At 39.8% G+C, this 68,549-nt stretch overlaps 8 protein-coding genes, 2 long non-coding RNA genes and 1 pseudogene across 22 annotated transcripts; 4 read left to right on the top strand and 7 right to left on the bottom strand.

Moving 5' to 3' along the window:
* Positions 1-10,388, top strand: part of LOC135595673 (protein REDUCED CHLOROPLAST COVERAGE 1-like) — a 41,216-nt pseudogene extending 30,828 nt beyond the window's left edge.
* A 175-nt stretch (positions 10,389-10,563) lies between these two features.
* LOC135595677 (uncharacterized) lies at positions 10,564-11,823 on the bottom strand. The gene is made up of 2 exons (XR_010480595.1): positions 11,435-11,823; positions 10,564-10,837 (listed from the first exon to the last, which is right to left on the bottom strand). It is a non-coding gene; the product is annotated as an uncharacterized LOC135595677 (long non-coding RNA).
* A 2,647-nt stretch (positions 11,824-14,470) lies between these two features.
* LOC135594787 (plasma membrane-associated cation-binding protein 1-like) lies at positions 14,471-15,353 on the top strand. Its single transcript, XM_065085296.1, has 4 exons — positions 14,471-14,581; positions 14,692-14,781; positions 14,842-14,959; positions 15,043-15,353. Exons 1-4 carry the CDS (start codon positions 14,471-14,473, stop codon positions 15,351-15,353), a joined length of 630 nt encoding a protein of 209 aa, XP_064941368.1.
* Positions 15,354-21,266: 5,913 nt separating this feature from the next.
* On the bottom strand, positions 21,267-24,136 carry LOC135595658 (uncharacterized). Its single transcript, XM_065086919.1, has one exon. It carries the CDS (start codon positions 24,071-24,073, stop codon positions 21,449-21,451), a length of 2,625 nt encoding a protein of 874 aa, XP_064942991.1. The 5' UTR covers positions 24,074-24,136; the 3' UTR covers positions 21,267-21,448.
* A 655-nt stretch (positions 24,137-24,791) lies between these two features.
* Positions 24,792-33,207, bottom strand: LOC135586223 (protein phosphatase 2C and cyclic nucleotide-binding/kinase domain-containing protein-like). 3 transcript variants are annotated; one of them, XM_065086917.1, is made up of 16 exons: positions 32,863-33,202; positions 31,224-32,770; positions 30,385-30,516; positions 30,063-30,287; positions 29,826-29,951; positions 29,670-29,732; positions 28,873-28,955; positions 27,632-27,863; positions 26,984-27,297; positions 26,821-26,905; positions 26,652-26,718; positions 26,239-26,516; positions 26,067-26,132; positions 25,848-25,969; positions 25,512-25,668; positions 24,792-25,397 (listed from the first exon to the last, which is right to left on the bottom strand). In XM_065086917.1, the coding sequence occupies exons 2-16, from the start codon at positions 32,247-32,249 to the stop codon at positions 25,152-25,154; spliced, it is 3,222 nt and encodes a 1,073-aa protein (XP_064942989.1). In that variant the 5' UTR covers positions 32,250-32,770; positions 32,863-33,202; the 3' UTR covers positions 24,792-25,151. The 3 variants fall into 3 exon arrangements, with proteins under 3 accessions (XP_064942989.1, XP_064942988.1, XP_064942990.1); XM_065086916.1 differs by having other exon boundaries at positions 26,821-27,297; positions 32,863-33,203; XM_065086918.1 differs by lacking the exons at positions 24,792-25,397; positions 25,512-25,668 and having other exon boundaries at positions 26,067-26,137; positions 32,863-33,207.
* Positions 33,208-35,160: 1,953 nt separating this feature from the next.
* Positions 35,161-39,602, bottom strand: LOC135595665 (auxin-responsive protein IAA21-like). Its single transcript, XM_065086931.1, has 5 exons — positions 38,994-39,602; positions 37,554-37,783; positions 36,847-36,988; positions 36,212-36,273; positions 35,161-35,471 (listed from the first exon to the last, which is right to left on the bottom strand). Exons 1-5 carry the CDS (start codon positions 39,455-39,457, stop codon positions 35,434-35,436), a joined length of 936 nt encoding a protein of 311 aa, XP_064943003.1. The 5' UTR covers positions 39,458-39,602; the 3' UTR covers positions 35,161-35,433.
* A 2,342-nt stretch (positions 39,603-41,944) lies between these two features.
* LOC135595674 (uncharacterized) lies at positions 41,945-44,917 on the bottom strand. 5 transcript variants are annotated; one of them, XR_010480589.1, is made up of 6 exons: positions 44,687-44,917; positions 44,188-44,333; positions 43,972-44,027; positions 42,969-43,209; positions 42,481-42,797; positions 41,945-42,410 (listed from the first exon to the last, which is right to left on the bottom strand). It is a non-coding gene; the product is annotated as an uncharacterized LOC135595674 (long non-coding RNA). The 5 variants fall into 5 exon arrangements; XR_010480592.1 differs by having other exon boundaries at positions 43,598-44,027; positions 44,188-44,917; XR_010480588.1 differs by having other exon boundaries at positions 44,188-44,917.
* Positions 44,918-45,792: 875 nt separating this feature from the next.
* LOC135595663 (peroxisome biogenesis protein 2-like) lies at positions 45,793-53,924 on the top strand. 4 transcript variants are annotated; one of them, XR_010480586.1, is made up of 10 exons: positions 45,793-46,024; positions 46,132-46,245; positions 46,338-46,494; positions 47,903-48,039; positions 48,141-48,241; positions 49,495-49,612; positions 51,665-51,831; positions 53,018-53,192; positions 53,402-53,484; positions 53,619-53,924. XR_010480586.1 is itself a non-coding variant. In XM_065086929.1 (8 exons), exons 1-8 carry the CDS (start codon positions 45,869-45,871, stop codon positions 53,166-53,168), a joined length of 1,101 nt encoding a protein of 366 aa, XP_064943001.1. In that variant the 5' UTR covers positions 45,793-45,868; the 3' UTR covers positions 53,169-53,924. The 4 variants fall into 4 exon arrangements, 1 of the variants encoding a protein (XP_064943001.1); XR_010480585.1 differs by having other exon boundaries at positions 53,018-53,484; XR_010480587.1 differs by having other exon boundaries at positions 45,900-46,039; positions 53,018-53,484.
* A 156-nt stretch (positions 53,925-54,080) lies between these two features.
* On the bottom strand, positions 54,081-55,985 carry LOC135595664 (uncharacterized). Its single transcript, XM_065086930.1, has 4 exons — positions 55,058-55,985; positions 54,768-54,839; positions 54,465-54,674; positions 54,081-54,318 (listed from the first exon to the last, which is right to left on the bottom strand). The coding sequence occupies exons 1-4, from the start codon at positions 55,797-55,799 to the stop codon at positions 54,251-54,253; spliced, it is 1,092 nt and encodes a 363-aa protein (XP_064943002.1). The 5' UTR covers positions 55,800-55,985; the 3' UTR covers positions 54,081-54,250.
* A 1,615-nt stretch (positions 55,986-57,600) lies between these two features.
* Positions 57,601-61,167, top strand: LOC104001006 (cyclin-dependent kinase F-1). The gene is made up of 2 exons (XM_009423174.3): positions 57,601-58,196; positions 60,070-61,167. The coding sequence occupies exons 1-2, from the start codon at positions 57,681-57,683 to the stop codon at positions 60,901-60,903; spliced, it is 1,350 nt and encodes a 449-aa protein (XP_009421449.2). The 5' UTR covers positions 57,601-57,680; the 3' UTR covers positions 60,904-61,167.
* Positions 61,168-61,344: 177 nt separating this feature from the next.
* On the bottom strand, positions 61,345-67,944 carry LOC135595662 (probable plastidic glucose transporter 2). Of its 4 annotated transcripts, none has more exons than XM_065086924.1 (14): positions 67,667-67,944; positions 67,472-67,583; positions 67,306-67,373; positions 67,081-67,213; positions 66,698-66,797; positions 66,480-66,592; positions 66,299-66,392; positions 64,753-64,906; positions 64,484-64,627; positions 64,331-64,404; positions 64,153-64,241; positions 62,711-62,825; positions 62,235-62,418; positions 61,345-61,556 (listed from the first exon to the last, which is right to left on the bottom strand). In XM_065086924.1, the coding sequence occupies exons 1-13, from the start codon at positions 67,746-67,748 to the stop codon at positions 62,236-62,238; spliced, it is 1,461 nt and encodes a 486-aa protein (XP_064942996.1). In that variant the 5' UTR covers positions 67,749-67,944; the 3' UTR covers positions 61,345-61,556; position 62,235. The 4 variants fall into 4 exon arrangements, with proteins under 4 accessions (XP_064942996.1, XP_064942997.1, XP_064942998.1 ...); XM_065086925.1 differs by lacking the exon at positions 61,345-61,556 and adding an exon at positions 61,684-62,044; XM_065086926.1 differs by lacking the exon at positions 61,345-61,556 and having other exon boundaries at positions 62,237-62,375.
* Between the last annotated feature and the right edge of the window lie 605 nt (positions 67,945-68,549).

Raw genomic sequence — 68,549 nt, 5'->3', positions numbered from 1 at the left:
TAATAGGGTATTTGTACTTATAAATTTAAAATAATGAAAAATGGTATATATATATATATATATATATACACACACGCACAAATTTGGTGAAGTATGCAAATGCTAATTTTACAGGGATATATATGTTATTTTACTAAATACAAGTGTTTTGTTGAAATTTTCTTGCGGGAGAAGAGGACTACGACGAAGAGCGTGCGGTGGCGCACGTGCGGCGCCTCCTCGACCTCCTCTCCTCCACCACCTGCTTCGGTCATCCGCCGCCTCCGACTCCGCAGCCAACGTCGCCCAAAGATGCCCCGTCTGAGTCAGCCTCCGCTGCGGCCTCGAAGGTCCGCAAGAAAAGCGGCGGTGCCGGAGCCGGCGGGAACCGGAAGAGCCCGCCGGATGACCAGGGCCAGTCCCAGCCGAAGTCGCCGTCACAGTCGCTGGCGGCGGCGGCTAAGGATTCGACGGCAGACCTAGAGGCGGAGATGAGCGGGGCGTGCCCTCGGCTCGGGGCCTTCTATGAGTTCTTCTCCCTCGCCAATCTCACCCCTCCCATCCAGTGTGAGTCCAATCTTACCCTTCCCTCTCTTTTCGATCATGTTTCTCCTGAATCTTGGTCGAGAATTTCGCTTGGATCCTGAATCTTACCCTGTTTTCTTTATCGATTCGTCTGCTGCAGTTATGAGACGAACAACGAATCTTAGGCAAGATGAGCGTCCATCCGACGATCATCTCTTCTTCCTCGAAGTAGGTCTTACTATATTCTTTTTAACGTTTTATCCGTGAATCTTATCGCTAATTGTTTCTTTTGGTTGATACTGGATTTGAAATTGAAGGTGAAGCTATGCAATGGGAAGCTTGTGATCGTCGAGGCATGCTCCAGGGGATTTTACAGTCTTGGGAAGCAATGCTTGCTTTGCCACAATCTTGTCGATCTCCTGAGACATCTCAGTAGAGCATTTAATAATGTCGGCCTCCAATTCTTGCTATGTTTCGTTTCTTACATTAAATCTTTTGCTATTTCAGAAATTGTTAGAAGTAACAAACCTACAACATTTTGATTTCGATATTTTTCAGCATTAAATTTTTTTTTTGTGGCATTATGCATTGTTGCTAAGTTCTAGCAAGTGCTCAACTCTGTGCTGTGTGGTTTACAGGCTTATGAAGATCTCATGAAAGCTTTCATGGAACGGAACAAGGTTGGTTTGTTCTTGTTTAGTGTGGTGGATTCAGGAGCTTCTAATATGTTTCCATGTGGTTGATTCTTACTGATGTTTGCTTAGTTATTCCTTATTTCCTTCTTTGGCTGAAACTATGAGCTTATTGGTGTTCCTTGTTGACACTTAGTGTTGAAAATGAACTAGTTTTTTTATAATGACAACTTGCTTCTGTGATTAATATGGATCATCTTTGGCTACTCTATAACTTCTGCATTCTCTTCATGCTTAATCTGAAATATTTGATCATGTGCATCTTGACAAATCAAGTGAATCTTACAGAATGTCCAACTTATAATATCACAGGATTTTTTAGATCAAGTTCTGATTAATTTAGTGTTTCCTTTCTTAGGCCAAAGTAGCATGTCTTAGTTGGAAACCTTTTCAGTTGCTTAAAAAAGAAGAAAGCTAGGGCCGATATGTGTTTGCTTACTTAAAAAGAAAGTTGCAAACAATCTTTGGTGTTGTGTTTCTTGATTCTGTATTGTAGTCATGAGCTCCTTGGTTCAATCTTGTAGGTATATTAGTTTAATTTGCTTAGAATGTGTCATTTTATTCATTTCCACATCTAAATCTTGGGCTTGTGCATATCTTTGTTGTGGTACAGTCTAGCTAGTTGGTTGTTGAATGCATTCGGTTGACTAAGAGTGCCCTATTATTTGCAGTTTGGAAACCTGCCTTATGGATTTCGTGCAAACACATGGCTTGTGCCTCCAGTTGCTGCTCAGTCACCAGCCACATTTCCTTCCCTTCCTGCTGAGGATGAAACTTGGGGAGGCAATGGAGGTGGATGGTTTCAGGACAGTAGAAGTGATATGATGCCTTGGGCAAATGAGTTCCTTTTTCTTAAGTCCATGCCATGTAAGACAGCAGAAGAGAGACAAATCCGGGACAGAAGAGCTTTCCTGCTTCATATCCTATTTGTAGATGTTGCAATACTAAGAGCTGTTGCAGCTGTAAAGCAAGTTATGGATGAAAGAAAAAATGCAGCTACAGTCGGGGTAGATGAAATCTTGCAGTTTGAGACAGTGGGGGATTTTAGCATCACTGTCACTAAAGATGCTTCAGATGCAAGCTGTAAGGTGGATACAAAGATTGATGGAAGTAAAACAACTGGTATTGATGCCAAACATCTCGCTGAGAGGAACTTGCTAAAAGGAATCACATCAGATGAAAATACAGCAGCTCATGTATGGAATTTTGATCTTTTAAAGAAACCCTACCACAAAAGTGTCTTGTCTTTGTTGTTATGTCTTGTTTTATATGTTTAACGTCAGTTGACAAATTTGTGGCTTGACATTAGTTTCTGTTTTTTATATTTTTATTGTTAGTGAACAAATTTGTGGCTTTCAACCGCAGGATATCGCCATGTTGGGGGTTCTTAATGTGCGATACTGTGGTTATATCGCTGTTGTGAAAGTCAAGCATCATGAGAAAAGCGAACTGGATTTACCTTTGCAAGGTGTTGAAATTAAGGATCATCCTGAAGGTGGTGCAAATGCTTTGAACGTTAGCAGGTAAATAGCCACAATTACATACTCTGATTTCATTCATATAAAATAGTTTTTGCATACTTCATTTCGTTGAAGATATTATTTGTTATTCCAGTCTGAGAATGCTACTTCACAAAAGCCATACACCAAGAGAGAAAAGATTATATAATCATCTACAGAGTTCAAGGCATGAGGAACTCTCTGCAGCAAAAAAAATTGTGGAGAAATTGTTGAAAGATAGCCTAGTGAAGCTTGAGGAGGAGGAAGCTGAATGCAATGTTTCAGTAAGATGGGAATTGGGAGCTTGTTGGATACAACATTTGCAGGATCAGAATAATGGTGACAAAGACAAGAAACAGGTTGGTGAAAATGACAAAAAACAAATCACGACGAAGACAAAAAGTGAGATAAGAGTTGAAGGCCTTGGGAAGCCTCTTAAAATTCTTAAAAACCCAAAAAAGAAACCAGATTCTGATGAAGAAAAGACTTTAACCATTGACAGGAAATCATCTGATGAGATGCATGAAAAACAGAATACAAAGTTGCCTATCAAGGAACCTAAGGTAGAAAGCAAAGAAACTGAGAATTCTTGCAAGCTCAAAGATTTGTTGACTGAACCTGTATATACAAGGTTGCTAGAATCTAATACTGGACTTCATTTGAAGGTATGCACAAGTCACATGAATATATGCAGGTTATGCCTTATTTCAGGTGTATGTTCTGATTTTTCTACTGCTATCTCAGGTGTTGATTGTCAGTTGCAAATTCATGTCTTACTATTACAGAATTAGTAACTTTGTTTGTTTATTCTAAAGTTTCAGTTCTGTTGTACATATGTACACTTATCTGGGCTATGTATCATTAGTTAATTCCTGTCTATATCACAATTACTACTAAATAACATGTAAATTTATTGTCTGTGTGTGTATCATCTTAACTTACATAGAAACATATATTAAGATTACAATTAATTTGAAGATGAGAAGCTGATCTATTCTCATGATCAGTCTCCACAGGAATTAACTGAGATGGCAATGAGATATTATGATGAAGTTGCTCTCCCAAAGTTGGTATGCCTGAGTACAATTTTTTCATATTTAATTCATTATTTTCTGTTTTAGTATGGAATGATGGTTAATGAGTATTATTTGTACCTTGGCATGTATTCAGGTCTCAGATTTTGGGTCATTGGAGCTATCACCTGTTGATGGTCGTACTCTAACTGATTTCATGCATACAAGAGGTCTAAGAATACGCTCTCTTGGGCAAGTTGTGAGTCACCTTTAGCTTGAAGAGGCTGAATATATCTTTACTTTCACAAAGTATTTTTCCTAATTATATTAAATGCAATATTATGTACAATATCTGTCAGGTCAAGCTTTCAGAGAAGCTGTCTCATGTTCAGTCACTCTGTATTCATGAGATGATAGTAAGGGCTTTTAAGCATGTTGTACGAGCTGTGATTGCTTCTGTTTCTGATACTGGAGATTTATCTATATTGATGGCTGCAACACTTAACATGCTCCTTGGGCTTCCTGATTCTGATGTTTCACATTCTGCTATACGTGTGCACTTTCTAGTCTGGAGATGGCTTGAAGTATTTCTAAGAAAGCGATATAACTGGGAACTTACAATCTCAAACTATAATGATATAAGAAAATATGCTATTTTAAGAGGGCTATGTCACAAGGTAATGATCATTTTTCATTTCTGTAAATGATATTTAATTTTCCTTTCATCTTACATGTTCAATTTTCTTAGGTGGGAATTGAATTGGCACCCAGAGACTTTGATATGGATTCAAATTTCCCCTTTGACAAATCAGATATCATCAGCCTTGTACCTGTGCACAAGGTAAAGCTGCTAAGATGGTCTTATTTGAAATATGGTATCTACCATAATGTATCTTACATTCTTAGTGCTTTTGAATCTTTTGCAGCAAGTTGCATGCTCATCTGCAGATGCACGACAACTTCTAGAGTCTTCGAAAATGGCACTTGATAAGGGTAAAACTTGAAGACGCAGTCAACTATGGAACAAAGGTAATTCGTCATAAGATACTGTACAGGTTAACTTCTTTGTAAAGACCTTTTTTCTCTTTCATTTGCTTTTGGTATGAAGGTGTAGTTGGATGCAGGCTCTGGCAAAATTAATTGCAGTCTGTGGTCCTTATAATCGGATGACTGCTGGAGCCTACAGTCTTTTAGCTGTTGTTCTCTACCATACTGGTGACCTTAATTAGGTAGCTTTCAGATATTTGTGTCACTGAAGGCCATGGTTCTTATGATATGGACTTATGGAGTATCTTACGATCTGTTATGTGCCATGGTTCTCTCTTTTCTGATATCTTAAAAGGAACCTTGTTAAATGGTCTATTTGAGTAAAATTGAGCAGATCAATTATGTTTTTACCAATCCAATGTCAAAAATACACCATTATGGACAATTTAAATTTGCCAAGTCCAACGATCTGAAATTTGGAGAATTGTAATGTAAAGTTTGTGTCATGGGTGATTATGTTCCGAGTGATTGAAACCGTTTTTTGTAATTCATATTTCATAATATTGACATGTAATTCTGTTGGAAATTTAGTTGGTAGCTAATTTATGCCTTGAATAAGTGCATGCAGGACCATTAGTGGGTCATGAGGTTGAAACAGATCAAAGAGCGATAAACCACAGTTCAATATTTTAATACAGCATTTGTGTTCCTGACTTGTGTCCTCTTTTAGTAGATCAATGTCTAATTCTAATTGGATTTATCTGTTTTTTAATGGCTTTTGCAAAGATCTGAATCGAGTTAAACCATGAAACAGTATTCTACCACTATGGTTTCTTACGCTAAGATGAATATTATAATATGCTATATGGTGTTTTTTACTATTTAAAATTTTATATATCACTTCAATTATTAGGGATGACTTTTAGGAACTTTCTGTTATAAATTTTGAACCTGTGCTCCTGTCTTTGGCTGGGATTATACTAAATTATTGCAACTTTTAGGCCACAACTTATCAGCAGAAGGCATTGGACATAAATGAGAGGGAGCTTGGATTGGATCATCCAGATACAATGAAGAGCTACGGCGACCTAGCTGTTTTTTACTACAGGCTTCAACATACTGAATTGGCTCTAAAGTAACTTCAATTCTTATTTGTTGTAGTATCAAATCTTAGATAGTGTTCTTTTGATTGGGAATTCTAATATCTTGAATTATTAGATATTCCATCTTTTGTTTTTATAATGACTTGAACATTGGTACTGTCTTATAAGATATTATTGCAGTATAATATATTAGGATTCGAGGAGATATAAACTTAGAATTAGTGCCTCTTCTAGATAGAAAAAAAGAAGAAGACTTCTGGCAGGTAACGGTCAAAAATTTTTAACTAGGTTATTTGCATGAAATGATCTTGATGAATTAATACATAAAAGTAGAAATTTTAGTCTTGAATTCTAGATTACCAAACTAAAAAGATGGTTTCACTTAAAACAACATTCTTAGCATAATACTTGTAAAGTTAAGGAGAAGCCTTTCTTCTACTATAAGCATTGAAAAGAAGTTTGTAAGTTATTCAGCATGAATGCAATGATTGAGATATTTGTACAATTTGTTCATTGTATATCATGCTTCCCAGCACATGTAAAAAATGTCTACATGTCAGAAGCTATTTAATAATGTAAATCTTCTAACTATGACAAAGAAAGCTTTATGATATTAATTAGTGAAGGATAGAGCTTTAAACATACAGAGTTTGTCGTAGGAGTACCATGGCAACAAAGTATTTAGAAAAAATTGCATCTATATCTTTTCTTATGTTATTCTTTAAAAGCTTAAAGAGTGACAAATGGTTTATCAAACTTATCAGCATCGTAAAAATTCAGGTTCCTCCGGTCCACTGTGACCATCTTATGAGAGAGAAAGAACACATCGGAATTTTGGTTGGAGAAAGAAGATAGCTCCATTAATATCACATGATTAGTTATAACATGGATTTATTAGCCAAATGGTGAAGAGGAAACTTAAAAATTTTAACACTTAGTCTTGTGGAAGGAGATTGAATAGGTTCTTGTCATAGGCTTGTCAAGAGACCAGACAAATTTCATAAAGTTTCTCCCATTTTTCTCAGTCTAGTCGGGGAATAAATTTTTATGGCCGTTGACAAAGGCCATTGTTCTATTTTAGTCTCATGTGTGACATGTCTTGAGTGTTTTCTCTGTTTGGTCATTGCTCATTTTTAGCTTGTGTTTTGAAGCACTGAGGTTTATATTCTTGATGTGTTATCATGAGGGTTGGTTGATATGACCGGTTAAACAGAGAATTTTCTTTTTACATGCCAATGCAAAACTTAATATTAAAGCTTCCATGACACATATCTGTCTTATGGTTTTGGTTATGTCTACTCTATTATTATGCATATTAGCTAAAATATGCAAAGATGGCATTTTCTTCGTTTTTTTGCCACAAAGAATGCAGCTTAATTTGAGAACAATGGCTTTCTAGATTTAACTTTAATATTTACTTCGTACCTGAAAATTAATGTGTGCATAAAAAGTTGAAGAACAGAAACTAACAAAAATTAAGCTTCTTACTTTCCAGGTTAGTATTGTTATGTTTTGGTGTTTGTATTGGAAATAATAAGCCAGGACCATGCTTCCATTATATGTTATTTACCATCACCCTTAATTTTTCTCCTGTTACTTGTTAATCAGGTATGTGAAACGTGCGTTGTATCTTTTGCATCTTACTTGTGGACCATCTCATCCAAACACAGCTGCTACATATATTAATGTGGCTATGATGGAGGAAGGCCTGGGAAATATACATGTGGCACTTAGATATCTTCATAAAGCTTTGAAATGCAATCAGAAGTTGCTTGGTCCTGACCACATTCAGGTTTGTTTTTGTTCTCAAATTCTGTTTCTTCTTGTGTCTTTTTATTTCTGAAGTAGTCATAGCATTCTTTTAAGATAAGCAGCTGATGCTTATTGTAGTTCGGTGTTAGAAATCATAAATTATTACAATAATTGGTTAATGAAGTCCCACAGAAACATTATTAATTACTTTGAGATGATAAGGCATGTATTACAGAGTGACTTCTAGCTAGTTCACCCCTAATCTGCTCACCTAGTGACCTGGATAATTAGGTGATCTAGAACCCCTTATCTATTGACCTTCTGCTGTGTGGGAGAGGGCTTTGCCAAAGCAGTATAAGTTAGCAGGTTCGACTTTCAGCAATCCATATAAATTAGGAGCATCATTGGCCTGTTATCAAGGGGTTCAGTTATATGCTTCATTAGACAATCTCTGGAACCCATTAGCCAAAGTTTGCCACACACATTATTATTCTGCCCTAACAAGAGTATACCATTCTCGGTCATGCAACCAAGATTTGTTATACATAAGAAAATGGGACAGCAATTCATTCCTTTTTAATTTGTTAGTTTGGGTTTGAACAAGTACATCAAGCAAAATCAGATGAGCTTAAAATCTATCATGTGGTAGAGTACAAAAGGTTTTGGGATCTATAAGAAAAGGATTGCTTTCATATCAAGGTCATCTGGGATGACCTAGTCAGCTTAATACCTAAGCGAACTCCTTCACTCTATTTTCTCTCTAACCTCCTCTTTCTACTCAACATGAGAAAACAATCATTTCCAAGTTCAAAATGGGCATTCCCTTTTGGATACTCTATTATATTTTGAAACACAGGTTACTTGACAAATAAAAAGTTCAATATCTCTAGATGCATTCCATATCCATACTCTAGTGGGACATCTAGTTTGGCTCCTTTGTGACCTCTGAAATGTACGAGCCATACCTTTCTACTTGTGGGGGTTAAGGCTGCGTACATTGTCCCTCCCGGATACTGAATTAATGTGCAAGTGTTAAGAGTGTTAGGCTGCCACTTTGTATACACCTCCAATATTTATTAGAGCTGACTATCTTCTAGATATGTCCAAGGGTACTTCTCGAACACTTTGTAAGTCACTAGTTTATATTTTATTATCGATTGGGAAGAGCTCATTATTTTATCATCTTTAATAGTTCATTGTTCTAGAAAGTAGATGGGGATCCACAAAGCATAGTCTATGGAATATAGATTTGATTTTGACTGTTACCTTTTACATTATTCTCTTTTCCTTACAAGTATATCAATATAAGATTTTGTTCTAAAAGGTGTTTTACAATGTACTGCACTAAGATGCTTGTCAACACTTTTTTTCTTCCCATCTTTTGATTCAGAACTATATATTTTCTTAAAGCAAAAATATGAGATTTCATTGTATACATGATTTTGCTGCCACATACACTCTGTCTCACTCTTTCAAAATTTTACTTGTTCCCATATCTTCGTCTTGTTATTTTCATTTCATTGCAAAACCAACACCAATTGTTTCCAACTATGTAAGGGAAAAAATTGCATCTCTGTTTTCTTGTGTTCTTGTATGGAGATGGTACACACACAGACATGATGTAGCTGGACATACATAGGAACACAAAAATAATGGACACTAGCTGCATGTGTATGTGGAATGAAGTGGTTTTTTTTGTCTCAAAACAGTCTCTTTTTCAGAAAAAGAGCTTCTGATACTAACTTGCCTTTTCAAATTAGTCCTCTGATTGGCTCTCTTATGATAACATGAAAGTTAATTTTTGGCAGATAAAAAACCTATCAACTTTATAGTATAATGATAATATCTTTTCCAGGTTTGCCTGTGATAAACCAGATTTATAATTTCATTGAATGATCTCACACTAACTGTCTTTTAACTTTCAATGTCTGATGTAAGTAGTTCCATTATTATTTTTTTGCATTGGATGGTAGACCTTATTTTATTTTTATATGAAGAGTATTAGGTATATATATAATATATGTATCTAATTTTCTACATTACATTAGACCGCAGCAAGTTACCATGCGATAGCTATTGCACTATCCTTGATGGAAGCATATCCTTTGAGTGTTCAACATGAGCAAACAACATTACAAATACTTAGAGCAAAGCTTGGTCCAGATGACTTGCGTACTCAGGTGATTTATGCATATCTTTATATGGAGAGACATCAATAAAACTTTTTTTTTCTTAATTCTGCATCGATTTAGTTTCTTGACTCACAGAGTTGCCATTTGATTTCGCAGGATGCTGCTGCCTGGCTCGAGTACTTTGAGTCAAAGGCTATTGAGCAGCAAGAAGCTGCTCGAAATGGTACGCGGAAGCCTGATGCATCTATTGCCAGCAAAGGCCACCTGAGGTACAGCAATAATTGCAGTGATTAGGTTTAACATGCTTTGGGTCACAAATACTGTGAGCATGCTCACTCTGCACTTATTGCTGATATACGTGATCTATATAACGTCATCCTCGTGCACTAAAATTAATATTTTCATTGACTAGATGTGCCAACTGAATTTTCTACTTCCACTAAAATGATGAATATCCTATGCCTGATCTCCTTGATTTCATTGATTCCAACCAAGATGGTAGAGGAAGAGATGCTGAATCCCTGAAGAGGAAGAATCTGGGTTTAATGGTATGTTGATAAGCCTTTATCTTGTTTAAATACTTCTGAGAATCTAATTGTGTATTTATGTTTGGTCATGTTGGCTTACATGTTTAATATATCCGCTTGCTACCTGAATGATTTTTTAAGTGGTAGATCGAATAAATGTCAAAGACAACATTTATAGAGCCAATAATTTCATGCTAACTTTGGTGGTGAATTAGGTCTTAGGTAGTATATAGTTTAACAGAATAACCTAATTTATAGCAAATATCAAGTTAGTCACTTGAAATAATTCAACTTGTACTTAATTTTTGCATCTAAATTAGTGGTAAACTGAATAAATTTTGAACTTAACACTCATAGAGCCAATTGTTTCATGTAAATATTGGCAATAAATCAGGTCTAACATAATATAGTGAGCAAACTATGCTAATTTATAACAAGCAACTAACAAGTTACTCACTTAAAATTTTTCAAATTGTACTTAGTTTTTACAGCTCTTGCTGCCTGCTACCAATCACTTGATTATAGGCATGCATTTATTTTACCTTGTCTGCCCTGCTTCTGGTTCAAGAAGATACTGCCTTATTGCTATATAACCTGTCCAAGTATTTGAAAGAGAGTCCAACTGAACCTAGAAAACAGAAGTAGATCCTCACTCTTAATTGTTGTGCATGTGGATAATCAAAATACTCAAGCTTTATGTATCAGTACTAGAAAAATATTTTTTGAGAAACATGTCCTACATCCAGCTAGTCTTCAAAATCATGATGTTAAATGAGAATTCGCTGCAAAGGCCATACTGTTTTTGCATAACAGTGTCCTTTAGGTATTTTTTATTGGTTATGAACAATATTTTCATAGTTTCAGAATTCTTTTAGTGTTTGATACTTAATTGCAACACAAACCAACTTATATTAACTAGATGCTTGTGCACTCTTTAATTAAAATCAAAATGTATTCCAGATTATTTATAGTATTTAAAAATATATATTTTTGTGTTACTGGGCAGTTTTTCTCTCTGTACTAAGATGCTAATGTAGTTGCTGAAAGAAATTGATGATGAATCAGACACTTAACCTATAAATGGAGCCAATAAAAAGTATTGAACACCAACCCATTAACTTCTATGAATGGAGGGCGGTGTTCTAATACCAATAATAAACAACACCCAACACTTTCGACGAATACTACGATGCCAGTATTCTCAAGCTCATGAACAAATAGGCACCTGGAAGAACAGAGGGGCTCCACGAATTCACAAGAGCAGCGTTCGTTCCGCCGATAGAAAAGAGGCTTTGCTCTTCCTTTTTGGCCCGTCTACTGAGACAAAGAAGCGAAGGTCGCCATTGGAGATAAGAGAGACAGAGGAGGAGGCGATTAGAAACGGAAGCAATGGGAGGATAGCGAGAGGAGGAGAGAGGAGCAGCGAGTGGGCTATGATAAGGGACGAAGGGCTGAGATCTAACCATCACAAAGGCCGTTGGCAGCTTATGACCGCGTCCCCTGCCCCGAAACCAGTCATCGCTTTTTCAGTCTCGTATTCACGTATTCTCCCCACTCGTGTCTCTCATGCCTGACTATATCACCGCAGGCGTCATTGTCACCGCAGTGACGGGTCCCACGTTCTCGAGGCAGGCGGGTACGCGATCGGAAAACTCCTGCTCTGATCTGTATCGCCCCATGTCTACGTAGAAATACGTATTTCGAAAATTTCCCCGGACCCCATCGTGGCCCTTGGATCGATGATGGAGGGTGAGGATGCGCCCACCCAATACGGGTCGGACGACGGGGAACGGAGCAGTAGCTCCGGACCTGTTTGGTCCATTAATGGTTTTGGGTTGTGGGAGGAGCACCCTTTTTGGGCTGCTCCCGATGCTTGGGGGCTTAAGAGCTACAAGTCGGATCCGGGTCTGCTAAGACACCACACTATTGTTGGCCTGCGGCAGCTTGTTGTCACGAACGGTCGTCGCGCACCCGCAACAACTCCGTTCAACGAACCGTTCGTCGCTCACACCCGCATGTACAGCTGCTCGACAGCATGTTTCCTCATGGTTTTTGGTCATTTTGCTTGTAAATATGTAAGTTCGAACAAGCTGCAGCGTTGCAAAGCGACCGCTCACCGAACCGAGCAAAACAGCCCAAAACGGCTCCGTTTTCACGTGCCGCGGGAGGTGAGCGGAGTGCTGCCTCCGCTCACCAAAATGTCAGCCATCTCAGCACCCAGGAACCCCCCGGGTGGCACATGGCTGGATGGGGCTTCGGTTATATACCGGGCGTTGAACACTCTTTCGCAAGTTCGCACGTGACCTTTACGGGAACTTGGTTTTGCGCCCGGGACCAGGTGAGCGGCTGTTTGTGGGCTTGCAGCTGTTCGTTCATCCTTGAAAGCCTTGTTTTTCTTCCTCTCCCTCTTTTCTCTTGTGCACACAGGGTGTTCGTCGAATTGCTTGTAAAGCTTTCCTTTTCGCAAGACTTCGGGACTTGTCCGTTGCTCGTTCTTTCGATCTAACTTTCTTTCTCTTTTACAGGTCCTTCGGGACCTGCGAGAGGTTACAAAGTGGCTGATCCTTGTGGAGCAAGATCGTAAGGGCGAAGCGCGACTTAGGCAACGCAAGCTAAGTTCGCGTCTTTGCGACGAGGGTGACTCACGACTTAGGCAACCCAAGCTAAGTTCGCGTCTTTGGCCGCAAGGGTGCATCACGCCTTAGGCAATTCCAGCTAAGGTCGTGACATTGTGGTAAATATTAGCTCAGGTGAAATGTAAATCCAAGGAACCAGCGGTTGGGTCGCGGCCTGACTCGACCCATTCCCCAAGAGCCCATGGTCGAGTCAGAGCCTGACTCAACCCATTGAGCGTAAGGGAACAATAATTCTTTAAATATGCACTATAATTTATTATTTCATTAATTCTACTTGTTCATGCAATTTATGTTCATAATTAAGATAGAGTCAATGGAGTTGCCCATCCGATGTGATTGGCACTACCGCCAAATTACGTTGGTGAATGAATTGGATTTGACGAACATGGGTGACTCTCTTTGCAATGCAATAAAATTGGTAGATATTTCTTATATCACGACACATTATTGCACGAAAAGTAAGTAATTGGGGAAAAGAAAAAGGAGGGGGAATTTGTTCGGGCAAACACCTAAACATCACCCATCACAATGATTCGAAGCATGGCCTCATTCATTTGGTGATGATGACAAGGGCTTCTTCCTCGGATTCTTGCAATGTATCGGGTATAAGTGGAGATATATTATTATCTGAAAAGCCTAATACATAAAATAAAATATTCCATGATAATTAGAATTCTTTGTGGAAATCTAATAATTATTCGCTACCATAGTTAGGTGGAAGTTCTTTCTAATTAAAACCTCCCCGGGAGACCATTAAAAAACATAATACTTAAAAAAATCATAATCAAAATCTTAGAATATCTCAAAGAAATTTCTTCCAATTTAATCTATATATATATGTTTTTTGTTGATAAGGGGTCCTAAAGGTTTTGTTGATAATTAAAATAAATAATATTTTCGAGGAACACACAAAAAAACCCAAAAAAATGACACCCCAAAAGGGATTTGAAAAAAAAAAGTATTTAAATATTATTTTAAGTGGGATAAAGATGACGGAGGGCGGATCTGTGTGCCCCGAAGCCACGTGGTCCTTAGGAGACACCAATACGGCTCCCCAACGGGCCCCGCGGCCCAAAGCGACAAACCCCGGTTTCTGCCACCCCTCGATCCGATTCCCGGTTCGCGTCGCCTCTTTCCGTTTCCCACGGGGCTCGGCGGACGGCGGTGGCACACGAGGACAATAGGCGACTGCGACCTCCAGCTGTCACCTCCCCACTGTAACCTTCTGCTGAGCCGGCGATCCTTACTTTTAGGACGAAAATACCCTCCGCATTACATATACGCGGTCGTTTTTACCTGAGCTTTAGGAAGGGTTACACCGTAATTTCATAACAGTGCAAGGGTGATTTGGTGCGTTGTCCTTGTATATTTCCCTGGCAAGCACATGGCTCCGCTCTCCTCTTTGTTTTCGTGCATACTATACATTGGTGATCGTAGGCATAGAAGAAAGGCAGAGGAGCGGAGTGGAGAGGAAGACGCAAGTTTCATAGTACGTCTTCTCCTCCTTTCTTTACCGATCATTTGGTCTCATATAGTTTAGTCGTGTGGTGATGTTTGCTTCTTCTTTTGGAGACACAGGTGTTTGCGATTTGAGCTAACAGGAGAGCAAGAGGAAGAGAGCAGAGATGGTGAATTACTGGAAGTCTAAAGTCCTTCCGACGATCAAGAAGGTGTTTGACAGGAACGGCAAGAAGGCTGCCGCCGCCGAGGCATGCAAGTCCTTCGACGAATCGAAGGTGCATGGGGTTTTGCTTCTCTTCTTCTTCTTCTTCTTCTTCTTCTTCTTCTTCTTCTTCTTCTCCCTTCGACTTGATCTGATCTCTACTGGATCCTTTGTTTGGTTCAGGAGGACATCAGCAAGGAGTTCGAAGAGAAGAAGACTGACCTGCAGCCCAAAGTTGTGGAGATCTACGAAGCTTCTGCCGTTGAAATCAAGGTTTATCGATCTTGAACTCATCCTCATGTTATTCACAAACTCTGTATCAAATACTTACAGCCTTCTGCAAATACTTGCTTTGGACGACGACAGACTCTGGTGAAGAAACCGACGGGGTCAGGACTGAAGAAGAAATCAACTGTTGTGATCAAGTTCATCGAGGAACTAGTGAAGATCGGTAATGCTTTCTCTGTCACAGATGTTATAGTTGTTTTGAGGTGATAGCGGAAGGGCTTGTGATGAGATTAGATCCTTGCGCAGAGTTCCTTGGCTCGAAGCCGGTGAGCGAGGCTGCCGCCAAGTACGGCCCCGGCCTCGTCTCCGGTCCCGTGATCTTCCTCTTCGAGCAGGTGTCCACCTTACTCCCCGCAGAGGAGCCGCCTGCTCCCGCCGAACCGGCCGTCGAGAGCACCAGCAAGGATATTACACCGGAAACCGCGGAGGAGATCAAGAAGGAAGAGGCTGAGGCGGAGGTGGAAGAGGCACCTGCCCCGGCCGACCCGGCTCCCTCGGACCCCTCCCCGGAGACGGAGAAACCGGCCGAGCCAGCGGCTGAACCCGCCAAGGCTTGATATAAACCACCAGCCTCCCGAACCGATCATTCCACCGCCACCTCGCCACCACCGCGCACCCAGTGTTTCCATGATTTATTATTCTTTCTCTTGTCTCTTCGTCAATTTGCTTCTCTTTCTCCTGTACGTAACTATGTCTTGGTTTCTCTCATTTTGCTTTCGGCAAGGGGACATGCAGGCCATGTAATATCATTATTAAGTGCAGTGTGGTGTTATGTTATATTTGGGATCGATAGCTTCATTCCATCTCTGTCAAGTTTCCTTGATGGAAGGCGTAAAAGAAGAAGGGCAAGTGTGTGTGTGTGTGTATATATATATATATATATATATATATATAGAGGAAGACCGAAGCTTGACGACGAAGAACAGAACGTGGTATCACCGACTGCAGTGGGCTCCATGCATCAACGTTCATCGATTGGTCATAATGTAGTGAACGCTCATCATTCAACCTAATGACTCCAACCATTCAAGTTAAATTACCAATAATAAATCATTAATTCCTTTCATAATTGGTTGATATGTTACAAGCTGTTAATTGGGAATTGGGATGGAGTCCAATCCCAGGAAAGTCATCCACCTTAGCTTAACTCGTGGAGATTAATAAAGAAATCATGTACAGTTTTTGCAAGTGGAATGCCATTTCTTTTCGTAATCTCCATCTAATTGCGTGTCTTTTCCACGAGGAATCATCATCGTCGTCCCTCGTAATTGCATCCCGTTCACGTCTCTCGTCTTCCTTTGCCTCAACATATTATTGGGGCTGAGTTCATGGAGAACGCGTAAAGATTGGTAATGCTTTGAAGGATCTTGTATCCACTCCATAAACACACAAGTATATAAATAGATTAATCTAATACGTGAGACTTCGATTAACATGAAATCTAATAACATATTACTCCCTCTGTGCATTAACGTAAGAAACATGTTTCTCGTGAACAAAATCAATCATAGTCATAGTATGATAGACAAAAAAAAAAAAACAGAAATGACAGCATGGGAAGAGTCATAAATGAGATGGAGACAATATCTTGCATGTTATGGCTACCACAAGGGATGACAGTTAGGTCGAAGAATTTTTTAGAAGAAGAAAGTGATGCAAGAATGCAATGTAATATTAATAGGGGTATTCAAATCGAATCAAAAAATTAAATCAAACCTAATCGAATTGGTTTCGAACCGATTTAATCTGAATCGGTTCATCAGTAATTTAGTTTTAAAGATTATAAATAATTTTAATTTGAAAAGATATCTTGTTTATTTGATTAATCGATTCGAATCAAGCTCAGTTAAAAAGTAATAGTTTTTTAAGTTTATAATTTTAACTTTTTAATTGTATCGTTAAAATATCTAAACATTTTTACAAGTATGGATCAATCAAGCACAGTTAAAAAGTAATATTATTACCTTTACTCTTCTTGAGGATTGATGATTTTGACAGTAGCTTAATCCATACGTAATCGATTACTTAGGTTCCAAATGATTTTAGTTTGAAGTACCTTCCTTTGAACCGAATCATTTTTTTTATTTGATTTAATTTGACCCTTGATGCTTCGATTTGAACGAATTTGAATACACATAAGAATTAATTTAACATGTGGTATTGTCGTATGAATTTAAAGAAGATATATCACAAACATCATGTATATTATGGAAAGAGAAAACTTTTAAAATTAATGATAAAAAAATAAATTAGAAAACTGATGCAAAATATATGATTCCACAATTCTTACCTACATCCATAAATCAGATTCTTCACAGCACAAAAAAAAAATAAAAATCTCTTTTGAATTAGCACAAATCCAGATTCAAATTCCTTTCTCGATCCTTTGTGGACTCACTTGCAAAACGTTGACGAATAAATAGTATTATTTAAACATATCCAAACTCATGAAAGGGTGTTTTTCATAATTACATTTTTAACGGATCGAATAATTTCAAATCTAATTTTAGGACTCTTAAAATACTTATCATCGAAGCATTCGAGTGCAGCGGCAGATTGAAGGCGCCCATGGGATTCCAATGGCTACGGGTCGATGCACGACGCTCGGTGGCTGCTGCATTCTCGCCTCAGGTTTACTTACCACATCACACCGATTTCATTAGTAGCGGGCGATGTGATCCAATGCTCCGCGCCACAGATTAAACTGGGAAAAGCATGGCATCGTCGTGGTCGGGAATGCCTCAACACGGTGCCGTCATGAGAGCAAGAAGAAGAAGAAGAAGCAAGCGAGGAGGAGGAGGGAGAGTGGAAGAAAAGAAGAAGAAGAAGCAGCAAGCGAGGAGGAGGAGGGAGAGTGGAATCAAAGAAGAAGAAGAAGAAGAAGAATAATAAGAAGAAGAAGAAGAAGAAGAAGAAGAAGAAGAAGAAGAAGAAGAAGAAGAAAAAGAAGATGAAGCAAGCGAGGAGGAGGGAGAGTGGAATCAAAGCCTTGTAATTCTTGCAGAGAGAGCAGAGTAATGAGCTGACGCCTCAACCTGCGTGATATGGAACGAGACATCACGTCCTTGACGCCCTTTCTTCCAACCCAATTTACGCTTAACGTTACCGCCACGGTCGAATCACGCTTAGTTGACCTGGGATCGGTGCCGATGGAGATGATCTGCGGAAGAGATGGTTGGTTCTCCTTCCCACCTTAAATAGTCAATTCGTTGAAAAGAAGAACAACAAATTCAGACAAAAATTCTCGATAAGATCTATGTGAACAATGATCGATTAAAAAAGTTTATTCATTATCGTGACTAATCTTGGAAACCAACTCGGCGATATATATCCCTAAAATGTTCGAGCTATATCCCTAAAATGTTCGAGCGCAAGAACACAAAAAAATGGACGAATTTTAAGAGAAATAAATGTTTAAAAGAATAAGTATCTTCCTTAAATATAAGAACAGATTGAAACCTTGGGATCTTAATCCATTTCTCTTGTCAACAGCATTCTGAATGGGTGGTGAAGAAGGATCGACGACTGCTACAAGTACTGGCAGCCAACATTCAGGCAGACATGGTCGTGTCCAAGGATGGAAATGGCACCTACACGGACGTCGTGATGTTTTTCATATCGATATGTTCTTTCTATTTATACGGGCTAAGATGGAGGATTTCTCCCAACAAAGCAACGATATTTTCTGATGCAGTTGGGGAAATCTTTGTTAGAAAAAGAATCAGCACTAAGTGGGGGGGTGAATTAATGCAGCGGTAAAAATTACGTCAGTTCAAACCTTCGTTGCGATTAAATCCGTTTCCAACGAAAAATCGTTTCGTAAAGATATTAACTTTGAAAGTGTACGAAAGAGTGTAGTGGATGTAAAGCAAGTAAAGTGGTTTGCAGTAAAGTGAATTACACAAGAGAAATGCAAACCAGATTTTTATAGTGGTTCGGTCGTCGTGACCTACATCCACTTCGTCGATTCCTCTTCCGTCGAGGCTATCAACATCCACTATCGGTCTTCTTTCAATGAGCGAAGACCAACTACCCTTTTACACCCCTCTTCTCATTTTCATAGATTTAGGAGATAACCTTTTATAACCCTCTTTTACAAGGTATCCCTCTCATACATCCCTTAGAACTCTCTCTAAGTTTTGGGAGGAGGGAACTCAACTTTCTAAGGTTTACAATTTTAAAATCATAGGGTTTTGCTCAATATTTCTTGCTTATCCATGCAGGAATAGCTGAGATATTTATAGGCCCCAAATGAATTCAAATTTGGAGCCCAAAAATTCAAACCCCCGAAATTTTAGGGTACAGGTGGTACCACTGCCTGCAGCCTGACACTGGATGGTACCACCGCCCAAACAGCCTTGGAGACTGAGTCTGGGGGTACCAATGCCCAAACTGGTGGTACCATCGCCTGACACAGTCTCGAAGACTGTGCCACGACGGTTTCACTTGTTTGGTCACTATTTGAGCCTTTCTCTTGGCCCAACACAACCCAAACATGGCCCAACTGTCCCCTAATTGGGTTGGCCCAATTCTAATCCCTATTATGTGCTAACTACAAATTTTAAGATATTTACTAAGCTAAACAAAGTCCGTAAGTTTAGGTTTCTTCCGGCGAGCTTCTAGCAATCTTCCGGCGAACTTTCGACGATCTCTCGGCAATGTTCCAGCGGACTCCCAGTAAGCTCCTGGACATCTTGATGATCTTCTTGGCGAGTTCTAACGAGTTTCTTTGACAAGTTCTGGGACTTCTCGGTCAATTCCGATAGAACTTTTGACGAACTCTAGAACTCCCAACGAAATTGCGTTCTTGACTCCAAGACTTCATTTTGCTTTATGCCTTAGTATCGTAGTTAATCCTGCACATGTAAAAACATACTTCGATCTAGACAATTATTACTAAGCATGAATCATGTTGTATGGCATGTCATTGGTCCATCGACGCTTCATCTGATTTTTTGACGCATCGTCCTCTCCTCCAGCCTATTGCCCAATCGATCGGTTGACCTCCGCAACTCCGATATCCTTGGCACAATTTCCGCTCTTCTTAGCCCAATGCCTGAATCCATGGCCTGAAGCCTCCTATCGATACATCATCCGATCCTCCGGCTAGACTATCACGGCCTTAATTGGAATTGCTTAAGGCGTGAGGCACCCTTGCGGCCAAGACGCAAACTTAGCACGCGTTGCCTAAGTCACGAGGCACCCTTACGGTAAAGAGGCGAACTTAACTTATGTTGCCTAAGTCATACTTTGCCCTTGCGATTTGCATCCGCAAAGATTAACCCACTTACAACATCTCGTAGGTCTCGAATGACCTATAAAAGAGAAAGCTGATTAGTTTGAAAAATGAGCGACGAATAAGTCCAGACATCACGCGAAAAAGGGAAGCTTCACAAGCAATTCAACGAGCACCATACGTATATATGAATATTTATATATAAATATATACAAATATATATATATATATATACAAATATACAAATATATATATATATATATAATATAAATATATATATACAAATATATATATATATATACAAATATATATATATATACAAATATATATATATATATACAAATATATATATATATATATATATATATACATATATATACAAATATATATATATATATATACATATATATGCATATACATATACATATATATACATATATATATATATATACATATACAATAAAAATTTAAGCTTTATGAAAAATCAATAGAAATTATGGGGTACAATAAAAAACTCCTTTCATCTCCTCATCATTTCTTTTTTTCTTTTATGAAAAAAATATATCTTAACTTAGATTAAAGAGTCCATACAGAATAGTTGGAGGCAAATTGTCTCTCCAAAAAAAGTTAGCAACATTTATTCTAGCCAAATTTGCTAGTTTGAGAGCGAGGGAGGCGTGTTGTTTTGGAATATTGTTCCATTAAAAACGCGTTGCATGTTAAATTTTTTCGAAGTGCATAAGTTGTTTGAAGTCCGACGAGACCTACAGGAAAATGATATATTCTCGAGAGATCATTTGGAGACCTTTGATTACCCATATCTCCGCTATAAGGGATGAAGCTGATGGTGAAATGCAATAACTTATTAAGGACAAAACATGTCTGCAAGTGCAAACATGTTCTGATCATAGGCAGAATTGGTATGTGGTTCACCAACAGGAACAAGAGTTAGCTAAATATTCATAATTATATTCATTCAAATATTATTGCTATTTTGTTATATTTGCTGCCAGAGTTAGCTAAATATTTTCTATATATATATACAACCATGAGAAAGCTGGAAAGGAGCAGATGCAAGCGCATGGTGATGGTGAAGAGTACAGGACCGAGGTGTCAACGTTCTCGTCTGCATGAACTGTACGTAAAGACACTTGCCTTGTTGTCTTTTGTTTCTCGGAGGTAATCCTCCACATTCTACACCCTCAATAAAACGATGAATCTGAATTCTTCTTAGTCTACGAAACCCTTATTTATATTTCTGTGGAAGAAGAACAGTCTTCATCACACTTGATCATGGCGCGGGCAAGTCGACGCATGAAGAAAGCTACCACAGGAACAACACAAGACTTGACTTACTACTGCACTATACTACTACATTTCATGGACTCGCTGCAATCTGGTCTTCCACAAGAAGGGCTAAAGAGCAACCACTGAAACTGCCTCGTACTCCACACGCTTTCTGAATCTTTGGGGAAGAAGACAATCACCACCAACTCGCTGCTGAAGGTATATCGCCGCTGCAAAAAGCAAACCTTCACAAGGAACGATGACATCCCACACCAGCGAGTAAAAATCTCCGTCTGGACTTGCGTAGATGTACGATGAATCGATGCGACGGTTATAACTGCGAGAGCGATAAGCGTCGTACAGATGAGGCAAAGCTCGGGTGATCGTGATTCCGACGTAGAAGAAAGGCGTCAGGATCTTATCTTTGGAGTTCCGACAGACGTTAAGAACGATCTGAGGGAGCAGAAATCCATCGAGCACTAAGCCAGCAAAAGGGACCAAATCCTCCCAGCGAGAACCGTGTCGCTGCCTGCTGAATTCCGACCTTTGCAGGTGGTGCCTTGAGCTGATGAGCCAAGTGAGCAGCGCCCCGGCGAAGTAGAGCGGCAAGCACAACTTGAGCGTCGTCCACTCCGCGACGCGGTGCCCCTTGTTCCCGTCCAATGACCTCGCGGACCACGCCATTTGAAGCAGGCGGAAGGTGAGGAACAGAGCTAAGCCGGATAAGATCCTCACGATGACCTCATGAACGTCGAGCCACCCACCGCTCTGCAGACTTAGAAAGCCAGACTGACTGCGGTTCGCGAACAAGGCTTCAAAGTTCAGCACCAGAGGAATCACATAGCCAAGGATAAGAACACCGAGCATGGTGATCGACATGGAAGGCAGGGCGTCACGGTGCTTCTTGGCATGGAAGGTCTGCATCCCAATGCAAATGCACGACAACGTGAGAGAGATCATGACCATGACGATTTCGACATCCATCCTCCAAATCGCTTCAGTTACTTCTGCTGCGTAAATTTGCTGAGAATACAACTTTATAGGGTCAAAGTACAGAGGGTCCTGCTTACTCCTTGTGGTGTTGATGGTGCCATTGATACGATCTCCCATCTTCGAGTTTACAGGGGGAAACTGGATATTGATTAGGATCTCACAGTCAATTGCTGTTTGGTTTTTGGTGGGCAAACTCGGAGAGCGACATCCCTTCATGCAGAGTGTTCCACTTCCAGAATCGTATATCCCCTCAGCAGCAATGTCCACCTCAGCGGAAGCAGAGTACATATAATAGCTTATGGCATAGCTTACGTTCCAAACTGCAGGCACGAAGCTTGCCGTCTCCGACGCCATAACGAAGTCATTATCACCACAAACCACGTCGCCTATAGAAAAGACATTAGCTTCCCCCCGTCCACTTCGGCCGCCGGCATCCTCCACCACGATACTGAACCGCATGTCGTGGGATGATCTTCCATCGGGATACCTTTCCTCGCTCGACTGTGTTTTGCCACTTCTCACCTTGCAAGACCTGCTGACAGAATCCATTTGGGTGTAGTTATATCTCAGCCCAGGAGTCGTGACCATTCGCCCACCCGACCGGTGGAACGAGACCATGCTGAAGTAGCGAGGGTCGCTCTTCTTCTTGGTACTCCACATATGACCAACCGCGTCGTTTCTTCTCAGCGTCATGACAGTTGGGAACCATAAGCTCAGTCCGATCGAGCAATCACCAACAGAGGGACTCGCCTGTGAACTCCCTTCAAGAATGTAACAGGCTATGAGACAGAGACGATTCTTAACATGGTCCCAATAGCCTTCACCCACCATGGACTTATTAGGCACCATTGGGACATCATATGAAAGATAACTGGAATTGGGGAATTCGATGTAGAGATGCAGCCGGCCGTTCTCCGAGCACTGTATCATATCGAAGGACAAGAATCTAGCGGAGAACCCAAAGCTACTAACAGTTCCACAGTTGCTACCGGTGCAGCCACTGCCGTAGTCTAGCTGAAATGTTCTACCAGTCACATACTGGAGGAGATTACTACAAACTGAAGTAGGCCCGAAACTTAGTGATTCCTCCTGGAATGGAAGAGAGGAGCATGAGTGGTTGGCTTCGGGGATCATCGTGAAATCATACTCCTTTTGAGCATAGGCCACAAGCGAGATGGGATCGATGTGGTGGGGACCCAAGCTCTCGACAGTCCCGCTCACCAGACTGGTAGAGATGTTGGAAGTCATGGGGTAATTGAGCTTCAAAACAGCAGAAAGATGAAGAGGATCACCTAAGGGCTTGTAGAAGATCCCGTGACCAACCATACAAAGCTTGCAGGTTGATTCAGACCAGAAACCGGAGAAGTCGATGGTGGCTTCTTCCTGCAAGGTGACGTTCCGACGAGGACGCCTGCGGTGAAACGTCATGCCGTGGAAGACGGTCGGATGACCAACTCTAAGGACTAGGGTTCCCTCGACCTGGAGGACGTCGGGTGACCGTGTCTTGTGGAGGTACTTGGCATAGAAGCGGAAGTAAGGGAAGGAGGAGGAATTGGAGGCACGTGGCGAGCCGAAGACGCCTTCGCCGCCGCCCGAGAAATAGCCTTTCGATATACGGAAGGAATAGTCCGAGTCGACGAAGAGGCTGGTAGCCTCGGATTCGGGGACGACGGAGCTGCAGTGGTCGGCGTACAGCGAAGAGGAGGAAGAGGTGGAGAAGCAAGCGAGGAGGAGGAGGAGGGAGAGTGGAATCAAAGCCATGGAATTCTTGCAGAGAGAACAGAGTAATGAGCTGACGCCGACAGCTGCTTGATATGGAACGAGACATCACGTCCTTGACGCCCTATTCTTCCAACCCAATTCACGCTTAACGTTACCGCCACGGTCGGATCACGCTTAGTTGACTTGGGACTGGTGAACGGAAAACGAAAGATCCAATTAAGATGGAGCATTTTTCCACCGCAGAGTCGTTGCAACGACTCCACCGGTCAAGAAGAAATTAATAGGAAGCTTCCTCCTCCACATCGACGAGACCGGAAACATCCCTACTCCAAAACCCTAAAGAAATCACCCAATCGCACGGATTCACTCCGATCAAGTGCATAATTCGTCGAAAAGAAGAACAACAAATTCAGACAAAAAATCTTGTTAAGATCTATATGTCATCAAATCGATGATCGATTAGAAAAGTCTATTCATTATCGTGACTAATCTTGTAAACCAACTCGGCGATATATATCCCTAAAATGTTCAAGTGCAAGAACACAAAAAAAACGGACGAGAGAAAAAAAAAGGGAATAAATAGATTTTAAAGTTGCAGTCGCAGAAATAAATAAAAAGTACATATTTTAAGAGATATAAATGCTTAAAATAATAAGCATCGTCCTCAAATATGAGAACAGATTGAAACCTTAGGATCTTAATGTATTTCTCTTGTCAACAGCATTCTGAATGGAACATTCACACAGCACAATCGACCTTAAATACAATGAAAATATTGTATATGAATATTTATATATGTTAAGAACTGAAGTCAGTGTAATAGAAAATAATAAAACAACAACTCCGTTATGAATCACTCTGAAGATTTATAGACCAGTGTGTAACATTGGGTCTCGTGAACTGTGGTTCCAAAGGTGGGAGAATGGGATGTGAAATGTTAGCAAAACTTTACAGCCAAAAAAGAATTCACTGCCTCGAAAGGGTTGATGCTAACAATATGCAAAATAATTCACTACGGTGAAGAGGACGTGTTCTGCAGATGCCGATGGATTTGAAATCAGGCGTGGTGAAACTGGCTGTAAGATGATCCACATTGTGCCGAAACCTGGCGAAAATTTTACCAGTCCTCGAGCCATTCTGGGGTGTCAAGAACAGCTAGATCTTTAGAGGGAGAGGAGATGGCGAGTGCAGTATCTTCTGCATGATTTTCGACATGCATATCTACGCGAGAAATGACTTCAGCTGGAACAGGAAAACTGCCATCAGCAATTGATTTCCAGTCGAGGCCCTCAAACCATGAATGACTTCTTATCGAATCTGGACCCTGGCTTCCCAGTCGTGTAGCTTCATCAACATCGAGTAACTGGTGGAGAGTTTTCATTATATAAACATCTACATTAGTGAGCTCAACAAGGAGACCTTTTCATAAAAAATAACTTGATTTGTACAAGAAAAAGCAAATAAAAAAGGAGGAAACCTTGGTGATAAGGTCAACCACTTCTATGCTGAAGGACTGAGGTAAGGTAAGATGTCCCTTGGCAATCTTTGCAAATGTCTCTAGTTCACCTTCTCTCCATGAGCCAAATGGCATTTCAGCTTGAAGCATGAAATAGATTAAAACACCCAAGGCCCACCTAATTGCATTACAAGAACTAGGTCAAAGCATGGAATGATACATGACAAAAAAAAGACAGGTTATGAGACAAACTAAAAGAATCCGGTTCATGATTCCACATCCAACACATTGCTGTAATCATGAATATTGATAGAATGCCCTAAAAACCAGCATTTGAGAGTGACAGAAGTATCTTACCAGTCTGCAGCAACGCCATGTCCTCTTCCCAAAATAATCTCTGGTGCCAAACAGTCTGCATTCCCACATATAGTGAAAGTTCTTTCACCAGCTAGCTTCTTTGAAAATCTAAAGTCTACAAGCTATGGAAACATGAACTTCAAATTGTAATAAAACTACAAATTATAGCTTGAGACTTGCATAACTAACAAAAAGAAATAGCCAAAGATATCAAACTACCTGCAAACGTCCTAATTGATCAATCATTAGAATGTCCGGTGAAACACCTCTATAAAGGATAGAGTCCTGATCTTCAAATTTAGATATCAGTAAATATTTGATTTTCTTTGCAATCTCCAGAAGGAAAAATATCAAGAAACTACAGAAGCTTTAGGAAAGAAGTGCACCTAACCTTGTGTAGTTCTTCAAGTGCAACAATAACAGAAGCTGCATAGTATTTTGCAGACTGTTCACCCAGGGGTGAGTGAAGTATAGAAGCCAATGAACATGCAAGGCAACAATCGAGTAATATGCTGACATACGATTCATCAGCACATGTACATAGAACCCTTGGCACACACGTGGATGGGTTCAAACTCTTCATTAGCTCTTTCTCCTTCAAGACCTGATCTTCCTTTCCTAGCTCTTTAATCCTCCTTTTAGAGAACCTTTTTAAGCTTTGCATAGTGTCTGGAAGACAATCAAATATAGCAAATGCCATAATTATTCCATGGACAAGGAATTGTACATGTATGAATACCGATGGACCAATCAACAAAACAGCATCTATACGAAAAGAAACCAAACAAGCACTAAGTTACCTACCAGAACCCTTTAAAATGACAAGACCAATCTCACAGCAATCAGTTGAATATACGCTCATTTTCCATTCCTAGATTGCATACAATTGGCAAGTTCGAGATTCAAAATTTTCCAGAACTGTATCAAGCAAAATTTCCTCCGACAAAATACAACGAATTTACTGACCCCATACCAAATCAGAACACTGAAGCTTCTTGCATGTAGAAGCATCAGAATTTGGAGTGCATTCTTTTGAAGAATCCTGGAAATCTTTTGACCTGGAAGCCACAATGCAATACATAGAAAAAGCAATGAAGTTGGTAAACAATAAAATCAAGTTCAGATCAATTGCATACTTGAGATCATCCTGTTGAACTTTTGACAAAGGCCCAATTGCTGAATCAAAGTTTTCCTTTGTAAAAACTGCACAAACCACGTCACCAACCGAAACTGCAGTAAGAGAGCTAATACGCTCGCCAAGAATAGCCCACTGTCCAAAATGGCTTCCTTCTGACATTTCCACCACATGTTCATCGTTCTCTTGAAAATGACATCCTTGATCAAGAAGAGTGGACAGAAGGCTGCATGCATTTGGACTCAACAGTTCTGGTCTGTATGTCAGTCTCACCCGACCCTTTTGGATGATATACAATGCGGAGAGATACTCATTCTGCAAGATAGGTTAATACAATAAAACATACTTCAAACAGTAAAGAAACATAAGAAAACATGCAAAAGTGCCGGATCCAATTACATTTTTTCTAGGAATAAAAAATGACCGAAAAGTTGAGACTACTGAGGCAAGGCAATCAGTGTCCCTCAAGTCAAAGCCGCGTAAGTCAGCATTGGTTAGGTGCATAATTAAAGGCCTACTTCCTTTTAACATTTGCATGCAGACAACAGAAGTCATGGATATAATTATGTGTTATGGTCAAGAGATTTTGTTGGTACATATATCCACACATGATGAAAGTTAATGCACGTTAAGATCAAACAGCAAGGACCTTGTCGAGAATTTTTTGTCCATCCGAGAAGGAAACTTCCATAAGAGCCTCAGCAATGTGGCTTAACTGTAAGATTGTCAATTTGGAGAAAATTTCTACTGATCGGAGCAACTTTAATGAAGATAAGTTGGAAAATTTTGACATAAGAATTCCTCGAAAGTCTTCCCGTTTTAAAGACCAAAGAGTTCCAGAGGTAACTGCATGAACGGATGCTTGAAGAGGCTTATTGTACCTATGAGAGAGCCATTAGTCACACAACAAATGTAACATCTTCCTCCTGCCAAAAGCAGATGCATAATTTGGATGATAAACACATGAAGTATCCAAGATATATCCCGACAGCACCACATATGATAATGGACAATAAAATTCACTTGGAATAACAAAAAAATATTTGTTCATTGGCTTGAATCTTATACAAGAATGACACGGACACTCAGATGCATAAATTTTGTAAAAACTACCTTCAGCAAAGCCCCAAATAGAAAATGGAAACAGAATAAAATGTCATATGCTAACGTGTATAGTTGTAGCAATCACAAAGCAAAAAGTTTGATGCTGCCTTTGGCTTCCTGGGGGAGGCCAACGAGAAGGCCCTATCTTCATATGCAGGACACCATAACAAAAACATATGCACTCTACAACTTCGTGTTTAATTTTAATCATATTGATGGCTACATTGTAAAGGTATTTTGTGCACCTTCAAAGAAAAAAAAGAAATTTAAAAAATATTCCATGCACACAGAAATACATGTTCGACTCCAACCATGCATTTTTGCTGCATATTTAATGCTATGCTACTGAAAATGTCATTCTTTTACTATATATCTAATTAGTCTGTGACATTTAAAGAAAGGCGATGCAATCTGCAGATTTCCTAGATCATGTTCTTTGCTTGGGTTTGTGGATGGAACTGTTTATCATGTTTGCACAAGTTTGACAAAAGCTTCTGCTTAACTAATGGACCCTTTGACCCAGATCTTCACCAATTAAATGGATATCTGGCACAATACTGTTAACAACCCACAAGAACCATAGCATACCTTTTTTGTGTTTTTTCCCCTGATTGATGGGGGTCTGTTATAATCATTTGCACATGAAAGTACACATTTGTGTTTCCTATAAATTTTCAGCATAATTCTTTTACGCCAAACAAAGAAAAAAACAATAATGCTATTTTGTCATCCATATATAGGTGACAGAGTGATGACAAGGATACATAATCTGCAGTTGCAACATACATTAGTGCTAGTTCCCCGAAGGATGACAGTTTCTCGGCTGTATATTGATGCAGAACCTTGGTGACTTCTTTCCCATCCTCATCCTGTTTCACATATCTCATTAATGATAATGATGATAATAATGAGGTTTGCTGCATTAGTGTACTAGGAAAAGCAAGCATAACAGTGCCCAGCCATGAGACATATAAGCTTTGGAATTCTATCACCAATGTTCTCAAAGAGGACCCTCATGAATATTGTTTCTATTAAGGGAAAGGTCCACATGAACCCTGATAAGCATGAGCACTTGATGTATCTTGATGACCAATTATAAGAGAAGGCTCCAGTGAATTTAAATCTTGTCAGTAGTGTCGTCACAACCATGTTACAATCAAATAAAACAATATAAGAGCAAGAGTTACCTGTCATACAAACTTCAATAACCATTATGAGTCAAGTATATAATGTGCAAAGAAGTCAGAAAATGAGGAGTAAAACATAAGCAGCTATTTTGGCCATTGGCCTTCTCTTGTTAATGCTCCATGTCTAGGAAGAGCTAAATAGCTAGTTCTGAATTTAGATATGATTTGGAGAAAAAGTTCCTAAAAAATATTCATGATTTTGTTTCAGGTAAATCACATTTCTCCACTCCTGGTCATAATAGTCACTTCATATTCAGAAAGCCTCGTAGTGCATCATGACAATGGAAAAGTTGCTGTTCTATCACACCGACAGTAACTGAAGAATATGCAATATAGATAAGAAAAGCTGATCATGATATAGTAGATCAGTAAATATTCTTAGACATAGATGAGCACCTGAACTGCTAAAACTTCAAACTCGCCACTTCCAACAACATAAAAGCAGTCACCTTCCCCACCCTGTATTTAGTGCGAGATATCATTTAGTTATCTAGAAAATATATTTTATTCAAGAAGTTTCAATTCACGAAGACTAAATCAAAAAGGAATAACCTGTTGCACAACTACATCCCCAGGCTTCACATCAACTCTTCGCATGCAGTCAAGCAAAACATGACGCTGTGAATCTGTGAGCCTCCTAAAGAGAAAATGATCATGCAATGCCTGCTCAATATGTGCCTGGATGGAAACAACATAAGCACAAGTCACCTACTGTTATCAGAGTAGACAAATTACACTTAATAAATAACCATATAGTTTTGAAGATAGCATATGGGTATCGACGTTTACCTCTTCTTCCCATGTTTTCCTATGTGAAGGAGAGGGAGGAACCCAAACATGTCCATTCTCAAGATAACTCTCGATAGCTCTAAGTCGGATGCGTGATGGTTCATGTCTTGGACGCTGAGTCCTGGAGTTCCAATTCAAAGTGGATGGAGATTCAGAACCTGTCACTTGCACAACTTGTTGCAAAGGTCTTACTGATACATCAACTCCAGTTCCAGTTGACTGTGTCTGGAAAATATTTGAGAACAAACCTTAAGGTTCTAAAATGAAGTCATCCAAGAAAGAGCATGACTAACCAAATAACTAACAGAAAACATCCTCGTACATCAGCAAGCCCATTAATGTGGGCAACAATGATTGTGATGTCATCCGTACGAGTTTCGTATTGTAGCCAGAGTCGATACGATTCGGCAACAATTGCTGCACATGCATCACGAGGATCCTTAAACTTAGCAACCTGAAAAATTAGTAGTTATTTTGACAAAGGCAAGAAGAGGTGAAACTGATTGATCTTGGACAAAACCATACACAAGTAATTCATGGTATCTTAAAAGAAAGAGAAGGGCATGGAAAGTATTATGTATTAAAATTCATAAAAAAAAATCTAAAATAATCAAAGTTGCTCATACAGGTTTTCTATGAAAAACTCAATGATACACATGTATCAATGAAAAGCCTCAGGTTTCTCTTCTAAATCATAGATCACCATTCCTGTAACATTTTTAAATGGTTTGCACACAATCAATAAAATCAGAGGACTAAAGTTATCGTGAATTAGAATAAATTAGTTAGAACAAAGGATTTTTATTTATTATGAACCATTTAAATTTCAGCTGTGACATACCATACTGGCACAATTTTGGCATGGGACCTGTACCATGTTGATGGTGTTAATACAACCTTATATGCTATCAGTTGTACCAGCTGGCATGGGCACCCTGCAGGCCTGTAGCATCATGCCAGCTATCATACAAAATTATCACCAGAGCCGTCCTCTATTCCAAATTCTCACAATGTATACCTCTGTCACACTCATCTCTCATCCTGTAGGTGTTAATCTAACCTCAGAAAGCATATACCGACTGCAGGATGGAACTCTGGCAGTAAATCATGGTGGCACCCACAGAACTTATGAAATAATATGGCATAGAAAGAACTACTTACCATGTCAATTACAGCTTGGCTAGAAATGAACTCAAAAACCCCATCACTAGCAATCACAAAGAACGGATGATCTTGTGTGAGCTCCATAACAAATATCTCAGGAGTTGCAACGACGCCAATGGATTCTGCAATGGAATCTCCAATACTTCGTGTGAATGCTGTTCCGGGATACATTGCATTTTGCACCCACAATCGTGGGGGATCACCATCATCACCTTCTTCGTCACCCCAGCATTGAACATCTGGGTTCTTTAGACCCTCTATTTGATCCAAGGTCAGCACCCTAGCTCCACAATTCTTGACTCTCTGAAGCTCGTCGCTCCTAAAAGGAGTCTGATCCAACGACAGATCCACAGCTACAATGTCCTTTCCTCGTTTCTCTGCAATGACAGCCCTCGAATCACCTGCATTAGCAACATAGATTGTTCTACCCCTCACCAATATCGTAATTGCAGTAGTCCCACTCATTGCATCGTCCAAGCTATCTGCATGAAGCTGTGAATTTGTCGCCAGGAATGCCGCATGGATTGCCTCAACAGCATCAGCATGAAATCGATTATTCCTAAGCAGGTTCTCGCACAATTTCTGCTTCGTGAATTGTGAGCACTGAGCTCCATTCTCTCCGTGCCCATCAAACACACCAAAGAAATGATCATCTGGATTTGTTCCAAATGGGGTATGTATACAGAAACTATCCTGGTTAGGCTTATCCAAGGCCTCCGGGTAATATCCTCTTTGAGATAGGTAGGAGTACCGCAACTCAAAGTTACCTAGAGGAACTCTTACTTTCCTTGATCCCTCAGGAGGAAGAAACTGCGACGAAACCCTCGAGAGTCGATTAATACCCACATCAGAATCTCTCGTTATACTCAACTGATTCAATTGATCTACGCCTTCTCCATCAGTATCTGAAGAACTATGAGGAAGACCAACTCCTGCTCCCCTGTGGCCACTTTCCTTTCTCTTGGATGGTGTTGGGGAGTCAGGAACTTGCCCAAGGCAGTTCTTGAAATACAAACACCCCATTACTCAGTGGACCAGGAAGAAGGGCCTGATTCACGAGACAATTCATAAATCACCAGTTCTAACAGGCAAAACTCGAGCCAGCCTTAGTTCAGTAGTAATTTGATGTCGTCAGATATACTGAACACAGAGGCAACCATTTCAGATACCCGCCGAGAAGATTTCCATGCCATTTCAATGGCAAGCCGAAATCTACAAAAGAAAGCCCGAAACCCTAATTTTCCCTGTCAAGTGCAAGGAATCACTCAATGAACACAGCCACAGATTCACTAATCAGAAGCAAAGAATTATCCATTAACCACCAGAATTTTCAATAAGAAACCGCGGAATCCAACAGAACTCCCGTAATTTTCGGATCCAAAACTTTCCGCCCGAATTCCTCGACATCACCCAAATGTTTCTGCCGATCGTAGCAGCAGACTATCCGATCGAATACATAAGTATACGATTGACAAGAAGATCGGACGCAATCGCCAACACCGACGGCCAAAGCAAAACAGGATCTTTTGGATGTCAGATTCTTTCTGTACGAAAGCTCGAGTTCAGCCAGCGAATTAGACCATAACAAGAAGGGAAAAATCGCAATTAATGAGAGAGATTCGAAGATTTCACGTACCAAACGGAGTAGCAGCGACCGCTAAGCCGCAGACGCACCGCCAAAGCGAACTCCTCTCCTCCTCTGACAGAATATACTGTCCGAAAAAGAAATCCAACCACCGCTCGCTTCGCTCACCTCCGCCTTATCATCACCTCCACCATCAACATCTCTTACCAACTCCCAGTCGTTGGATCAGCGGGCCCGACATGGGAGCCGCGCCGGCCCGTAGGTATTCTCTGATGGGATAATCCACCGACTCTTATCCTCATCAGTCGCCCAACTCTTATCCAACGCTTCGTTCTCTGCTCTCAATCATGCTGGTTAAGCCGATGACACGGTGAAAAGAACTTGTGGAAAGGAGAAGCTCCCACGCCGAGCTCTTTCCATGGATAAGGCTATACTGATGTGTACTCCTTCCTCTTCTCTCTCTGTCTCTCTCTCTCTCTCTACTTCAACACACTGATGCATGGGGACGACCGCAGGTTCGTGTCCCCATTAGGATGCTGATTTATGTTATGCTCATCGGTGTTCAGGTGATGAGGAGTCGAACAGAGCAACATTGCAGGCAATTATTTCAGGCAAATTGATGAGAAACACATCACACACACTATGATTGACGTTACGGAAATGGAATTCTTATCATCTTTGGCTTGGTTTGATTGAATTCAAGTCAACATCTAGAACACTGACTACCCCACCTGCCACCGAATGCGGACGTTCTTTATTGCCTCTTACTTCATGATATCAATCATATGGCCGTCTCAGCATCCTCAAACTAAGGTGAGGAGAAGGTAAACATAGATATCCTGTAGGATTCTATGTTCTTCGGTAAACGAGAGAGTTTGAAGTGGCATTTGCTGGTGTGCAGAGTTCAGCTTGGCACATTCTCTGGACTCATCCTCTTGTCTTTGATCATGCCACTTCCATGCAAGAGGGTCCCACTGGTGCCTTTACAGGTCCGACTGAACCCTAAATAATATCATGTCACAGCAACCAAAATAACACTTGATTGGAAAGTTTCCATGGATGGCGAGACGCAAGAACTGATGGTTGCCACCGAAAGTTTTGCTCTCCTTTTTCTTGGTTGCTTCTGCCTTTCTTCTCCATGATAGGTGGCACTTCATGGGATTGCTAAGTCCAAAGATGTACCATTGAAGAACTGCTGTAAAGGCAAGGAAGTTAAAAGGCACACATCATAGCTCAGCATGTGGCTTATGATGCAGACAAAGTCACCATCAAGTTAAACTTTGAGTTGCAGTAGTGTAGGTATGGGCTGGATGTGACAATCCTTGGTAAATTTGACTGGCAAAATAATCTCTCTATTCATAAATGTAAAATTATATATATATATATATATATACTCAGATTAGTAGCCAATCATTCTTAATCTAGTACTAATAAAGCATATCACACCAAAAGATGCTCTTACACAAGGATAAGAAAGCAGCAGCAATGGCCAATTAAGGTAGATGGTCATCTCCAATGAATAAACTTGGCACCAACAGTTCAAAGCAGAAGAGAGCAATTTGCAAGGTGAAAGTGTTCAGGAAGCATGATTAAGATATGGGAGAATAGCAAGCACAGGTGAGATATAGATTTCTGCCTGAACTTTATCAAGACACTTGTCATATATGCTTCCCTGTGGCATATAATTGCAATGCTTCACATGGCCACCAACAGACAGGCATCATTGAGAACAAGAACAAGTGGAGCACTGTTTCCAGGGAGAAAGCTTGATCTGAGGGAACATAATTTTACCACCATTTTCATGGTACTATATCTTCCTCTAGTTGAATGATGGTGGGGAAGCCTTGGACAACATTTTACTGTTCCACACCAAACTTCTCAATGAATACAGTGGATATGGTTTTTACCACGCACACACAACACACAAGCATCCAAGGTTCTTTGCAAGAACAGAGAACCTGCCCATGAGGCTTTAACAGATGAACAGTAGCATGAAATGTCTACAAAGTAACATCTCTGTTACAAGGAATCAGCTACAGTCACCCACAGAAACTTGTAGATTGTTGAAATAACAACACCATATAGTTCTTTCCAGCCTTCACTCAACTGAGAGCAATGATCTCTTACCTGAACTGAGAACAGCAACAAGAACAAAAGCATGAACAAAAGCATGAATGATTGAGGTGTCCCATGAGCACCACTGGAAAAACTGCACGGGGCGTGAATGATCAACGTTTGGGCTAGACCTCATAAAGAGAGACCTTCCATCTTTCTGCTCGTGGTCACAGGCATCCCTCAAATGGCTGATTCACAGAGTCAGAAATGGTACATGGACAAAGAGTTCGAGAGTGACACTTCCCAATAGGAAACAGTGCATGATAAATAAGTTGTAAACAGCAAACCCGACCATACAAAGACTTAAAGCAGCACAATCTGATAAAGCTTATGTCCCTACGACATATTAAGAGCCTATTGGCAAGTCTTAGTCCTTGCAGAACAGCAAGCCACAAAATATAATTAATATATATGAAACAATTGCTGACTAAAACCCTTGAACTTCCATTCTCAAAGACCATTACAGCTATCTGATTCATTTGTCCTTTCTCAAGCATGGCGTGGGGACTAGTTCCGGTTCTTGCATTTCTCCATGGCCCTCGGAGCTGGGAGAGGAAATTATAGTCTTATTAGTCTAAAATCAACAAAAAAAAAGTGCAGTAGGCAATAGTCTAATCTGAACATTGCAACCATAAGCAAGCGATCTGTAAAAATTATCAGTACCCTATGAAATTAATCATGACTATCCAAACAAAGCAAAGCTTTTAAATATAAATATGACAAAAACATCTTGCTCAATATACAAGATGCTAGAAACCCACCACTTAGGTTTTACTGGTCAGACTAAGTTGTGGGATTAAAAGAATGGTAATTAATAAAAATCAAATAAGCTACAAACTAGAATATCATAAGATAAGCAATACTTTACATCATACGCACTAGAAGCTTTAAGTGCTTACTAATTTGATAGTTTACTGTTGACTTTGACATTTTTTGAAGGCAAATAATGATTACCCTCATTTACCAAACACCACATATCATATTCATCATATTTGAGATATTAACTGATAGCTGGATACAACGTAAAACACGACAACTAGCCTGATCATGCATTAGATGTTTTAAAGATAAAAAATATAACTATTTTATAGGTATCAAGTTGGAACAACACAATAGCTAAATTATGCATCTTAAGATCATGTTAGAAGCACTCATCGATTCAAGAATTGAGATCTGCAAAATAAAAAAAAGAACATTTATAGAATCTTACATAATGTAGAACTTCTCAATGAAGGCAGCGAGATCTAGGAAATGTAACAAAGAACCTTTACAGGATCATACTTACCGAGTCCTATAGCATCTGAACCCTTCATGATCCTAAGCCTCTTGCAGGAGTCTGTAAACATCCTGTGATTTAAGAAACATGATTTGAATTCGTCAATATTAGAGATACTACGACTGGCAAAACAGAAAACACATTCGCATGCTTGTTGTAAGATGTATATATATATACATATATATATATATATATGTATATATGTATATTTGTATATATATGTATATATATATACATATATATATGTACATATATATGTATATATATATGTACATATATATGTATATATATATGTACATATATATGTATATATATATACATATATATATGTATATATATATACATATATATATGTATATATATATGTATATTCTAGATGAAAATGAATCTGAATGCAGCAGTTTTCATACTTGGGTAGTAGGTTGACACTAACAATGTGCCTAAATATTCTAGATATAAATTGTCTAGAGAAAATTGCAAATGGCTGTGTCCTAAAGGACATTGCATATATTATTCTGTTTATAAGAAAAATAAACTGGTGGAAAAAACTTGACATATATGATTTATAAAGTTGAACATATCTTAGTGATCTCTCCTCCTCCACTGAAATGATCAATATATCGGTGAGAAAATGAGGCACTTACTCCCAAGGCACATCACCAACAAGCATCCAGTCCCCATCCTTATCTTCGTAAGTCAGTACATATTCAGAGCCATTTAAAAGATCCATCAAACGGCTCTCAGACAATCCATCTTTGCCTGGTATTCCATGAGAACCACACTGACCTGAAATCATCAAATTACAAAGACAAGTAAACTCCTCGTAATGCTAAAATGTTCTTAGAAAATTAACTGATACTGAATAAGAAAATTTTTAGAAGAACTCTACTATATCATTTAGTCCACATTAAATCTCAGGTAAAATTGAATTCAATCATAAGAAAAGTTATCCATGTCTAAGTTCCTTGCAAAATATGCTCATGAATAACCCAGACGAAGAAAGCTAAAAAGAATTTCAAGTAAAATAAATAGCAATTGGATCCATAAGTCACCATCTATGGAATAAGAGAGAGTAGAATAATATGTTTAATCTATGAAGTCTATGACTTTCTTTTTATAATTGAGGACAAGGTGGGGCAAAAGTTTGATATTTGGTTATAATTACAGTAGATAGTGATTACTGAAATGAGAAGTGTTGCAAAAAATAATATTAAATAATTTTATTAAGCAAAGTAGATCAAGAAAAGAGCCATATAACATATTATTGTTATTGGTAAAAAGGCATCTATACATTTGAAGGGGAAAAAAAATCCTCAAGGCTCAAAGAGAATAAGGAAAAGCCAAAACTCACCAATCGTGAAGCAGCTGAACATCTTCTCAAGTGCTGATGACAGTTCCTTATAGTTCTTATATATTTTGAGGTCAACTTTCCTGAGGTAGGGGGCACCATCCATGCTAACCTTCACATAGAGACACCCTAGCCCTTGTTTTCCATCAGCATCATCTTTATTTTTAGATGGATTTGGAGCCATAGTATTTTTCCGGTAACTACGGATTGGTGGCCAACCAACCACCTGTGCCCTGGCACATACATAAGATGTTCAAAGTTCAACCCTCTTTTTACAAAAGATTATCTAGCCAAAGCTAATTGATTGGTCATTAATACAGAAATTTCCGTGTTTGTAATAAACAAGATAAATTAAAAAGCTGAATCTTTGGCTGGAAAAATTGGTAGCAACATCTCGTAATTTTAGCAAATACTAAGGGCTACACACCTTGATATCTAATAGGAAAACAAAATGCACAAGAAAGATCCATTATCAGCAAAAGGAACAAAATGATCTTAAGATATCTCATATGGAGAATAAGACTAAGCTACGGTCTAATAATATGCAAAGAAAACTATCTCGAGATAGAATAATGAGCTCTTGATCCTTCTACAAAAATTAAATGTGCAAATTTCCAAATTTTCTCTTGTAGGGCTGTGGCTTGAAAAGAATTTTTGTATTTTAGTACTACTTGCTTTGTTTCCCACTAAATCAGCCGACCAAATTATTAAAAAAGTTTAAAAAATTCAGTTCAACACAGCAGAAAATAAATCTTTTTTACCAGAGGACCGGATCTACAGCCCAACCAGCAATAATTAGTATTGCAATCGGAAGAAACCGGTTGGGATTCTAGCTTCTTACTATAATTTTATGAAAATGAAAGACATGCATATATTTAAACTCTTTGGTAACTTAACATGACTCCTTTTCCTCATCTGCAATTGGCGGCTCTTCCCTTCTGTCTGTGTTTTGGACCGGGAGGTTACATCACCAAGGTCGTAGTGTACATTTTAAATGCAAGGGATCTCTGGACAGGTGAAATTGCAGAGTGTTATGGTTGAAAGATGGATGTTGGGCTTTTGCTCAGGGGAGAGATGAAGAGGAAGGAAGGCTACGGAGAGGACTATCCCTCATTAAGTACCAAGAGGAGGATACGAACCGAGTTATTCGGCAACAAAAGAAACAACCACCCAGTTAAATTGACGGTAGAGAGTCGTGTCACTGGAGATCCCGTTGTTTCTCAAAGCACCAAAGCGTTGCCACCAAGATTCTACTTTTGTTGAAGCAAATATCACTCTTCTCTCAGAAAGGAAGTAATCAAGAAAACAGACCAAATAGACATGACATATTCAAAATGAAAACAGATTTTTAAACAGCATATGCATTAGAAAGATCAAAAGTTTCCCACAAAAGCCTCGACTTTTGATACCTCAAACACACCAAGAACAATTTAGGGCACTTACTTCGCTGCAGGAGCCATCGCACGATCGTTCCCAACGGAACTACCGACCTGTGCGGCGGCCTTCCGCTCCTGCCCGGCCGCCTTCGCTGCCGCATCCTTACCCCCAGTGCCCTGCCCAGAGAGCTGCCCTCCGCTGGCCCCGGCCACCGCCTCCCCTCTCGGCGAGAACAAGCCACCGCCTTTCCCCAGCTCCACCTCAGATCCACTCTCTCCGGACGCGAAGCTCCACTTCCCAACCCCATCGATGGCGTCGGAGAATCCCCTCTTGGCACCGGAGACGAAGCCCCTGGGGAGCAGCTCCAGGGTGAGCCCGACCTTGTCCTTGCGGTCGGGCGACACCGACCCCGGGAGCCCCAGCCTGAGCTCCGTGGCCTTGAGGTTGAGGGCCCCTTCCTCCCCGCCGCCGACGGCGGCGGAAGGCACCTCCGAGAGGCCTATGTAGTCATGTTCCAGTGGCGGTGACATCAACCTCCGTCGAGAGCACCAGAGAACATCAAAGTGGTGATGATTTGGGAGTCGTAGTAGCAGCAGTAGAATCACAAGAAAGAAGGCGAGGAAAGGAGAGAACCAGAACAAAAAGGAAACACCTTTGGGTTGGGTTTTGTTGTCGTTGGGGAGAAGCTTCCTATGGCTATATTATAGTTAGTTTAGCATAAAATGATATTTACTGTTTAATTAAATGGACCGGATTTACTTTTTGGAATTACCTATTACAGTCGATTAATCATCACTTTTGATATCTATAAATAAAAAAATTAGAAATTAAGATTTCATCAAGATGGGGACATTTAGCAAAATACTTGAGCTTTCCTCACAAGAAAAATGATATCCTAATTCGTATTTGTATTGTTTTTAGTATTTTAAGAAAAAATAATAAAAAAAAGAGAAAATACTTTTAAAAGCAACAAAAAAAAAGAGCTTTTTCCTCTCTTTTTCTTCACCTTTTGAAGCAAACCGCACCGACAAGTTTCTGGGAATTCCCTCAATGTTCCCTGATAAAGTTATCCTTTTTCACTTTTTTTACTATAAAAAAATGTTTTTTCTGCATGATTTCAGGTGAAAAAAGGGAGATGTATATTTTTATGATTCTTCTCTTGCATTTTGACCCAATTTGACCAATTAGATTAATAGTTGACGTCTCTATTATTTCTTTTCGATTTTAATTTATCCAACAACATAAATTCGTTTTCTTAGTCGTGACAATTAGTGGCCATCTTTGGGTTTAATGCCATCTCCTTGTCGTCGAGGCGAGACCCCGGCAAACCGGCAACCGGGTACAGCCGGTGCGGCCGCGGGGGCGACAGCGACGAGAAGGAGCCGGCCGACCGGCACCTGTCACGTCCGTACTGCCGACACCGACCGCGACGGCCCGAAACGTATCCGGGTCAATCAAAGCCGAACGACACGTGTGGCGCACGTGGGATCGACGCCCTCGAATACTGATGACACCAGGACGAAAGAGGGACCCACGGCGGGCGGCGTCGTGTGCGTCGATGGGGCGGGCGGGAAAGCGAGGCTCCTGTCTCGAGGGCGACACGAAGGCCCCGTGGATGTTGCACGGGGACGCGTGGCCGACATCTAATTAAAGAAGGAAAAGGTGGATGTTTGGGTGGATTGGGGAAACGCTTTGGACCACAACGATGCGGCCGTGAAAGGAGAGAACGCAAGTCTGCCTTCGTCTCTACCCATTCACACCCACCCGGAACGAATGAACCAGCTTCGCTCTTATCCACAGCACGCGGAGCAAACAGAGGGAACGCATTAATTGGTTGGATCATCGAATCAAAATGTCTAAAATCCAATTCTAATTCGAAGGATAATTATGGCTCGTGTCGACGTCCCTCAAAAGCGTGATTCGCCTCGGGGTGTCGTTGGAGCGTCGATGTCCTCGAGCACAGAGCGAGCGGACTCCGGGGGAAGAAGAAAGCGGCGCTCACGGATCGTTTGCGGCCTGTGCACGGCTCTTTCTACTCGCTTCCTTATTTTATCCCCAAGTGGGCCCACCCTGTCCCCCCGGCTCTCGACACGGTGGGTCCCGCGCGACATGGCCTACCCATCTATCATCTAAATGCTACGGTGGAGTCTACTGTCTCTGCAGGTCGCTCGCCCCAACCCCCACATGGGGAGGGAGGGAGCACCGTATGGAGACGGCTTTGAATCCCGTGCCTTGTGTGATCAGATTAGAATTAAGCCCCAAATCGGACGGCGTCGTCCCCGATGCTGATCTTACGCGGTAGGTCACCGATTGGATTCAATTTTGTAGGGCGATCGCTTCGGGGATCCGCACCCAACATTGACGGCACGATGTGGCTTCCGTGGCTAAACGCCATGAGAATTGGTGGTCCGGCCCGATTGGATCGCGTCGGACGCAGCGATAGGGGCCAATAATTGAGATCGGTAGGGCTGCGGGAACCAATCAATCATCAGTAGGTGACAAATGCTCGAGCACGGATATCAGCAGGAGATTTGGGCTGCTTCATTCGTCGAGGAGGACCAGCATAGCTAGTGAATCTTAGGTGGAAGAGAAGCTTTGTGTAGGTGGCATATGGAACAAAGTGACTGCAGCTCCACCTCAAACTAGGGTTTGTTTTTGTTCCTCTGTCAAACTGGATCATGGTTTCAGTTCTTTCTTTTCGTGGAACGAAGGAGGGAATTCTTTTCCTCCTTTTTAGTACTGTTCTTCCCCATGGGAGAATAAGGGTGGGCCTAAAACGCCTTTAAAGTACTGTTGCCTACATTAGCAGTAACAATGACATCCTGATATAGATTTTTAATCACTGTGAATAAATATATGGGCAGCACCAAAGAATGGTAATCTTTTTTAAGGAATAATTTTACCTACAACTTCACAGTATTAATTTATATTCAAGTGCATGAAGTTTTCATCAATACAAAATTTGGCGAGGGTCAATGTACAAATTCTAATATCAAAGGTTTTGACTCGAGGCACCCTAGAATAAACAATCATAAGGTAAAGGAATTGAAGAACACTTGCTCAATAAGTTCAAGATGTGCAATTTGATCCAAAGCGGTTTAATCCCGACAGTGGCTGGACATTTCACATCTCTTACTACAGAAACCATGCTTACCAAAAACTTCCACCGAGGGTGTCCCCTTGAAACATGAACACACACAACCATGAATGACTTCTTTACTTCCACCGTCACCAGATGGGTCTCGAAGTACCAAGCTTCAACAGAACTGAGACCTGACGAGGATAAGCATCAAGCCTGAGTGATGAGGGGAGCCGATCACTTTCATGATGTAGCACTTTGGTTCCTGGTAATGTGGCAGGTAGGATCCACCAAAGGAGGGGAATGATAATTGATGCCACCTTCAATAGCAATTGATGCCAACATCCAGGGAGCTCAGCCACCGATCCGCTTGGTTGGTTGGAGCTTTAAAATCATAGTGGCATCTGAAAACAACCCTCAATTCAGAAGGACCCCAATAAGGCAACAGTTTAGAGACGTTTGGAAAGTAATTACCTCCTGTCCAAATGCCAGCTCGGGTGCCGGTCGTTGTCGGAATCTCATATGCTGTGCTTGAAACAGTGGGCCGAAAAAGCAATCACTAAATATGGTCTCGGTCCCTGGTGCCTCCACAGCCTTCACCTAGATCAGTCGGCAAGAAGCAAAGCATGACATGAAAAGAAAATTTTTGGTGCACAAGGCAAAGATCACATTTCACACATCAATTTCAGAGGCTTCTGGAAATTCCAGAGATATGCAGAGCCTTCTCAAACTTCCAAAAGATTTTTGCAAGTGGTTTGCAATTGCTTGCACAACTAGTCCAATCCAGTGGTCTGAAGACAAAAATCAAGGTTTCAATGAAATATGATGCTAAACATAGCTAATGAAAGTTTTACTGACTCAATCAAAACATTTGAAAAGAAAAAGAAGATCATTAAAGTTCTTTTTGTCATTGTAAGAAAACACAACTTCACTGCATTATAGGAAGTGGAGAATACATATACCTCAATTTCTAGGAAAATCTTTTTTCTCGAACAAGGCCCATGTTAGTAACGTGACGGCAACCAGTGCAACAACTATAATGAGAAAAAAGTGCAAACAACTAAAATCTTTTGCATATGATATGTAGGTCCTTGAAGCTGCAATCCTTGGTAAAGTAGGAAATGGGTGTGGTGGTTTCCAACTTCACATGAACTGAGAGTGCCTTGCAGTTATTCCCACTTGAAAGACTGGTGTGAGCTAAGACTGCAGCAAAGAATATTCATGTCAGCATGAAGCTATTTTTGATTCATATCATGGACATGTCAGCTAGTAGCTTCAGCAAACAAATTTCTCGCAATTACATATCCACTAAGTCAAAACATTAAACAATTGTGACTCAAAAAGGAGAAACAATTTTAACTTTCTTTCACAAAATATGACTAGTTTTCCCATTGTAATGGATGTTAAGCAACATTACTTGTCATTTGAACCTTCTTAAACTAGCAGAAAGATGGAACGGAGTTCCTAATAAGCTACGAACAACCAAGAGTTAGAAATAAATATTCCATCCTTGTTGCTTTCTCTAGCAATGGACAAAACCAAAAATATTAGCATTTCACAGAATATCCATGATTCTTATGTCTGTTCTTACACATGAAATGAAAAATCATCTTAAGCCAGTCTTAAAGTTGGAAAATGAAGTTCTCTTGTCCAGAAAGCCAAAAGATACCACCACTAATGGATTAAGGAATAAATGGATGGATGAAAGGGCTTCTTCTCTTTCATGACCAACCAACAATCTTCTCATGCTAGGTTTCACCACTTTGCTGCTTCTGGTATTGATGTGAAATCATTGAATCCACCAAAATATCCTGCCATGTCGGTCTGTATGTGTGTTTGCATACCTAAATTTTGGTGTTCAAATTTGTTATTTTGTTGTGATGATGGTGTCGGCATGATGATGGCAGAAAAACCAGAATCTCATGGAATTTTAAATATAAGACGATGACATAGCATGCATGTTACCATTTAGGACCTTTGTTAAGATGATAACAATTGTGACATCGAGCTGAGATTTACACCTGTGTAACAAGAAATATCAGTAGAGAGTTATCAGTAAGCACCAAAAAAAAAAAAAAAATCAATCTAAATTTCTTATTGCTTAAATAACAATGAGTTGTGAGTTATAGCTACATCTGTGCATGTCTATATTTGCCTAGACATAGAGAAGGAAAAAAGAACCTGGTTTGCAAACCCTGTCTGATGCATCAGCATGCACTGAAGTTAGTTGATGATATGACATGGAGAACAGCACAATTGTTTCACCTTCTGCAATGTCTTATTCTATAAAAAAAAATCATAACATGGTGTTCCATTTCGAAATCAGTCTGCAAAAGAGGATAAATCATGACGACCATCATCTAGCATCTTGATGTCGTAAAGAGAAATACTAATTCATATCTATCTGAGCCAATAAAGTATCTACTGAGTAGACAACACATTCAAGAAACATTTACAACGTTCAATAACTACAGAAATTGTGCAAAATGGAGTCTCAATTTCTCGATTAGGAAGTTATAAGATGGAATTACTGAATCCTTACAATAATTATTGGTTCGATGTTTGGAATGTGAAGCAGCACGGATGATTAATATGATCCGTAGAATATGACCGATAAGAGTTCACAAGACAGAAACACGAGAAACCAAAATCTAATGGCAAACGTGTTGTCGGAATTTACCGATAACTCGGACAAACTAAGAATCATCAGATTCCAAAGAATGAGTTTGGAGGGTTTCGAGACTCAGAAAACGTCACCAGACTGCCACAATGAGACGAGATCGAATAGGATTGCAAGTAGATCGGATCGAGTCACCAACTTGCGCTCTCTCACTGGTACAGTCGAAGTGGAGAGACTCGAAGGAACGCAGCCGCCGTTGCCGCGGTGGTCGAAACTCACACCCCTTCCAAGCGCGGTCGTCACTTAAGTGGTGCTTGACGTGGGCTGTGTTGGGCCCAACTGTGGCCCATCTATTAGACCTCCACGTGTAATAATAATAAAGCTTTAGTGAAAATTAATTTTGTGATGGTAATCTAACAAAATCATCAAATGTTACTCTGAACATGATGAGTCATCGAAAACAATATGTTACCGACGATAGAGTGTTACGAACTGATGGTGATGTGACGCAAGAATGATCATAATAATTTTAAATCATACAAACCATATTAAAAATCCCTCAAAAATATTAAGTCTTGTTAGTCAAAATAATAATAAAAAAAGAGTAAAGCAAGCATAATAGATTTCGTGGGCTGATGTCAACTATTGTTGACGCGTCTTGACCGGACCAAGTTAGGTTCGGTCCATTTGCCATCGATTCGTGATCGTGAGAAAAAGGCTCCTACGTGTCCCATCTTTATGGTAATCGTATACTAAGGCGGTCCGAATCCAATGATTAGAACCGTTCGCGTGAGTCGGAGTTCGCCAAAGTTAATTGAAATCGGGCATTGGTAAACCACGGGAATCTTACTAATCCGCGATTGGGGATCCCGTCCAGATCGTACCAAGGATTGAAATCATCCAATCGGGTCCATCTCAATTGTCCTCCTTTTCTGAATTTAATCTATGCCGTCCATTTCTAGCACTTGAACCAACTGTTTGAATGGACGATGTTAGCACTGAGATACGGACTCATGAAAGGTCGAGATAGAAACGAAAGGAATCTAATTCTTCGTGTGTTTTGGAGAGGATCCTAACTTCTTTGCATGGCAGCTACCCCACCCACGTCACCGGAAGCAGAGTAGGGGGTCCAACATTCGATAAAATTACCAAATTGCTCTCCAGCATCTGACACCGTCCGCTTCCGTGACCTCTCGGTTGTTCTCGCCAGACTCGAGGAGAGAAGCGAAAGCGGCCGCGTCGATGCCTCTCGACCGAGCAACTCTAGCTTCCTCCGGTCGCTCTGTCGACTCATCGTCGCTGTCATTTCCGAGCTCGGATCCCCCGTCCGAGTACTCCTGGGTCGAGGAGTACCAACGATCGTACCCTAGATGGAAGTCCCTGCGAGATTCCTTTCAGGTTTTGCCCTTTTAGGTTCGATATGGTTATTTTGGTTCTTGATCATGTTAGAGAGTTTCAAAGTTCGAGCAAGATTGTTTGAAATCGGTGGATTTGTGGATGGGCAGCTGCCGATCCAGGTTACCACATCTCGGGTTAACCAGTTCGACGCGGCGCGCTTGGATGTGGAGATGTCCGCCATGTTGAAGGAGCAGCTTGTCAGAGTCTTCTCCTTGATGAAGGTAACCCTGGGAATCTTGAATCTTGGATGCTGGTTGGTTTCGGTTCGAGCCTGGTCGGTAACCTTGGTGTTCTCTTCTTTTTCGGGAATTAGCCAGGGTTTTTATTTCAATACGAGCCAGAACTGGATGCTTTCCTTGAGTTTCTGATCTGGAGATTCTCTATCTGGGTAGATAAGCCCACCCCAGGGAATGCTCTCATGAACCTTAGGTACAGAGATGAGCGCGCTGTGCCCGTTGGAGGCAAAGCAGGTTCGTGTCCTCTTTCTTGTGTAAGTTCTCCATGTGTTGCACACCGTAGTGTATAACGAATATGTTTATTCCGCCCGGCTCTTAAGAGTTACTGAATTCACATGAGTCTAGAGGATGACTTGCTGGTTTGCAATTTTCCACTTGGTCTAGTCAGCATGACATACAGGTTTCAGGTATGCACCGAAGATAGCAACCACAATTGTCATAGACAAATTTCCACCGATTACCTGGACCATGTTCTGTGCTTGTATGCATGCAAGTGCATTTGTTGGTTCAAAGATGACCGTGTGTTTTTCTCATAATTCCCCTACACGTCACTTAATTTGAGCACTGTTTCCAAATGTAAGTTTTATTCATCATCTTCTGATTTTTGACTTAAGTATTCAAATCTTTGTAGAATGGCATTCTTGGAGTATGAAAGTAAGAAATACAAATGAGATGAATGTATAAGGATAAGAAAGTGACCATATAATCCTTTGGTGTCTTTGTTGAAGTTTTTTGTTTCTTGTTTCTGCAATATTCACTAGCATCAATCATCTACAACTTGAATATAATGGAATAAAAGTTATATATGTTATTACCATGTTTATATATTGAAGGCAGGCATAAGCTGTTAGGTGCTGGTGTTAGGTCGAGGTTGCTGCAGTAGTTAATAGAAGTAACAGCACTGCAGAACAACATCACAAAGTTGATGAATGAATCAATGATGTTGATTGTCATGTTTGAAAATCAAATTTTGGTGGAGGCACTAAATTGCTTGTTCTTGTTATACATTGGTATGTTCAATTCTGATTGCAGAGGATATGGCTTAATATTTGTTATATGTGGTAGAGGTGCAAGTTCAGAATTCATACTGCTCTGGTTATTTCTATGCCTTAAACATTTCTCAGCAGTAATGGGAATTATCTATATGTGAGAAAGTAGTAATTCAAATTATTCAAAGATGCTTATAGTGCCTTTATTACACGTACTTGTGCCTGTTCCTAGTCCCCTTAGGATCTGATCTGAGGCTAATTCAAAGAGAAAAGAGAGTTAGCATTATAGTGAGAATTTACAAGTTTGACTAGGGTCAATATTCTCTTGGTAATTTAGTTACCTCACATGATGGTTAGGGATGACAAAAGTTGTGTTGTTGTATTTCTGAAAATTTTCATGTCAATTCAGTTTTTTTATCTTATGTTCAATTTAGTTCAACAATATTTAACAATTAAATTATGTATATTTTTGAATGTGTTATTTCGTGACAATTTTAGGTTAAGCATGTTTGTATGTGCTGATTTTGGATCTCTCATCGATTATGTCCCTTATCATGTTGGGGTTGAGTTGTGTTATCATATTGTATTTAACATTCACAACCCTAATGATGTTTATCTGAACTATTTCTGTTAATTATGTGATTACCTTTCAGTTAGAACTGGGCTTGAAGGACCTGGGCTTTCTGTTTCCCAAAAGATATGGTACTGCCTTACCACAGTTGGTGGTCAATATCTATGGTCCCGTGTGCAATCATTCTCAGCTTTTCGCAGATGGGGTGATTCTGAACAGGTTAGTTTTCCCAGTTCTGATGGTTATTTTTTCCTTCATGTTTGTCAAGTTGCTTGTAGTTGGCTACTTATATATCTGATGTATATTATTCTATGATTTAGAGATCATTGGCACGCCAATCCTGGCTTTTGTTACAGCGCATCGAAGGATTATATAAAGCTGCCTCTTTCTGCAACTTACTTATATTTCTTTATTCTGGAAGGTAAGGTTTTAGGGCTATTTTGTGTCAAGATCTTTCATATCTGCCTGAATCAACTAGGCTGCCCTTAATGCACATAATCTTAAATCTGGTGTGCCTGTAAAGTATGTTTGCAAATCTGGCACACTTGTTGCTGCTTGTATGAATTAGGTTTAAGAATTTTCTAAACAAGGTCATGGAAAAGGTAAAAGGAGTGATAACACTATATCTTACTTGGAAAATATAGAATGTATAATCATATAATTTAGTTCTAAACAATATTATTGGTTATGAATTTGAGAGGCTGGTTTGGCAGCATATGCGAGTGTTTGACTTGGCAAGCCAAAAGAAAATAAGATACAAGGGTTACATACATGAAAAAAATACAAATTATGAACATAAATTAATGAGTTAGAAAACATATAAAGTTGTTTTTTATACAATATTAAAATTAAAATTAAATTATTTGATATTTTCACATTTGTTTATATAATGGCATTAAGATGATGTTAGATAGGAGCTTTTTTTGCTGGAAAACCTACTAATAAAGACTATACAACAAAAAATGATAATAAAGCCTAAAAGAAAGGGCTCACAACTACTAATGCAGCCAATCCAGGCGGGTCATTTCACAACTACTAGTAGTGGGAATCTGCTTAGCTCTAATGCACCTGCTTCATTATCTCTGTGATTTGGAGGCTTTATGTGAATTATGATTCCTGATTTTGGAATTCATGGCTCATCTTTGGAATCATGATTCATATATCCCAAATCATATTCCATAATAGGAAGAATAACCACCACTTTAGCTCTCAACTCTTATAAAGTGGAGTTTAAAAAATTGTGACTTTCCATATATGTATTAAAATGCAAATAAAATTACTTTTTTCTTATCTGTTGAGACTATATATATATATATATATATATATATATATATTTATTTATTTATTTATATTTATATATAAAACAAGAGATGCACATATGAATACATAATCACACTTGAATCCATTACCTCACCTAGATCTGTATCTGGACCCTGTTAAAGCTACTTAAATACTACCATGGATGAGTCAAGCTGCATCCATGTTGAGGTTCATCCAGAATCTGCCTTGTTGTGCCTGATGAAGGCCTGGATATGCAAGTCAAATTTACACTGGTTTTAGACTAGGTTGCAACTTTTTTTGTCTATTTCATGTGTTTAAATTGATATGGGGTGCATACATGGCTTAAGTTTTGTCTTTACTAGTTCTTCAAAACCTTGATATTTGGTGATACAGGTATAGAAGTATTATTGAAAGGGTTCTTAGAGCAAGGCTTGTGTATGGAAACCCCAATATGAATCGAGCAGTTAGTTTTGAATACATGAATCGACAATTAGTGTGGAACGAATTTTCGGTAAGTTTTTCCTGAAATATGTTGAATGCCAATACTTTTCACATTGAGAGCTCTTTGTTTCATTTAAGCATTTATTTTGGCAGTTAGCATTGACTATCAATATGCTTCTTTCCTGGACATAGCTCCTTTTGATTGGTGGCATATTAATGATGAATTTAGCATGTTTGGAGACCATGCAGAGCTCTCCTAGCATGAAACCAACAATTAGCTGATGCCATTTCTAGGTTGAAGTGACTGTAACTTATATCCCTTTGTTAGATTTTATGACACAGAAAATCTCTTCACATCCCTTCATTGCAATATTGTTAAAGATGGAGACAAAGGAATGATCTCCCTCTACATCATGCATTTGCATTTTGCTTTTGTCATTTCATCTGACTTTTTTCCAGTGTCACCTACTTTATGAATCGTTATGAATAACAGTAACTCAAATGAGGCTTGTCCCTTTTCCAGCTTCATATTGAAAGTGTAACTGTTATTCATAACCAAAAGTAAATACGAGGAATCTGTTATGACTATTTTATGACATCCAAAGAGAGATGCAAGATTATTACAAAGAGAAAAGAAATGCAAAATGAAATTGTTTCTTAAACTTAATAGGCAACCATATATTTCTCATGCTAATGATAATATCTTCATTGGAACACCTAGTTTTATTACTCCGATATCATTGCTTCAAGCCACCATTTTTTTTCCCTTTCAAGGTAGATTCAAGATGTTCCCTTTTGGCATTCCAATTTTTAAGATCACTAATGCACCATCAATCAGTTGGCAAAACTTCACTGTGTTGCTTGATAGACCATTTCTTGATTTATCTTGTTTATTTTGCATACTTCATGATTGTTTTACTTTAGCATTCCATTCTTCATCCTATTCGCAAGTGGTAGATCTAGATACTACATAAAATGCCATTGAGATTTTTTCTTGGCTGGAAAGTTGGTTCAGCATCCTTGGTTTGACCAAGCTCTCAGTAGCGATTTTTTTCTAGAAACAATGTAACAGTTTTTAAATAGGTGCTACCTTTGCCAATAAAGAAAAAATTTACTAAACTTAGTTAAAATGTTAGAAGAAAATGAAAGGCTTGATAGATAAATGATAAATCATGTCCAGACAATGTGTAGATTCACAAGGCAATGTCAAGTGAGTGCATCCTTTTTTAGTAAAAGATGCAGTTTATTTTGAATCTATAGAGTTGAAAGCCAACTTAACCAACCAGAGGGATATGTGGAATGTGTACTAAGTAGAGGTATACTACAATTACTATGAAGCACAAACACTTATAAGCAGTTGAATAGGATAGGTTGTCTTTTAAGCTCAAGCAATATTTTCTTGTCCACATCCGCAAGTTGGGTCAAACATACTTTTATGTGTTGGCTAGTCAGTTACTTGACTCTTTCAAGTATATTATTATAAGATGTTTCAAGATATATATTTTTGCATGTCTGCTATTCGGATGCTTGATTGTTTAATTATATTCTTCCATTATCAAATGATTGAACATAAGAAGTGGTCTTTCTGGTTTTTATGATTCTTGTGCTTCTAGTGGACTTCCAGTATCTCACAATCTCTCAGCATTACAACACGAGTATCTTATTTTTTTAAGAATTTTCTTTTCCGATATATTTCTCTAGTTCCATTTTTTTCTCTTTTTCTGATCAGATACTTGGATAGGCCGCTGTATTATATTCTCATGTCCATATTTCAATGCATGTTTGATGTAGATGTAACGAGAATAGTTTATTGATTCCAGAAACAACTAAATTAATATTCAGTTATAAATAGAAGATTTAACTAAAACCCTTGGGCAGCATGTTTGATGGAAATTAAGATAATGTTAATCTTCTACATCCACTTGGTAGACATTTTGTGGTCTATACCATACAATGGAAGGTCCACAACTCCATGTTAACTATGCTCAATAGCTTGCAACATCATCACCAGTCTAGCTCATTGCTCTTACATCAGTGTTTCACCTGTGGTTTTCTTGATAGAACTTCATATAGCAAAATGAAAAGCACTTGGTAAGTATCTGAACTTACTAGTAATGTGCAGGAGATGTTGCTTTTGCTTCTTCCTCTTTTGAACTCATCTTCGGTCAAGAGATTTCTTCTTCCATTCTCAAAAAATAAGTCATCTGATTCTTCTGGTAATGAAGCAGAGTGTCCCATATGTCAGTCAAATCCTACAATTCCTTTTCTGGCACTTCCTTGTCAACACAGGTATTTCTGTTTTCCTTTGGTAGAATTGCATTGCTTCGAGTAATAGTGATATTAACTGGTTTGGGTGCCTACTTGTTGTTATTTCCTAGTTTCTTTCTACTACAAGATTCAGATAGATCCTGTGCATGATGCAAATATGATGCTGCCAAAGAAAAAAAGCAGTTCAATCGAAACTTTTTTCTTGTTCATAATGTATGCTTACATGGATTAGTCAAAGTAGACTAAAGATATCCACACATTAATAATCTGCAGATATCTGAGGCTGTTTGTTTAGATTCCACCTCTTTTTTCTTTGCCTTGTAGGATGAGTTGCTGACATAATTTTGCTCTATGGAACCTTGTTAATGTTAGATTGAGAAAGATGAGATGTGCGAGAAACAAGTAAAAACACTCTTTTGTTATACGGAATTGAACTCTAGAACCTGTAGATTTAACTAGCTAGAGTTTTTAAGGTAGCAAAGGAGGGTTGTTGAGGATGTTCAAATCATTTAACATTGTTATATCATTTTTTGAATTAAATACAGGTGCCTAAAATGAATAGCAACCGCCACGGCGAGGGTTGTTTGTCACAGTTGTTATATCACTACAGATTGGATTTGTAAAAGAAATATAGAGGTTTGAGCAATAGACGATAGTTAATGTCTCATACATTAATTACATTGACAGTAAATTTCGAGCAATGCAATCATTGGTTTTACAGTGTATTATATGTCATGAGTTCTTACATTGCCTCAAAATCTGTCATTTGGTAAGTAGAAGCTAGTTTTTTCTTCTCTTCCCAATATGGTGGCTCTGTAGATTATGCATGCCTTCGACATGAATAAACTTTCTTATATGGAAGCTTGTTGTATCTCAGTTCTTTTAGAGTCGAAATATGTAAGAGAGTTTTATAGGATACTTTTATATATACGATTTTAAACCACAATCAAATAACAAGGCTGTATGTATTTCAACTATTTGTTTTTAGTAAATTTGACTGCAGTGAATGGGATATGAGCAATGACTATATCAATAGGTTGACAAACAGTTGTGTTTTATAAAATCCTCGATTAGTCCTTTCTTATTTATGCTCTCTAAAGCTTTGTCAATACCATTGGGAGGTGGAACATATTAAACAAGATGCAGAATGCTTTCTAGTTGCATATAAAAAGCTGATGGTGTTTTTTTTTACTTTCTCCAATTGCAGATACTGCTATTATTGTCTCCGCACACGCTGCGCAGCAGCCAGCTCATATCACTGTGCTCGTTGCAACGCGGTGGTCGTTGCCATTCAACGGCATGGATCAAGTGAAACCAAACCATCTAATTTAGGCGACATCAGAGAATCTTCAAATTGACTTTACCTGACAGAAATGTCATTTGTATGTTCTGTGGCTGTATAAAATGCTTGGAGGAAAACATTCATTGACTTGAAAAATCTCACAAGAATGTAGTTAGAAATTATATTTGAAAAAGATTCAAAAGAGTTGTTCACACCATAAGTAACAATTTGATGCTGTCAGTCACTTGGTATTCGTCAAAAATAAATACCGAATCCTGAAATTTTAAGCTGCATTTGTGAAATGTCCAGGTTGGTATGGATCGCTAACTTTGTCTCCCATGCAGCAGTGAAGCTAAAAACATGAGCTGCGGAGCACCTGCTTGAATTCACCGGTACGCATAGTTCACTTTGCTCGTTCTTCATCCATGTGTTTTTTTCTCTTAGCTTCTTTCTCGATCAACCTTTCAATTTCTCCTTCAAGTCTATTTTGTTCTTCTGCTGGATGGTTTATCTTCTTGTTTCCCAGAACTTGCAGTAGTGCTCGTCTTCCTTGCCTGGGTGAGCTAGAAAAAGGAGGGCTTCCGTGGATGATGGTGCTTGTGGAACTATGACACATCAAATATGTACATAGTGTGGAAAGATAAAAGAACCAGGTCTCATCAGAGGTCTAATCGTAGCTACTGGGACACTGGTTTCTAGTAATGGGAGACACGTGAATTTGTTTTGTTACTGTAGACGAACAAAGTGTAGATGAAGACTGTCCTCGTGATCTTTTATTCGAGTTCCTCGTCTTATCATCTTCATGGAATCAATCCTTTTGAAGCTTACTGCATATTTTTGCTAAAATATGATGAAAGGAAGATGATCGATCAATCTGCAGTGTCTCGATCGATCAATCTGCAGTGTCTCCTAGTAGTAACTTGAATCAGCAAATTATAATAAGAATATTTTCTGGCAAACATTGGCAAATTAATGTTAAATCGCAGAGTACAGAATTCTCAATAGAAACAAGATAGTGTGACCAGAACACTGAGAATACAGCGACAGTTATGACAGCCTTTAGGATGATCAAAGACCAACAGAAACATGCCCCAATTTAAGGTGAAAGCTACAAGAACAGAGGAAAACATTTTACTGCAACAAGATTCTCCTTATGTCTCATCTGTGCATAGGCGACGTCCTGGGAGGAGTCTTCGCTTGTTGAAGAGCAAGGTTACCCATCCAACCTGCCAACAAAGCACAACCAGCACCGGTGACTACCTCGCCATAGAAAGTGGGCAAGAGAAACGAGTGCAAATATGTGAGTCTATTCTTCCTCCCTTCTTCTAATTAATTTCCTTTATTAGGAGATCAGCTGACGAAAGTCATTTACCTACAGAAGGATCATATCCTCTGTGTTGGAGCTCTCTGTACTCTTGGCAGAGGGCGCAGCATGGACAGAAGATATGGAGAATCCAATCCTCTCCGGGAGCTTCAACCAGGTTGTACATTTGCCTCAGCCTCGATCGATAAGGCGTGCCAACAATCGCACAGGAGAGAATTGGCAGGAGCAGAGCATACATGAGACTCCCCAGAGTGCAAGCTACACAGCCAGTTCATCACCATGGTCAGATTATTCTCAGCATGAACCAGCTAATTTGGGGTGACGCAAAGAAGTGAAGTTGTGTCTGCTTACATGTTTGTCCCTGATCCAAAATCTCAGCGATCTGACCGAAGGTGACGCAGGGGAAGAAGGCCGTCATGACCGCTGCAAGGAGAAGACCACCGTTAAACGTCGACAAACACATTCTTGCATGTATGAACTAAGCAAACAGACTCGTTCACGATCTTTGCTTCAGTTCTGGGCAGCGAAGATGCAGTTGTCTCTTATGAAGGAAGAAGCCATGCAAAGGGGTTGACTAATCATGAGTTCATGGTTTAAAGCGTCGCGGAGATGTTTTTGCAGATCATGCAACGAAGTCTTACTGTTTGTTGAATCCCCTTCGCAATCGAATAGTCCCGTTGACCATGGATTCCCGTAGGCAATCGGAGAAGGCGCAGGAAGCGGCTGCGGCCTCGGCTGGGGGAGTTGCGCTTGTGAACCATGAACGACACGAGGGGGACGCGGCTGCGTCGGAGGGAACACAACCGTCGGCGGGTACCCTTTCACTGGTCCAACCGGGCGACCTGTCGCCGGAGGAGGAACCATCACCGCCTCAGGATACTCCTCCACCGATCCGCCGGAGTGGTCTGGTGGCCGCGGAGGAAACATCACAGTCTCAGGGTACTCCTCCACCGATCCACCGGGTGCCGGAGGAGGAAACATCACCGTCTCAGGATACTCGTCCACCGAGCCGCCGGCGTGGCCTGGTGCTCGTGGAGGAAACATCACCGTCTCAGGGTACTCCACCACCGATCCGCCGGGTGCCGGAGGAGGAAACATCACCGTCTCAGGATACTCATCCATCGAGCCACCGGGGCGGCCTTGTGCCGTAGGCTGAAACATCAGTTCATGAGGGTACTCATCCACCGGTCTACCACGACGGCCGGGCTTATCCGCCGCCGACGAGCGTTTCGTGGGCCCAAGGCCCGCCGCCTGCGGCGGGGGAAACATCACCGTCTGTGGATTCTCCCCATCGTCGTCCCCGGCCGGCGGTCCACCACCGCGGTAGCCCGCGGGTTCCTCGCCGGCCGCCGGTCGGTTGGCGTTGGTCTTGCTTCTCCCCATTGCAGCTGGCAAACTGGTTTCTGACCCCGTCCTCAATCACTCACTCATATATCCCGCGGAAGAGGCTCTGCAAGCAATCCATAATATCTTTTACTCACTGGCAAATGGTTTGAACATGTCAGAAGCCAAATCATTCTCCAAAGTCAAACACGAAACTGTACTGATCGATCGCCGCAATGGGATGCTTCCAAGGAGGGTGTGCTAAAGTTGACTAACACGGTATCAAGTTGCACCTTCAACGATTAAGACATGAACCGAGGAATCGCCAGAACAGCAGCAGCACTAAAAGTCATGTTGACTATGATAGTTTATGGGCTACAACCCGAGCTGTCCCACAGGAAAATGCTGGGCAATGGATTCGGTTGACTCTGACTTCGATAGCTTAAAATTTCCGGGTCAACGCAACCTTTCTTCATCTCTCAAGTAAATTGCACTAAACAAGCTGCAAATTGCTGCGATATATGTGTAGTATATCTCCCGTCAATGCCACTATCCATCTTCCACCCAAAGATTGCCATTAGTGCATGCATTACAAGTCTTCTGCCACCCCCAAATGAACTGTCAATGACCGAGTATGTCTTAGCAAATTTAAAGAGATAAGAAGAGTGATACCATTGACGATCAACAATCCACTTGCAGGTGTATACGATAAATTAAGGCATGAAATGCAACACAATAATAAACTATGTAGAAATTTGCAGAACAGCTTATGGTTGAAAGGAAGAACTGAGAACATGGGGGAGCACTGCATCCAAATGATGGAGGTTTACTAGATCAGATGATTGAGGTGACACTGGTGCCTTGTGGTCAACTCAGGCTTGTTCATTTCCACGTCGAGGAAGGATGTCAATGGATAGAACATGCAAGTGTCTGCTCTAAGAACAAAGTGGTGTCCCCAAAGTCTCCACGCGTGTTTGACATTGTTAAAGCACAGGACCTTTGAATCTGAGGGCATGGTGATCTTGGCCAGGTCAGTGACATTCGATGAAAGCAGTCTGATGAAAGAACAGAGAAGGCAATTGCAGGGGAAGAGTTGCAGTGTCTGCCTGTGGATTGCCTGAGACCTTTCTTCAGCTCTTCATCACTTGCAATTACTCAATTCTTTACAGAATGTTTGACTTATGTGGCAGGAAAATAAAAATAAAGAAAAGGAAAGAAAGATAAAAAAAATTATTCATGCTTGATTGAGGAAGAAAACACAAGAAGATGCTTTTTATCATCTTATTTTCTCTCCAATTATACTGCTTCCATAGAGAGAGAAACCTTTGGTTAGCAAAAAGTCAAAAACATCAGACTTTGTTTTCTTTGACTTTGGTGGGGAATCAAACAAAACACAGGAATTCCATAGCACAGGGAGCAGAGAAAATGAACCTGAAGGGATGAAGAATCACCAATGTAAAGAAGATAAGAAATAATAGAATGAAATCACCAATGAAAATTGCCTGATGTATCAAAATGTGAAGTATATAATATTGATTGAAAGGAGACACTTCAAAGCACCACAATAGCAAAATTTTACATCACAAACAACATTGAAGAAGTTTTTAATTAATTACTAACAATGGTTTTAATTTTGGAGAGTTTATAAAAGAGCAGGAATTTATGTTTTATAAATTCAAAAAAAGTGCATTTTTTCATTCAAAAATCGTTTTTTTATTCATTAAAAAATATAATAATAAAATTGAATAAACATATGAGCTTTTTTTTTTTAGTTTTTATTTAAATCGCTATTTTAATGATAAATAAGTGAAAAAACAGAGGTCCGCAAAAAAAGAAAAAACTATTATTGGAATATGAATTCTTATAATTTTCTCTTCGATCTCATCCTCTTGGATTACTCTTTCCCTCCGCCATTGACCGAACGCAACCAAGAGACGCTCCATGGATTCCTCTCCGCCGCCGCAGATGCCGTCGCAGACTTCGTCTCGGAGCTGGAGCATCTACGGCCGCGGCGAGATCATAGAGCGGTACGAGATCCTCGGCCGGATCGGCTCCGGCGCCTACGCCGACGTATACCGCGGACGCCGCCGATCCGACGGCCTGGTCGTCGCCCTAAAGGAGATACATGATTACCAGAGCTCCTTCCGCGAGATCGAGGCCCTCCAGGCCCTCCGCGGCGCCCCCAACGTGGTCGACCTCATCGAGTACTTCTGGAACGAGGACGAAGAGGACGCCGTGCTCGTGCTGGAATTCCTGCCCGCCGACCTAGGCGCCGTCATCCTGGAGGCGAAGAGGGGTGGCGCGGGGATTGCCATCGGCGAGGTGAAGCAGTGGATGCTCCAGATTCTGCGGGGGGTCGAGGCCTGCCACCGGAGCTCGGTGGTGCATCGCGACCTCAAGCCGTCGAACTTGTTGATCTCGGCCGATGGGGTTCTAAAGCTTGCGGATTTCGGACAGGTATCAATCAGAGCTCATCATCATCTGCTTGCTTCATTCTCAGATTGGTAGGGGGATCCAAGCTAAGATTGGGTCAGATCGGTTGATCGCCCAGATTATGTTGATCGATTGGAATCAGAAGAGATTGACCGAATAATTGTTTGGATAAGATAAGATTAGCTTGAACATCTCTGATAATAACCTATTATGGTTGTTAGGAATTCAATATGAATAGGTTGGAATTGGATGAAACTAGTGGTTCTTGGCCAACTCCAACAGAGACTTGGTTGATTATGTACCTTTGTGTCTGAGTTTGATCTGTCTTCTACTCTTTCAGGTGCTTGAATGTTGCACCCAGTCGCTCCAAATCTGGATCGGCTAACCCCAGACCTTTGCATATCATATAAAATAAGATTTGATGGCTAACAAGATTAGACAAATAGTAAAAAACTTTAGAGAATCTAAAAGTGTCATTTGACCTATGAAATAATTGATGATGGAATAAAGGGGTTGGTAAATTGTGAAGTTTTCTGTAATGAAATTTGGACTTAATATTAAATGGTTAGGAAAAGGTGAAATTTAAGGCATAAGATACTGGTTACGATATGTCTCCAAAGATGGCCAGGAAGAACATGTGGAACTATTTCAGGAAGAAAGGAAGACTGGAGATTAAATGGATCTATATAACATCAAAGATGATGAAGGTTTGCATGAAAGATATACTACTACTGAGATTAGAAAATAGATATACATTCACCGATATTTGATGAAAGCGTATAAGCAATTAGTGCAAATTGGTCAGAAAATATTGGTTTATGGTGGAGAAACTACTATAAGTGACATTAAGCCAGAAAAAAGATGAAACTTCAGGATCTTGTGGTATATGTTGAGGCATTGAAGTGATCAGTAGAAAATTTATTTGAAAGACTCGGTAAGTTAAAAAAAAAAAAATTAGAGGAAGTAGTTGTATTTGTAGGAAAATCACTTTTATATAAAGAGGAAGATTCTCAAACTTGGAGATGTTGTGGAATTGAACTTGTGGATTAAAACTATGGGAGAGAATGGATTTAACTCAATATATGAAAAATTGTATTTAACATGTATTTTTTAAGAATTTTTAAATTTGTATTTTTTGAAGTCTGAATGCAGAGGATATTTACTTCCGATAAGCAATGTAGAAGCTTGGAAAGAACTATAAAGATATACACATGATTTAGAGTTCCCATATGAAAGGTTTCGTTGTGACGTAAGGTTGTGAGTACTAACAACAAAGGGCATTAGCTTCATGGAATGAGAAACATACATTTAAACCAATAATGCAGTTTTTTTTTTTGCTTAAAATGCTGTGACTCCTGATACTTAAACTCACTAGATAACAAATAATGTATACATGTACTTTAATTATATATATATATATATATATATATACACTTTACTGAATATATTCTGAAAAGCATATTGGCTCTGCATTGTAGTTTAAACATATAATATTTTACATAATCTTTCTCTTGTGGTATCTCAAAGAAGCTTTTTGTGGGTGTGTTATCAGTTAGTTCTGAATTACAAAATGTATTTTGTACATGTTGGAATTTTAGTAATCTTTCTCTTAAATGAATTAATTTTATTGTCACTTTTGGTGTGTACAATGTTCTTGACATTTTGCTTTGTTATGAAATAATAATATACACAGTTACATCTATGAGAAACTGTAGCATTCAGAAAAATATACCGTGTCAGCTTAGACAGTAAATGTATTTGCAGTTAGCTCCTTTTCTTGTTATTATCTTTGCTTTTCCTTTGTTACTTGAATTATACTTTTGCTACCTGTAGATATTGTATTCGATATATGAACAGCTTTCTGTCAGTGATTGTTGAATCTATTTGTCTTTGGCAGTCGATGATGCTTCAGGAAACTAGATTGACATCCCTTGATATCAATCCAGAGAACGAGACATGGATTCAGCAACAACCTACAATTCAACACGAGGGGAATGTATCATGGCCCGAGGATCCAAGACCCGAGAACCAGAATATCCCAGGTCCTCGGCATGTCAACGAAGATGACTACATGAAGGATTTGTATGGCATGAGAGCAAAGAATATGATGTACGACAGCGATAAGGATATGAGTTTGCAAGACGGCGATACATCTTGTCTGGCCACCTGCAGTACAGGTGACATCGAGGTAGATCCCCTCAAGGGCTCTTATACGTATGATGAGGCACAAGATGATATAGTAGATGAATCTGGTGCTCTGACTTCATGTGTTGGAACAAGGTGTTTTAGAGCTCCTGAGCTACTCTATGGATCGACAAGTTACGGACAAGAGGTCGACCTCTGGTCGCTAGGCTGTGTTTTTGCAGAGCTTCTCAGTTTAGATCCTCTATTTCCAGGGACGTCAGACATAGATCAACTGAGTAAAATCATCAGCGTATTGGGTGACCTGACAGAAGAAACCTGGTCAGGTTGCTTAGACTTGCCTGATTATAACAAGATCTCCTTCGGGAAGGTTGATAGCCCGATTGGCTTGGAAGCATGCCTTCCCGACAGGTCTGCTGCTGAAGTTGATCTTGTGAGGAGGCTGCTCAGCTACAATCCTGCTGCTCGAGCTATGGCGGCCGAGCTGCTCCATGATAGCTACTTTGCCGAAGAACCTCTGCCTGTGCCTGCGAGTGAGCTGAAGATTCCAACCAAAGAAGATAACAACGAGAGTTCTCCAGGGGAATGAATTTGGCAACGACTATTGTGTCGGCCGTAAGTCATTCATAGTGAGTCCCCAGCAACGACCTTATATGTGATTAGTTTCTACCGCGATATTAAGGATTTATAGGCCTATCACCAAACAGACGGTGAAGTTTAGGCTATGTTAACGATGACAATAACCAAAGAGGTGCCACACCGGTGGCACTTGTCATTCAAAACATAAATCGACAGATTTGGTTCTGTAGTGCAACATTTTGTCCAAGTTATCAAATGAAACTGAGTAATTACACTTTTTTGTGCATCCTTATTATTAAAGCCTTTTCGCTGATCCTTTCTAATTCGGATAGATAGAGAAATAAGAATAAATGCTCCAGGCATGTGGTGTTGTAGCTGATCCAAAGTAAATGCGTATGACGTTCATCGACTCAATTATCAGTGCGTTTAAATCGTAATGCTAACTCAGCAATCAAGAAATGCACTCGGTCCGTTTTAACATTGGCAGGTAACAAATGAAATCAAAGCACTTGGAAAGGTCGACCACATAGTATTCTATAATAAATAAATGCTACCTTTACAATGAAATTGAACTGTCCGGCATAAATATATTACACCTCTCAGAAGCCGAATAATTGCCTTGTCGTCGAGGACGAGAGCCCACACGCATTTCATTGTTACCACCTGCAAATGTACAGAGGCAGGATTTTATTTACAGTTCACATATGATAGCTCCTAAAGCACGCACTGAATACCCTAAAAAAAGGAATCACCTGTGTAAGGTGCAAGGCATTCAAAGTCATTCAACAAATTCAATCAACTCGATGGCATTTATTTGATCATAGATTACTTCTAAAAATCAGTGACATACTCTTCCGTTTTTAGTCCAAAAACAAATTCTTAATGGCAAGATATAACTGTAGTTTTACATCCCATATGCAGTTCAAAGATCCAACCCCTAGGATAAATAACAAGCCAAGCACTGTTACATTCAGTTTATGTGCTCAAACAGCAGCCAGTCTGTGACCCGAAGCAGTTCATGTGCTCAAAAGTTTGTCAAACGTGGTAAGCATATTGATAAGTGATACAACTCCCATGAATAGAGAGTTTCCGAAACCACCTTGCAGTTGCAATTCCGCAACTAGACTGTCCAGTCGATTCAACTATCCACTCTTTCATGGAGTAAGGTGTGAAATCGATAATAATAGTTTCAAGAAAATAAAACCACCAAGTCAGATTCACAAAAACTCATTTTAGAACGAGGCTGATTAATATCATGGATGAGAAGCAGAATTTAGTTTGTCCCAGTGTATTTTATTAATCACCATGATTGTAGCAAAAACTAGCTGGAAAAGATCATACCTTATACAGCTGACAGGAGTGAGATTTCAATTTCTTGGAGACTCTTGCCTTTGGTCTCAATTACATTCTTCCCCACAAAGATTGCTGCCGTCAGACAGAAGGATGCAAACATCGAGTACAACATCTTTGCTCCTAATTGCTCTAGCAACCGTAAAAAGAGCAAACCAACAAAGAAGTTTACAACCTGAAATCTCAAAACAACAACAAATATTGCTTAACTATAAACATCCAGCAAGTGTAAAAATTAACGGTTACAGGAATGACCAGCCGACTTTAGCCAGAACAAAGCCTTTTTCATATCTATACATATCATCAATGAGCTAGCCAAGGATAATGAAACAAATGTGAAGTATTATATTGTTAACAAAAAACACTATGTTTTTATGATTGGCCATGTTATTTTCCATTAAAGCAGCTTGACATAAACTTTCTTTCATGGCATGTCATGTGAGAGCGACAAAAATTATAGACATTACCCAATGGACAGACATGCACAAAGCCATAGCCTTTGCACGAATCTTGTTGGGAAAAATCTCAGGTAAAAGTAGACCAGGAACTGGGCCGGCTCCCAAAGCAAATGCTAGGACAAATCTGCAAAAGTCAAGTCATTTTATGATTTCAAATAAACTAGTAACAAATTTAACTTCATTAGCTTGAGGGCTCGATGTCAAGCCTAACTTGTCACATAATACAGAAGCAACTTACGAGGAAAATAAGCCAGAATTTACAGCTTTAGGTAGGTAATTAAGACAACCTATCAAGTTCTAAAACACCAAGTGTCACGACCCGAGTCTGATGAACTAACTAGTCAATAACTCCATTTTGATCCTTCAACCACGGACCAAAATGGAGTTATTAGCCAGTTAGCTCATCAGACTCGGGTCGTGACATTTGGTACCAGAGCCGACCTAGCATTTGGGTAGGGTGAGAAGACTCGAGTAGGAAAGGGCTACCCATGGATGGAGTCAGAGAACTCATCACGGCGTGGAGCCACCACTGAGTTAAACCTCACATGCATTGTGCTAGGGTTCGATCTAGGCCATGTTGGGTCTTGACAAGGACGTCAAGCTAATTGAGTGGGGGAGAGTGTGACACCCCACTTAGTCCCACATCGGAAGTGGGCAATGACTATGATTGGCTTATATGGGCTTAATGAGTGTACTACGATAACTCTCGCTTAAACATTTTGGTCTGTGGTTGAAGGACCAAAATAAAGTTATTGGCCAGTTGGCTCATCAGACTCGGGTCCTGACACCAAGCAACACAGATATTGTGAACAGTGAGGAAGAGTAAGAAATATACACAATTCTGATGTACAATGCCTTCCTTATCACAAACAGGCAGCTCATCTTGCTGCTAACAACCCAGCCTTTCATGACAGGTCAAATCAAATGGAAGCAGTAGGCAACCACATGATTACAAATATGCTCAACAATGATCTACAACATAGAAATTGTCCGTACTGATCAAGCTGGGCATGATTGACATCTTTAAATAATTTGAATGTGGTGCCTAAATTGCTGATGGCTTATCTGACTGGGTGTCATTGTGCCTGTTAGTGTCACAATGTGTTGTCTTTGATTCTTGTGTTATGCCCAGACCAACCTGATATGAGTTGCAGAACATCTAGATTGATGGTAAGAATATTTCTTCCGCTTTCTTCCCAAGAAAGATGCAAGTCCACTCTTTCTCACTTCCTTACAATGTTCATTAAAACCACAAGACAACTAGAATATATGAACTACTGCAGTTGCTATTAGTCATTAAAAAAGGCCATCTTATTGTGTCAATTTGGATCCCAAAGTGTATCGGATTAGATTATACAACCCAAAAGTTGTGCTTGGCTTCATACTTGTTTAATCCAACAAAAGAATCAAGGTAAGAAAAAAATGCATCGAGAATATTTTGTAGTACTCACAACAGCATTCCACCAACGGAGAGATACACATGCCAAGAATCTTGGTGGTGAAGGGTTGTTGCAACAACCTGAAGACCCATTGATGCTGCCTGAATCAGCAACAAACACAACTAAGAACTGCATACATATCCACCTAAATTCACAACACAAGTTTTATACATAAGGATTGCTGGCTTACCATTCCCAGAAAACTTCCTAGAAGAAGAATCTTCCTTCCTAGTTTGTCCATCAAAAGCATTGCGATAATTGAGCCTGTCAGGTAATAAGGATAATAAGCTTCTTGTTACCAAGTCATGATAATTCCAGTAATAGTAAAGCTCATTCATCTAACCTGATAAATTTGCGAATCCCACACATACATTAGCAATTTCTGATGGCACCCCTGCACTTCTAAACACGGCAGAAGAGAAATAGAACACAGCATTTATGCCTGACAACTGTTGTAAAGCAAAAAGCATCGTTCCAATAAAAACAACTGTAGCAGGAAAAAGAGGGAAATGCAATGAACAAATAGATATACATATAAATATATTATTCAATATAAGAACAATGGGAACAAGTCAACAAAGATTTATGAAGCATTTGTGCATGCAATGGAACCTCTGAAATGCCGGCCGTAAAATAGTTCAGAATATTTTATGCTTTCACTATCGTCCCCTCTGTCTGACCGGGATAGTTCTGCCATTGCTGACTTGACATGAGATCCTCCCAAGAGCCTTTCAAACTCAACTTCTGCTTCACCAATTCTTCCACGCTGTAGAAGACCAACAATCAGCCATAAGTACTCTCATAAACAAATATCATTTTGCAAATTTTAATGTAGTTTCACATCGAATATAGAAATTCAAAACAAAATTCTTAAAACATCATTTTCTTTCCTCAAGAGGAACCAAGTTTAAGAGCTTCCAACATTCTAAAATAGCTTGATGATCCCTAACAGTGGAACTTACCGAGTGGTAACATAGCAGACAAGCACCTGGGTGGTAGACCAAATGGCAAAAATAAAAGAATCTTACGATCAAATCCTCAGTTCTATCATCTCAAAATCAATCCTTAAGTGTTGATGACTATCATAATTGGATATAAATATGACGTTAAATGGCCTATCAATGAAATTTTTTTTTTTAGAAAATTCTAACATATACATCAAAAAGCGGCCTGATGCAGGAGCTTCTACCCATGGAGGGTTTTGGAAGATCGATGTACACAATCTAAAAATAATAAAAATAACATATCTAATGTATTTAATATATGAAATAGAAAAAACAGATTTAATTACACAAAAAAATTAAAACAAGTTGAATTTTGTATGCAGTCATTAAGCAATATTTGGATCGGGATTATTCAATTGGATCATTACTTGAAATGGTCTTACATAATTATTTTTTTTTCATGCATTAACATTTTTTACACCATTCATTTATGTTGATTTGACCAGCAATATTTGGAAAAACCAAAGTATGTTTTCATCGTTCAATTTTTTTGAAATAGTTTCCATTTCAATTATGATAACAGGGGAATAACTAAGGTAAGGGTAATCTTGTTCACAGATCTTATTTAACTATAGAGATAGTAGGAATAGGCAATTATATTACCCAACTCTTCTTGTTAGGAAAGTTAATACGGAGCCAAGTTTTAAATTAGTCCATATCTCAGTTCGAATATACCTGTCTTTTTCCTCAAATCTAACATGAATTTAAAGATTTCTTGAGACTGTACCTATTTTTTACTCTTCAAAATACTAAATCAACTGATTTACAAGTTTATTTATCTAATATTTAATATTATGATATCAGAAGATACATATTTCTGTACTTCTCAAAATTTCAATACAACTTCAAAGATGATTGACAAACATTCCTTTGAACCTACATGTCATAGATTTGATAATCTGTTTTTTATGCTTCAACATTTTGTTCTATGTTACTCTATTATATTGATCTACATGGAGATAAACTTAAATGAGCCATCAACCAAAACTTGTGTTACCCTCGTCAATGATTTTCAAATCATTTGTAATGTCAAGATTGCCAATATTTTCCAAACCATCATTTGCAAGGGCATAAGAACCTCTGAAGCTGAAAAAGATCAAGTATATCAGATTAAGAGGGTGGACAAGTGGAGAAGCAGAGATAAAGAAGATGACCTTATAAAGCCAATGAGGACTTTCAGCACAGAATTCCATACAGAGAGCAAGCAAAGCAGCAGGAACAGCAGAAACCCAAAAGCACACTCGCCACCTGCAACCATGAGTTTTGTCTGTAATTGTTTGGGAAAAGGCAATCAAAGAATATATGAATAAGAGTTTCTTAAATCTGATAAGTTACCATCCCACCACTTCCTTGACTGGAATGCCAATAAAAAGGGCTGCTATCAGCCCGAGGCATGTTGCAATCTGGATAAAACTACCATAAGTACCTCTCACCATAGGAGGAGAAACCTAACCATATGAGCAAGTTGGGACAATAAAGAGAGTCAGATACAAAATATGAAGTAAATGTGGATGTTGAACAAACAAATTATCCAAAATATACATTCTGCATACCTCTGTCACATAAAGCGATGCTACAGTCGGTCCTAGACCCATCCCTGTTCCCACAAGAAATCTGCCAAAAAGCATGCCTTCCAAACTTCTACTCGATGCACTGCAGATGCATGCCACGAAATGCACTTAAAAAGCGGCAAATATCAAGTAGTGACTTCTTGTGCTCAAGAAAAGAAAACATTCCTTATCATTTTGATTAGTAGCTTGAAATCAGACTAAATCCAGTACTTGTTTCTAGCTATGCAGAGAGCACGTTACTTGTTTCTCACACACAGATGAAAGAACATCTGGAAAGTGCAATGGGACTAAACTGATACCAGAGGACAGATGGTTGAATGGAAAATGAGGAGGAATTCCTGATGGAATCTTCGATCTTGTATTACCTCAAAAAAGCCCCAAGAATCATGGGCAACGCGGTCAACTGGAAGGCCCTGCGCCGCCCTATTCCATCGGAGATCCACCCACTAAACAAGCACCCAATGAGCGCGCCTCCCAAACACATGCTCACCACAAAACCTATATCAGATCGACAACAGTCACTGCCACCATAGCAAAATGAACACAGGAGAAGTAGTATAACACGAAACCGCAGATGCTGTGGAAATTACCTTCCGCCAGCGTGTTCCCGGCGAATCCAAGATCCATCGAGATGCTCTCCAGCGGCTCATTCACAACCCTTCAAACCAAAAGATCCACACAGAGACCACAACTTCATACAACCCCTCGCATCCCCATAGATCCCAAAAAAATACAATAACAAACCACAGCACTCACCCAAGATGGTACCCGAACAGGAAGGAGGATATGGTCGCGACGCAAACGTGAGGCAAAGATAGCTTCCAGGAAGGATTGCCACTGTTCTGATCCACCACACTCACCAACGCAGCTAATGCCACAACCCGAACGTAAATCCACAGGACAACCGAGAAAATCAGACAAAATCGAAGAAGAAAAAAGAAGAGCAACCACCTGATGCATCGTCCCCTCGATCGAGGTCGTCAGCGAGGTCCCTGGAAGGCATCCTCTTGTAGACGGTCGAATTAAGGTTCATCGCCGATCGGCTTCAGATCCCCCGTTCTCCAGCGCTTATTCTTGGAGATCAAGCAATCAAGATCGCATCAATCATTACAAGACAGATGAATCGAAGTGAATCGAATCGTATCCAGCTCGAGAGATAACAGAGGTAACAGATTGGCCTTCGATCCCTCTACGTTCTTTTGTGGTTAAAAAAGAAAGGGTTTGGCGACACCTTAAAGCCAACATATAGATCTGGTACGCTTATTTATTGGCCGGTGTAACGGACACCCCAAAACCGTTATAATAAAGTTTATAACGTTCCGTTAAGCATCAAGTTTCTGGTTTACAAGTATTCTTCGCACTTCTAGAAAAGGCGGGAGAGAGGTAGAAGGGTCGTAACGGCCGTTATTTTCCTTGCGTTAAAATACGTGCGTAACGTAAGGCAACGTGGGCGACCGACAGCGTGACCTGCGCCTTCCGCCGCGCGCCGCGAGGCGTGTGGACGAGACGACGTCACTGAGGTCGCCTGCGGCGTCCACAGCCGGACGCGTGTAAAAGGCCGGCAAAGTGGTTTGTCGCATAGTGGAAGCGGCGGGGACAGTGGGACTCGTGAATAACTAGTTTAATTAACCTACTCCACCGCTGTTCCAGTTCGGTGTTCTTAGTGTTGCCTTTGTTCTACGCCTTGTGGATTATATCGTGAAATTTCGAACTCTTAAAATTTTATAAATAAATTTAATATATTTTTTATAATTAATTTAATATTTTAAATATAAAATATTTTAAAATATTTTAATATATAAACTAATATTTAAAATATAAAAATATTATAATT

The sequence above is a fragment of the Musa acuminata genome, chromosome BXJ1-10 (assembly GCF_036884655.1).
Source record: "Musa acuminata AAA Group cultivar baxijiao chromosome BXJ1-10, Cavendish_Baxijiao_AAA, whole genome shotgun sequence".
Lineage (NCBI taxonomy): Eukaryota > Viridiplantae > Streptophyta > Magnoliopsida > Zingiberales > Musaceae > Musa > Musa acuminata.
This window is presented reverse-complemented; position numbering and strand designations above follow the sequence as displayed.

What these genes read in the sequence shown, in the direction of transcription:
- LOC135586223 (XM_065086916.1), bottom strand. Translation starts at nt 32,249, where the DNA reads ATGGGGTGTTTGTATTTCAAGAACTGCCTTGGGCAAGTTCCTGACTCC. An exon ending in GGGATGTAGTTGTGCAACAG is followed by an intron (nt 29,733 to 29,825) that starts GTTATTCCTTTT and finishes CACTAAATACAG; the next exon opens with GGTGGGGAAGGTGACTGCTT. An exon ending in TGGTTGACCTTATCACCAAG is followed by an intron (nt 25,398 to 25,511) that starts GTTTCCTCCTTT and finishes ACTCTCCACCAG; the next exon opens with TTACTCGATGTTGATGAAGC.
- LOC135595664 (XM_065086930.1), bottom strand. Translation starts at nt 55,799, where the DNA reads ATGGGGAGAAGCAAGACCAACGCCAACCGACCGGCGGCCGGCGAGGAA. An exon ending in CGAAGGGGATTCAACAAACA is followed by an intron (nt 54,840 to 55,057) that starts GTAAGACTTCGT and finishes TTCTCCTTGCAG; the next exon opens with CGGTCATGACGGCCTTCTTC. An exon ending in TTTGGATCAGGGACAAACAT is followed by an intron (nt 54,675 to 54,767) that starts GTAAGCAGACAC and finishes CTGGCTGTGTAG; the next exon opens with CTTGCACTCTGGGGAGTCTC.
- LOC104001006 (XM_009423174.3), top strand. Translation starts at nt 57,681, where the DNA reads ATGGATTCCTCTCCGCCGCCGCAGATGCCGTCGCAGACTTCGTCTCGG. An exon ending in AGCTTGCGGATTTCGGACAG is followed by an intron (nt 58,197 to 60,069) that starts GTATCAATCAGA and finishes TGTCTTTGGCAG; the next exon opens with TCGATGATGCTTCAGGAAAC.
- LOC135595663 (XM_065086929.1), top strand. Translation starts at nt 45,869, where the DNA reads ATGCCTCTCGACCGAGCAACTCTAGCTTCCTCCGGTCGCTCTGTCGAC. An exon ending in GCCCGTTGGAGGCAAAGCAG is followed by an intron (nt 46,495 to 47,902) that starts GTTCGTGTCCTC and finishes ATTACCTTTCAG; the next exon opens with TTAGAACTGGGCTTGAAGGA. An exon ending in ATATTTCTTTATTCTGGAAG is followed by an intron (nt 48,242 to 49,494) that starts GTAAGGTTTTAG and finishes TTGGTGATACAG; the next exon opens with GTATAGAAGTATTATTGAAA.
- LOC135594787 (XM_065085296.1), top strand. Translation starts at nt 14,471, where the DNA reads ATGGTGAATTACTGGAAGTCTAAAGTCCTTCCGACGATCAAGAAGGTG. An exon ending in AGTCCTTCGACGAATCGAAG is followed by an intron (nt 14,582 to 14,691) that starts GTGCATGGGGTT and finishes TGTTTGGTTCAG; the next exon opens with GAGGACATCAGCAAGGAGTT. An exon ending in CGAGGAACTAGTGAAGATCG is followed by an intron (nt 14,960 to 15,042) that starts GTAATGCTTTCT and finishes ATCCTTGCGCAG; the next exon opens with AGTTCCTTGGCTCGAAGCCG.
- LOC135595658 (XM_065086919.1), bottom strand. Translation starts at nt 24,073, where the DNA reads ATGGCTTTGATTCCACTCTCCCTCCTCCTCCTCCTCGCTTGCTTCTCC.
- LOC135595665 (XM_065086931.1), bottom strand. Translation starts at nt 39,457, where the DNA reads ATGTCACCGCCACTGGAACATGACTACATAGGCCTCTCGGAGGTGCCT. An exon ending in GCGATGGCTCCTGCAGCGAA is followed by an intron (nt 37,784 to 38,993) that starts GTAAGTGCCCTA and finishes TGTATGTGCCAG; the next exon opens with GGCACAGGTGGTTGGTTGGC. An exon ending in TTCAGATGCTATAGGACTCG is followed by an intron (nt 35,472 to 36,211) that starts GTAAGTATGATC and finishes TTCCTCTCCCAG; the next exon opens with CTCCGAGGGCCATGGAGAAA.
- LOC135595662 (XM_065086924.1), bottom strand. Translation starts at nt 67,748, where the DNA reads ATGAACCTTAATTCGACCGTCTACAAGAGGATGCCTTCCAGGGACCTC. An exon ending in CATCGCTTTATGTGACAGAG is followed by an intron (nt 66,593 to 66,697) that starts GTATGCAGAATG and finishes TCATATGGTTAG; the next exon opens with GTTTCTCCTCCTATGGTGAG. An exon ending in TGTGCATGTCTGTCCATTGG is followed by an intron (nt 62,419 to 62,710) that starts GTAATGTCTATA and finishes TTGAGATTTCAG; the next exon opens with GTTGTAAACTTCTTTGTTGG.